Below are 72,089 nucleotides of genomic sequence, written 5' to 3' on the forward strand. Positions count from 1 at the left end.
TAGGGTTCTATGTGCACCATAGGATTGTTATAGTGCTCTAAAACCTTCAGTGATATTAGAGCCTAGGGTGTTTTCTATTACATTGATGCATTGGTTAATTGTTCAAAGCAAGCAAGAAATCATTGTTGGAATCTGCCTGATGACCACGATGTGGTGGACCACCTGTTTGCAGATTTTCAAGTTTTTTGGTCATTTTTTGATTAGGATCATTACCACAAACTGTTTTAGACTCTTAAAATTTGATTTTTCTTATAAGATAATGATTATCCTCATCCAATTGAATGATGACTGTCAAATTTTAAGATAATTACTTGATTTTGTGAAAAACTAATTATTTGTAGAATTTGATGTGAATCATCTTGTTATGTGAAATTTTATTAGGTCAATTTTGTGATATAGTTAATTATATGATTAATTTAATTCTTATCAAAGTGATCCAAGAGTTTTGAAAAGCTTCAAAACTTTCCCTCAAGTTTTGAAATTTGAAAAGATTGATTAAAAGGCTTAAATTTTGAAATATTTAAGTTCTAAACCCTAGAGTTTTAAAAGTGTAAAATTCAATCCTTATACTGTTATAATATTAAAAGCTTAATACTTATATATATATATATATATATATATATATATATATATATATATATATATATATATAAGACAGTCAGTCTTACCGTTAGTAGGTCTCATTCACGAAGCTAATCTATAAGGGGGGGGGGGGGATAAGGAGATTGCCTATAAAATGGCGATTGAATGGGTGTCCACTCTCACCCACCGCTCCCTTGACTAGTGGAGGGTCGTTAGCCGAACGGGTAGGATATGACATTAATTCTCATTTAAAAGTATAATGATAATTATAAGAAGTAACTAAATGCTTTTCTAAATTTCCAATCTTAGTTACATTAGGAAAAATGTGAAAATGGTGCTATTCCATGAAATTGCACTTTGCATTTTGCCAAGTCGTCAGTGGAGTGTGTGTGGTTTATCGTCACACTAATTTGGACTAACAAGGGTGGCAAAGGGTTGCTTGATGTTTGTCATAAGATCAATGGAGCGTGTGTGGTTAACCGGCACATTGATTAGGTGATAAATGACATCAAGAGTACCAAACACATTTGCATCGTTATTCACACCTTGTTTGTGATCCTCGGTATCCCACTCACAAACTTGAAGGGTATAATCGAGATTAAACATGCCATTGAAAAGTTAAATGAAGCTCAAAGATCTAGGAATTTCATAAAACTTAATTCTTTTAGATTTTGGTTTTGGGTGGTGAAAATTGGTAAATCGTCATTTACCTCCCTTCAAATAATTTTAAATTAGATTATGATGCGACATCGACCTCCGACGTGCCCTCTGGTCTTCTGCTGCGGCGGAGATCTGACATCACAGTGCAAAGTCGTTAGAGCCGTCCCAGGGACTGTGCCCCGGGAGCGGACTCCGACGGTCAAGTTAGATCAGCTAGAAGATCTTAGATGGTTCTCCATAGCTGGAGGGAACCATCTTGGTGCTAGTGGTGGTGTATGGTGGCTGACGGCAGCGGGTGGCGGCTGAGCCACCCGGCCGGAGTATAGGGCGGCTGAGCCAAAGGGAAGATCCATGGTGGCTGCTAAGCCACTCGAGAAAGATCCCTCTCCGTGGAGGAGATACTATTCATTATATAGGGGACAATTAGGTCAGGCCTTGGGCCAGCCCAATTCAGGCCCAACTAGCAAGGAGCTGGGTAAGGCCGCCTGGAGGCGTCGGGCGGCGCTGGCGGGCGCGCACCAGGAGAGGATGGAAAGGGAGTGCCAGGCGAGGGAGCGCCTGGCCGAGCCAGCAAGAGAGTCCCCAGCAGGGCTGGCAAGGGAGTCCCCAGCAAGGCTCGCAAGGGAACGCCAGGCATGGCTGGCAGGAGTGCGCCAGGCCAGGCTGGCGCGCTGGAGTAGTCTAGGCCATGCCAATGGACCATATATCATCAAGTCCCCTCAGTCTGGTGTTATTGGTACGCGGCCAATAACATCGGACTGGAACTAGTCATATAAACCAACAGGAGAGTCCCCAGCGAGGCTGACAAGGGAGTCCCCAGCAAGGTTGGCAGGAGAACGCCAGGCAAGGCTGGCAGGAGCGCGCCAGGCTAGGCTGGCACGCTAGAGCAGTCTGGGTCATGCTAGTGGACCATATATCATCAGATTACAATATCCCTTTTCTAAGTTGTGAATTATTGTGTCGGGTCCTAACCTTAATATTTCATTTGGGTGTTATATTAAGGAATTTCTATCTAATAAAACTTGTTCTTCTCTTTTCAGATGTCTTCTTCAAACAACGCTTCAAACTCAAACTCTTCCGACTCTTTTTCCCTCATGAACTTATGTGGGAGGGTAATCTTCGATGGCTCAAACTTTAATGATTGGGGTCGTAACATTCGTATGGCCATTCGATACGAGGAAAAATAATATGTCCTCGATAAAGAGCTAAAGGAGATTGATGACGAAACTGCTACTACTGAGCAACTGGCTGAGTATAGGGCTCATGAGAAGGACGTGACAAAGGTGTCGTGCATCATGCTAGCTACTATGACTTCTGAGCTTGAGAAGTCCTACGAGGACTTCTGGCCTTCAAGATGCACAAAGACTTGATGGAAAGGTACCATCAGAGTGCTCGTCAAGAAAGGTATGAAATCATTTCCTCCATGATAACAACCAAAATGAAGTATGGAGAGTGCAACACGACCCACTTGCCGAAGATGCAAAGATATGTGGACCGCTTGCTGAAGTTGAATGTCAATTTTGATGAAGATTTGGATATCGACATTATCCTACACTCCTTGCCTTCTTGTTATGATCAGTTCCCTATGACTTATCATATGAACAAGGAGGAAGTCACTCTTAGCAAGCTTCAAGGCCTTCTGAGAACTACTGAAAGTAGTTTAAAAGGAAAATCTGTTGTACCCACTCCTACCACTGCTGTCCCAGTACTGGAAATTGGACATGGTGAAGGGAAGAAAAGGAAAGCTCCTACAAAGAATCACAAGGGAAATTCTCGTGATGGATCCTCTTCTAGTGGGTCCAAATGTGGTTCTGCTACTCCCTCATCCAACCCAAAGGAAGCAGAGTCCATTGTCATGAAAAAGGGCATTGGAAACAAAGCTGCCCTAAATACTTGAAGGACATCAAGGATGGGAAGAAAAAACCCACCTTCGCAGGTATTTACACTATTCAATCTAACAACTAATCACATGCTATTTCTTGGGTCCTTGATGTAGGATGTGGTTTTCATATTTGTTCTGATTTGCAGGGTCTAAAAAGAAGTAGGGATCTGGAGCACGGGAAGATGAACTTGATCATGGGGAATAGGAAAGCGTCGCCTGTCACCAAGATTGGAGTTTATTATTTATTTGTTAGTAATGAGTTAGGACTAGAGTTGAATAATTGTTGCTACTCGTCTGATATGGTGAGAAACATTATTTCTTTTCATGGTTTGTATAAACAAGGTTTTAGATTTTCATTTAACAATGAAATTGGTTCTATTAATGCTTTTTATAATGATAAATATTATTTTGAAGCATTGCCTTGTAATGGTGTATATGAAACTATGATGGTTGTAGACAACTTAGGAAATAATGTATTGCATATTGATTCATCCAATGGTTTGGACAAAGCATGCTTGTGGCATTGTCGTCTTGGACATGTCAACAAGAAGCGCATATCCCAACTCCAAAAGGATGGATTGTTGGAGTCATTTGACTTAAAGTCGGATGACACGAGCGAATCTTGTTTTCTTGGAAAGATGACCAAGTCACCTTTCACTGGTACTTGTGAAAGAGGTGAGGGTTTGTTGGATCTCATACATAATGATGTGTGTAGGCCCTTCATATCTGCCACAAGGGATGCTAACCACTTCTATGTAACCTTTACCCACGATTATAGCAGATATGGATATATCTACTTAATCAAGCACAAGTCGGAAACCTTTGAAAAGTTCAAAGAGTTTAAGCAATAAGTGGAGAATCAATTGGGTAGGAAAATAAAGATGCTCCGATCCAATCGAGGTGGGGAGTATTTTAGTATTGGGTTGCACGACTATCTTAAGGAATGTGAAATTGTTTCATAATTGACGCCACCTGGGACACCAAAGCTAAATGGTGTGGCTGAAAGGCGCAATCGAACCTTGTTGGATATGGTTCGTTCCATGATGAGTCGAGCTTCGTTACCTATTTCATTTTGGGTGTATTCCTTAGAGAATGCTTCCCATATCCTTAATCTAGTCCCAACTAAGAAGGTTGCCATAACACCTCACGAAATGTTGACAGGGAAGGTTCCGTCGTTAGCGCATATCAAGGTTTAGGGTTGCGAGGCTTTCATGAGACGAGAGACTCACGAGAAGCTCGAACCTCGTAGTGAGCATTGTATTTTCATTGGCTACCCATAGAAATCCTTTGGATATTTGTTCTATAGACCTAGTGAGAACATGGTCTTTGTAGCACGAAGGGGTGTGTTTCGTGAAAGATAACTCATATGCCAAGAGGATAGTGGGAGGCAAATTGACTTTGAAGAGCTTCAAGAGTTAAGCGATGAAGGAACCTCTAACACTAGCACCCAACCTGAGGATGAGACTCATGTTGAACCAGTTGACCAGTCCTTACCTCTGAGACGTTCCAGTAGAGTTAGTGTTCCACCTGTGTTATATGGTTTTCATATAACAAGTGAAGGTGATACGTTTATCAGTGATAACACACTGGTAAATTTGGATGAACCCAACAACTAAAAGGAAGTCATGGTGGGCCAAGAGTTTGCAAAGTGGAAAGAGGCGATGCACAACGAGATTCAGTCTATGTATGACAATCAAGTTTGGAACTTGGTTGATAATGTACCAAGTCGTAAGACGGTCGGGTGCTAGTGGATCTTCAAGAAGAACACCGACATGGATGGGAAAGTACACACATATAAGGCGTGATTGGTTGTGAAGTTCTTTACTCAAACCCCTTGAGTTGACTATGACGAGACCTTCTCACCAGTAGCGAAGATCAAATCTATAAGGGTTATGCTAGCCATAACTGCCTTTCATGATTATGAAATATGGCAGATGGATGTCAAAACCGTTTTCCTTAATGGGAAGTTGGCTGAAGATGCTTGCATGAATCAGCCAGAGGGTTTTGTGGATGCAAAATACCCTGATAGAGTGTGTAAGCTTGAGAAATCCATTTATGGATTAAAGCAAGCATCTCGCAGATGGAATCTCTGCTTCGATGAGAAAGTCAAAGAGTTTTGTTTTTCGAGAAGCGAGGATGAGTCATGCGTATATGTGAAGGCTAGTGGGAGTATAGTTAGCTTTATGGTATTGTATGTGGATGACATACTACTCATAGGAAACGACGTTCCAACCTTGCAGGAAGTTAAGTCCTGGCTTGGGAAGTGTTTCGCTATGAAGGACCTCGGGGAAGCTGCTTACATTCTGGGGATAAGGATATTGAGAAATAGGAGTAAAAGACTAATAGGACTTAGTCAAAGTAGCTACTTGGACAAGGTGTTGAAACGTTTCAACATGGAGAATTCCAAGAAAGGATAATTAGCTATCCAGAGCAATACCAAACTGAGTAAGACTCAGAGTCCGAGTACCGATGCTGAAATAGTAGAAATGAGTCGAGTACCATATGCTTCTGCAGTTGGCTCGATCATCTATGCTATGACATGTACTCGCCCTGATGTGGCTTTTTCTTTGAGCATGGTTAATCGATATCAAGGGAATCCTGGTAGAGCTCACTGGATAGCGGTAAAGAACATTCTTAAGTACCTATGAAGGACTAAGGACTGGGTCCTTACCCTCGGTGGGAGTGATGACTTGAGAGTAACAGGGTATAGAGACACCAACTTTCAGAACAACAGAGATAATTTCCACGCTCAGTCGGGCTGGGTATTTGCCCTAAATGGAGGAGCAGTAACATGGAAAAGTTCCAAACATGAGACTGTAGCTGATTCAACTTGCGAATAAGAGTACATAGCAGCAAGCGAAGCGTCGAAGGAGGCAATATGGCTAAAAAACTTCATCGGAGACCTTGGAGTTGTACCAGTTGTAAAGGAGCCTATGGAGATTTTCTGTGGCAATGAGGGTGCGGTCGCCTTAACCAAGGAACCGAGGGATCATGGAAGATCCATGCACATCAACATAAATTATCACTTCATAATACATCGAGTAGAAGAGGGACTCCTCGTAGTGAAGACGGTAACGTCAGAGGATAACCCAGCAGATCCCCTTACGGAGGGACTGAGTAGGGTTAAGCATTTTCAACATGCTAGGAGCATTGGCCTGAAGGACAATATTAGTTTTTGTGATTAGTTAGACAATTAGAAACTTGTGATAAATAAATGTAATTGACATTTGATGATTAAGTAATATGAGTTTTATTTATAAGTAAAGTTTACTATCTTTGTCAATTATTTATTTTGTGTTTCACTTTTGCATGTTTTGACTTCCAGAATAATATGATTATTCGAACTACCCACAGTCGATCATACTTTGGAAGTAGGTTATGAAGTTAGACTATCATGAATTGGCTTGTAGATTGTCTAAGGTGTTTTAGACATAACAAAAGTTTGCTACAACGTTCATGAGTACTCTTGAAATAAGAATTTGAGTATTGGATTAAGCCCACGCTCACATGAATCACCTCATGGAATTTATCACGAGTAATTGTGAGATGATAATATCGTATAGTATTCAAACCAAGATATATGTGTTGTTGATTGCGAGTTGTTTGTGCATTGATAGTACGAAAACGCATCAGTAACTTGATGTTATAAAATGTATTGTTGTGTATGATTTAACAAGTATTCAGTACAAGCATATAAGTCGATTAAAAGCAATATCTTGGTCCCCTCGGTGATTTTGTTTTGACTTATGTGTTGGGCCCGGTCAGGACTCAATTGATGTGTTCAACTAAGTTCTATGTCAAACAAATCAGAAATCGGGAAACAAATAATTGGACAATGAGTATGACTTTATTCCATGTCTTTGTCCACACGATATGTTGAAGAACAGAAGATTATATGATCCCTTATCTAAAGGACGCGTCATTGAGTAGGTCGAAGTTCGACAATGGCTTTTGAGAGCTACGATTGCTAATAGGATTTTGAAGTTGCATTGGTAGTTATAGTTATTAGACTTATCCAAGTAGGAGACTGCTAGATTAGGTGTCTAAGCCCATAACTATAATTGGTATGTACTTGGCTCGATAGTAGCATGGTCCTTTTGGGTTGCATTGACCATAGCAATTTGATAGGATGGATATTTGAGAAAGAGGTTATTTTTCTATTTATTAATATATTATATGAATAATATATTAATTGAGAAATCATATTATTTAATTGGTATTGATCAAGAATTAATTTGGAATTAATTTAGTGATCAAAAGAGACTGATTAAATTTACAGGGGCTGATTTGGTAAATCAGTGATACTTATAGTTTGGGCTAATGATCCATGTTGATTAGGCATGGACTAAACCTATATGAGAGTCCATCAAGGTTTAGTTCAAAGGGCCATAAAATATGAAGATTCATGGTGAATTAGGGTTTACATGTATGAAACCCTAGGAATTCCACACTATAAAAGTAACCCCTAGCATGCTAAAATCGGCCACAAGTGTTCCAAGGTGAAACCCTATCCGATTTGTGCTTCATTACCTCTCTATCATAAGCCTCCTTTTGCATTTGGTGTTTGTGACTCATTTGAGGCATCACATTTAAGGTGTTGAGCTCTTGGAAGGAAAGGTTCTACAAGGTACCACAAAGAGGTATTCATCTAACTAGTTTTTATGTTGTATATCTCCAATTGCATGCTAGTTAGGGTGTATGCTTTGGATGAAATGATATTGCATGTATAACTTGAGAAAACTTAGATCCAAAGCATATAGGGTTGTATGTGCACCATAGGATTGTTATATTGCTCAAATCCCTTGAGAATGTACCGTTGGTCGACCAGAAAAGTTCAAGGACCTTTTTGCAATTATTTTCTTTTTCATATCAGTTATAAACATGAAATTAAAAGTCATTAATGACAGATTTCAGTTTTGATTTCTTGGTTAATTGGATCATTCAATTGTTGACATTTGTGATTTCGAATTAGTCATATTAGTTATGTTTTGCAGTAAAAATATTGCATCTCTTTCACTGATTGGGGTACACATGATGATCGAATCATCTCTTTCTCTCTTCAAGTTCTACTTTTTCTTCTTCCTACTTCTGCAACCAATGTATTTTCCAGCCTTTGTGAGGGTTCGGACGATCTTGAAGAAACATTTTTCACTATTATATCCTAGGAAACAAACATCAATATAGGGCAATTTGTTTTAAGTAAACCGTGTTTAACACATGCCTCATCTAATTTTCTTTTTGTTTGTTCTTTTGTGTGCAATTTTGGGTGTATTAGATTTCATAATATCTTTTATTTTTCTAAGTTATCTCATAGTCTATCTTATCCATATTTAGAAGAGTTTGTTATGGTATTGTAGGTCTTTTTATTGCCTTTGCGTATGCTTTTTTGTTAAGAAAATATACATAATGCTTTTATCTCCTCAGTTCTTCTAGAATATTAAAGGGTATCAGAGAGGGTTTACAACCATAGTGATGACCGGTTGCAATTTTTGAAGGATGGTATGAGACGATAGTCAGAACAAAAACAAATATAAAGAAGGATCCAATGATTTCATTAAAACAACTCACCCTACTACCTTCATCCGTCCGACGATCCCAGACAACGACCTATTAATGACGTTCTCACCGACAATAACTTTGATGATTGGAGCCAATAGATGAAAAACTTCCTTATCACCATGAACAAAGTAGAGTTCGTTGATTGAACGATCAAGAAGACAGAAAAACATCTAAAGATTACATGCCCTGGATGGGCGTCGACGCCATGATAAAAGGATGGTTGACCACCGCTACGGAGAAGAACATACAGAACAACGTTAAGAATACAAGTACAACACTGTAGATATAGTTAGATCTAAACGAATTATTTGGGAAGAAGAGTGCTGCTAGGGTGTATCAATTGAAATAGAAGATCCCCTCCACTCGACAAAATGGCATGTCTGTTTCTACTTATTACACCCAGTTACAATCAATATGGGATGAAGCCTAGTCCATACATCCCTATACTTGATGTTCCTATGACAAGTGTGAGTGTTACGTGGGCAAGAAAATCAATGAATTTCAAGAAAAGGAGCGACTTTAGAAATTTCTTATGGGATTGGATGTTGTGTTCGTAGTCATTAAAAGTCAAATTTTGCCATAAAATCAGTCCCATCTCTTGGAATAGTATATCGCATTGTGGCTCAGGATGAAAGACAAAGGGCGATCATGACTAAAAGGAGATCCTTACCTAAGTCCACTTCTTTTAAGGCCTCTCTAAAACATGATGACACTTTTAATCAGATTAAAGAAAGAAATCCCAATAGAAATGTGAAAGAAGGAAGTGACCATTGCATGTCCTGTAATAAGAATGGTCACAAATGTGAAGGGTTTTTTCAAGTTGATTGGCTTTCCGGATAGGTGGCCCCAGAAGAAGGGGGAATAGACCAAAACCAAGGTTGCATGTGTCGAGGCTGACCCAAGCCCTATTTCCGGTTTGACAAATGAAGACTATCAACTTTTCTTGAAACATTTTTTTGGATCCGATAATGACGAAAAATGTAAACCAGTTGATAACATGGCTTAAAAAGAAAACATACAAGGTGAATGGATTATTTATTCAGGTTGTACCAAGCATATAAATCATTTGTATGACATTCTTATAAACAAAAAAATGACTTCCATTGAAGTGTCTGTCGTCATTCCAATGGCGATGCCATTCAGGTCGAAGGAAAAGGCGACTATACCCTTTCAAGGGGAGTCAAAGTTAAGGATGTTTTTTATGTGCCAAATTTTAATTGTAACCTTCTTTCGGTTATTCGTCTTAGTCATGACCTCCAATGTGAAGTAACATTCATTCCTGATTTTTGTGTTATGCAGGGGTTACAAACGAGGAACTTGATTGGAGCGGTTAGATGCCAATGGGAACTGTAACAAATGAGATGATTCAAGAGAGAAGAGCCATGACAACCACTATTGAAACGTGGCACAAAAGGCTTGGTCATGCCTCAAAAGGTAATCTTGTTAAAGTATATTTTCTTAGAAGAAGCAGTATTGATTTTGATAATGTTTGTAATTCTTGTGCAAAGTCAAAAATGCCATAACATCTTTTCCTTCTAGTTTTATTAAAACTAATGCACCTTTTCAATTAATTCATTGTGATATATGGGGACATTATTGGGTACCATCACACACAGGGCCTAACTATTTCCTCATAATAGTTGATGATTTCAGCAGGCCCGTTTGAGTTTTTCTCATCAAACATAAAGGTTTAGCCAACAAATGCCTCATTGATTTCCATAAGATGATTGAGGTCCAATTTGAAAAACACATCAAAATGGTTTAGTGTGATAATGGTGGGGAATTCACATCTAACAATATGCTCGATTTTTACAAAGAAAAAGGAATTTTATTAGAAACCAAATACCCACAAACACCCCAACAAAACGGAGTCGTTGAAAGGAAGCATATGCATTTACTCGAAGTAGCTCATGCCTTGAGATACGATGCCAATATCCCTAAACTTTTTTTTTGGGGGGGGGGGAGTGTGTCTTAACCGCAACATTCACCATTAATCACCTTCCATCCAAAATAATTAAAAACAAATCCCTTTTGAGTTACTTTGGAATAAAAAACCATATTATGATTTTTTTTTAAGAGTTTTTAGATGTCTTGCTTATTTTAAAAACAATAATACAAAGGGAGATAAAAAATTCACCGATTTTCTTTCGGGCTTAGATTTTCGACAATCCAAGGTAGATCATTCGCTTTTCATCCACGACAATGGTTATTCAATGGTGTTTGTTATAATCTATGTGGACTTTGTTATAATAACCGAAAATAACCCTACCAAAATCCAAGAGACCAAGAAATAGCTTGATGGAAAATTTAGTATAAAAGTGATAGAACATAAAAAGTGATCGTTATGCAATCCGAGGTGAAGCCTGTCTAAGATTGAATAACATTACGAGATTGTTATGTATTCAGAAGTGTTTGAGCTTGTAATTCCTTTAAGATGTCAAGTACTATTTCGTATTCTTCTAAGTATCTTGTAGTATAGTATAGGAGAGAAGATCAAAAACAACAATTGTGTTAGTCTGTTGATCTCAGTTCTCCAGTCCATGTGTACCTTTTTCTGTATTTGTCTTTGGTAACTCCTTTGACTATATAAGGAGTTGTCAACCTTTTTAATAGATAGAAGAGTGCACCTTTTCAACTTCACTTCTATCAAAACAAAGAATCATCTAGTCAATCATTTCTCTCTTACATTCTTCTTGTTCTTATTTACTTTACATTGTTCATACTTTATATTATTCGATGTTGAACACATTTTTGAGTTTCTTACTTCACGGCCTAACTGGTTTATCAGAATCGACTGGAACTCTTAGTATAAGCAATCATTGACAATGGATTAATTCAAGGTTTGAGTTTTCAAACTTTGTCGGTGCAAACTTGTGAACTCATAATTGGTATCAGAGCCTAAGTGGTTGCCCTTTGAATCCATAAGAACAGATTGTAATTGGTTGAAGATTACCTTGGTATTTCAATCATTTCCGTGTTCAGGATAAAAGTTATTCTATATACCACTTCAACTCTAATATATTAATATCAATGGATGCTTCTAATCAATCTCAACAAATGTAATCAATACAAATCGCAAATAGTTTGGGTTGCCCTTCACGTGCCCCATTCCTAGTTATCGAAGAGTATGATCACTGGAAATTTAGAATGGATAGATTTTTGATTGGCAAATAAAAAGATGAAGAAATATGGAGGTCAGTGAAAGAAGGTCATCATGTTCCTGTAAGGCAAATCGTTAGAGATGTTACTGCTCTTACGGGTCAAGATGAACTCTGTCTAGCACCTCTAACAACCGATGATGTTGATAAGCTCCAGGCAGACCAGATTGCATTTTTTTAAAATGGTGTGTGGTGTTCCACCATCTCTCTTTGAGTACATCAAGTTGTGCAAATCTGCAAATGAGATTTGGGATACACTTCAAAACTTGTTTGATGGATCAGAAAATATGAATGACAAGCATCTGACGTTTGTAGTGAACGACTTCGAAACTTTCGCTACCACTACTGGTGAATCTATTGCATCTGCATCAAGTCAGTATATAATTGTGGTAAACAACATGAAAACACATGGATTAGTCCGAAATCCTCTCGAGTACAATCTCAAGATCATCAAAAGTATCGGAAAAGGATGGGGAAATATCAAGTCTTGACTTCAGAGTAATGGATCTCTGAAGAAACTAAAACTCTACCAGTTGTTTGATGAACTGCAAGGCCACGAATCCAATGTTGCTCAAAAATTAAGAGAACTCTCTAGAGGCCCTCTCGCTCTAGTTAGTTCAGCCAATCTACTTCTTCCGAACCCAGTCATCTCGAATACATTCAGAGCAATCCCACCCATTCCAACGGTTCTGCATACTCAAGTTATTCCACATGTTGCACCTATTCCACTGGTTCTGAACTATCAATATGAAGAAAACTTTGATCCAGAAGCTGCTAAATCTGAACTTTTCTCTCAATAAGAGTTTGCACTTTTGTCTATGAAGTATAGACGACCATGGAATCCCAATCAAAAACTTCCTCTGAATATATTTTAAAGCTCCTCACCAAATAAATCTTCAATCTTACCCTAATCCCACTGAAAATCCACCAGCATATCAACCCAACACTCTGAATCACTCTTGTGAACCTCAGGAAGTTATGAACTCAGCCAAACCCAATATTATATGTCACAAATGTGGTCTCGAAAACCACTATGCAAAGGATTGCTTGGTTGACATTCCTCAAAAACCAAAGGTGAAAGATTTTACCTACTATGCTCATCGAGCACAAGAACTTGCAGAGAGCGAGAAAGGATTTGTCACCATAGTTTCACATAATGTTGATGGGTATTGGTCATCTGGTTATGAAGGTGAAGGAATTTTGGATGAAATTTGTGTCTTATGGCTAGACAAACCATTGAGTGTGATGAAGGATACTGGTCTTTTGGTTCTGAAGATGAAGAAATGGATGCTGGGCCAAATTACTACTATATGGAAAATAATGATCCACCAGACAGAAGCATCATCCAGTAGGATTTTTGTGTTTCGAAACAAGATACAATATGGTATATTGATAGTTCTTGTTTCATGCACAGACTGGCCAAAAGGATTTTATGCATGATTTGAAGCTTACTCTAAATGTTGGTTACGTCACATATGACAACAATATAAATTCTCATATTTGAGGTTATGGAATCTTAACCAACATAAACTTTTATGTCTCCAACGTGCCTTATGTGACTGATCTCAAGCATAATCTGATCTGTGTAGCCCAACTCACTTATGCAAATCGGAGGGTTGGGTTCTGTAAGAAGCATAATTATGTTATGACAGAAGATCATAAATATTGGCTCATCAAATCAGATCGGATCAAAAACATGTATCCTCTGTACATCAATATGATTATCGGAAAGCCTGAATTGTGTCTTCTTATGAAAATCGTTCCTGACGTAAGTTGGTTATGGCATCGAAGTCTTTCTCATCTTAATTTCCGATATATGAATGATCTAGTTTTTGGTGAAATGGTCTGAGGTTTTCCACTCATCATGTTTGAACATGATCATCTTTGCATTGCATGTGAATGTGGGAAATAATCCAAGAAAGGTAATCATGTTCTAACAGAAAAATCCATTTCGGAACCACTCAAACTTCTTCATATCGATCTCTGTGAGTCGTCTGCTTTTGAAATCGTGCATCATAGAAAGTACATTCTTGTGATTTTGACGATTACACGAGATTCACCTGGGTGTTCTTTTTAAGATTTAATTCGGAAAAACCTTCTGAACTCATTAACTTCATTAAAGGAATTGAATTTCTAACACAATTGTCGGTCCGAAGAATTGAAATTGATACCGGATCTGAGTTCACTAATGCCTCAATTCAAAAAGTTCTTAACTGAAAAAGGCATTGAACATAACTTTTCTGCTCCCTACACTCCATAAGAAAATGGTGTAGGTGAAAGAAGAAACCAAGCCCTAGTTGAAACCACTCGGTCGATGTTGAAATTTGAAAATCTTCCTCTTTATCTTTAGTCCGAAGCAGTCTCCACAACCCGCTTCACTAAAAATGGAGGCATAATCAACCATCGAATCAACATGACACCATATGAAGAAGTGAATTGTCTAAAGCCTTGTGTCTCGTTCTTACACATCTTTTGATGTAGACATTTCATCAAAAACAACTGTGATCAAGTCACCAAGTTTCAACCGAAATCAGATGAATCTATCTTTTTAGGATACTTGCCAAATAAAAAACTTGTCGAGTTCTAAATCGTTGAACTCGTGTAATTGAAGAAAACTTTGATTCACTTTTGATGATAACTTTATTCGGAATTCAGAACCCACTCATGTTACGACACATATCCTAGAGTTCGATGCTCCACCTCCTGGGTCTGCGAATCCTCAAGTTATCTATGAAGTCGATTTCAAAAGCCTGTTTGGACCTATAGAAACAGCTCTTAACTCGGAATCTCGATCAACACCGTCCTCAACTGCCAATCTTTTTTCTCAAAATATGTATGGTATGACCCTATCCTTTCCACCATTTGATTCCGAAGTATTCCCGTCTCAGTTCGAGGGGGAGAATACCTTTGCTTCTATGCCTCAAAGGAAAGAAATCAATCCAACCCTTGAATCAAATGTTGATGGTTTTCAAGATGCAGTAGATCAATTTGTTGAAATTGATCTAATTCCGAACAACAATGAAGACGATGCCAAATTCTTTGACTTTCTGAATGATGACAATGCTCACATATCCAGTTCAGAAGTTCATGGGGAGCATCATCCTCAAAGTCAAATTGTTCAGGGGGAGCAACACAACCCCATTGTTGATGTCGGATCATCTGCCGCATAAGAACTTCCGAGATTTCGTATCTAGACAATGGATTATCCTCCAAATCAAGTCATCAAAATTTTTAACACTGGAGTTCAGACTAGCTCTACTGCTAATTTTCAAAATGAGTGTCACTTATCGGCATTCATATCTATGTTTGAACCAAAATCCATCAAAGAAGCTCTAGAACATTCCGATTGCGTTACAACCATGCAAGAAGAATTAGCAAAATTCAATAGAATCAAGTGTGGACTCTTGTTCCTCCTCTTCATAATCACCCTATTGGTGGAATACGATGGGTTTTGTGAAAGAAACTCGATGATACTGAAGTCATTATTTGAAACAAAGAAATATTGGTGGCCAAAAGATTCACACATATAGAAGGTGTTGACTACGATGAAACTTTTGCACCTGTTGCACGTATTGAAGCTCTCCGAATCTTTATTGTATATGCTGATCATAAAGGCTTCAAATTTTACCAAATGGGCATCAAAAGTGATTTTATCAATGGTGAACTTGATAGTGAAGTATGTCTTCAACAGCCTCCTGGGTTTGTGAACTTGTCATATATGAACTAGTGCTACAAACTCCAAAAAGATGTTTACGACCTCAAGCAAGCTCCTCGCGCCTGGTACGAGAAACTCACTTGTTTTCTAAAGCGCTCTGGATTTCAAAGAGGAATTTTTTCCCACATTGTTCCGAAGATCAAACAGAAAACATCTCATGTTAGTTCAATTATATGTCGATGACATCATATTTGGGTCAACCGATCCGACAATGATTGCTGACTTTGCCAAGATGATGGTTAGTCGATACCAGGTGAGTATGAATTGTGAGATAAATTTCTTTCTCAGACTGCAAGTAAAACAATATAATAAAGGAATCTTTATTCATCAAGAGAAATACATTTCTGAACTTCTGAAGAAATATTCCATGGACACATGTGCATCTGCAAAAAGTTCCAATGGGTTGCGGATACAAGATCTTCTTGGACCCATATGGTGTTGCCTTTGACTAAAAAAAGTATAGGGGAATGATTGGATAACTACTATAACTCACTACAAGTCGTCCCGTCATCATGTTCTCTACATGTCTATGTTCTAGATTCCATTTTAATCTGAGGATGTCTCACTTTTTGGCAGTAAAGAAAATCTTCAGATATCTCAAAGGAACAAAGAGCCTCAGAATTTGGTATCCTGTAAATGAAAGCTTCTTGTTGAAAGCTTATTCGGCCTCAAACTATAGAGGAATTCAGCTTGATAGGAAAATCAAATCTGATGGTTGTCAATTTTTAGGTGGAAGATTGGTTATGGTCATGTAAGAGACAGAACTGCATAGATCTTTCAACAGCAGAAGCAGAATACATTGTTGATAAAAGTTGTACCACTCAAGTTCTACGGATGAAATCTCACCTGTTAGACTATGGTTATCGATTTCAACAGATTCCGAACTATTGTGATTCTAAAATTTCTTTTGCGATCTCTCACAATCCGATTCAACACTCCATGACCAAACACATTAATATTCGGTACCATTTCATTAAGGATCATGTTCTAAAAGGTAACATTGAGCTCATTTTTGTTCCATCTGACGATGAGATTGCTGATGTCTTTATTAAGACATTAGACAAAACCAATTTTAATGGTTTATGAACAAAATGGCAATGATGACGCCTGATCCTCAATTATTCAAAGAAGTTTGTACTCTCTGATGGAAACATCGGGAAGTCAAATAATTCTGAACCAAACATTTGTCTCCTCGGAATTGTTTCTTCTCAAAAAATAAATGATCATTATATGTATTTTTTCTAACTCTTTCTTCCAGTCTTAAGATTTTCAGGATGCCACTTCATTGAAAATTCAATTTGAAATGTCCTTCTTAGAGATCTTGAGAAAGTTTTTCCTTGAGTACTTCTCTTTCCGAAATCTCCTTGTAAAATCTACGTCGGAATTCAAATCCGAGTTTGTAATGTGATCTCGTTACTTGCCTCTTTTCGAGCTCTGCTCTTGCAGCTCTCGAAACTTCTAAAATCTATATTTTTAAAAAAATTGACCTCTAAGATCTTCATTCATTATTACCTCTGACATTCCTTCAAAGATTGTGCCATCTCTTAAACCTATATGAAGTATTAATATTCATTGAATTTCTCTTGGAAGTATCTTAAGTCATTCTAGCTCGGAACCTGGTCATTCCCAAATCCTATTTAAATGAACAACAAATTAAATTTTAAGGTTATCATTTAATGTGTCCCTTCCGAAATGTTTTTCATGGTGATTTAAACAATAATTTATTTTATGATTATCCTTTTAATTCCCAATAAACATGATTTGGCATGTATTTTAATAATTTCACTCAGTGTTTTCTGAATCGAATTGACAGTTACCCATTTTGCAAAAACAAAAGTCTAATATCGTGGTTTTAACTTTCACATAGGGTGGTCTTTTAGACCTATGGATTTAATACGACCTATTTCCAAATTCGGGTGACATCATTCCTATTCTTCGACCCGACATGGAAACATCCACCTATAAAAGGATTTTGAATCCCTACCGTTCCCACTTTACTCACTTTGGCTATCTTCTCCCTAGAACTTTCATCTATACTCTCTCTGTTCTTTATTGTTCTACAAGCTTTCTCATCAATGGCGTCCAAATCCACCAAACCTGCAACTAAGAAGAAGTCATCGAAGGGATTTACTTCATCCTCTTTGACTGAACCCATTCTAAGGGAAACAAATCAACTGTTCTCCCTCGATCCCATGGATTATGAAGAATCTGTGAGGGTTATGATCGAGTACATATCATGACATCCCATCGCCATCCTACTCACCAAAATCCATAACCCTAACTTCCTTTTCATATTGTTGCACAAAGAGTTTGTAAGAAGATGGAGTTCTTGAATGCTTAATCATTAACCTCTGAATCGTCCCTATTCACAAGGAAAGCATCCTTCGTGCCATTGGAGTTGTAGAAAATCCTCAAGGATTTCAAGTGGTGGAACCCTCATCTGAAGAATTTCAAGATTTTCTTTCTCAAATCGGGTATAAATGGGAATTCAAGGCATAAGAGTTCAAGAAATCAAAGGTTCCCAGAATTAGGACTTTGATGCATTTGATTCTTAAAGGCTTGTCCGGAAGGCATGGCGACACAGACACCATGAACAAGGACTGACTCTACTTGGTCTATAGTGTCTTTACCGGTCGATCAAACGTCTTCAACCTACGATAAGTTCTATGGCAAGATTTCGAAAAATTCAATGAAAGGAGGAAGGAAAACGGGATCCCAAGTTCGAGGTTCTGGGCTCTGACGCTACAACTGTAACTCCCTTAAAATACGGTCCGAAAATTTCATTTTAAATCATTAGTGAAAGCCATAATTATCAACCATTTCATTCATAAAAAAAGTTGTTATATCAAATCAGAGTATAATCTCAAAACATATTCTTGTTATATCAGAGTAAAACATCCCAGGCTAAACAAACAATGGTGTGTGTCATGCGATCACCCCGAGCTCCTCCCTCCGCTACCGGAAGTACCTGAAACCAAAACTGAAACCGTAAGCACGAAGCTTAGTGAGTTCCCCAACCTACCATATACCACACATATCCACATACTGCAAACACTGGGCCTCGCACGCTACATCGGGCCCCGCCCGACCCCAGGCCCCGCCTAGCTTAGAGCCCCGCTCGGTATACAGATCTGTTTCTCTTAGGCCCCGCCTGACTCTGGGCCTTGCCTGCTAAACATATACCAACATATAACACAACACATAACAAATAGCTAATCATACTATACTTTACTCCTGATCTAAGGCCCTGCCTAACATGGGCCTCGCCCCTGTCCCGTTACTGATTAGTCATGGAACCCCGTCCACGCTCCTGCTGATAGTGAGATACGGGCCCCCGCCCACATTCACCTCCCTCCTAACTTGGGCCTCGCCCCTGCTCTACTACTAATGAGATACGGAACCCCGTCCATACTCGGATAGTGATGAGATACGAAACCTCGCCCACACTCACCTCCCTACCAGGCACATACAAGTATCACTCAGACAACAAGTATAACTAGCATACAAACATTCTTCGGGCCTCGCCCGACATCGGATCGTAATCCGGAACATATATCATAATAATGTCTAGTGCTAACCCCCGGGTCTTCCTACTATACACATACATAATGGGTCGACATTGTGGCCGTAGACCCATGCACACAGTGAGGAGACTCACCTCGCATTGCTGAACCCTGCTGATACTCCTCTGGCTGCTGACTGGCAATACCGAACTGCAGACCCTTCGACTTCCCAACTACCAATACCAATATCACTTAGTCCAATACAATAATATTGTCGGGGGTAAAATGACCATTCTACCCCTAGACCAACATGGTCCATATCTAGGGCCCAAAACTAAGGCCCAACATTATGTAAGCTTCACATGCCCACTACTGGCCCACTAATGGCCTAATTTGCTAAATTGGGGCCCATTCTCTCTATTGGGCCTTACTCTAAGCCTAAATATTTCCTTGGCCCATATTATCTGACTACTGATGGCCCACTAAGGCCCAAGAACCCAAAGCATGGCCCAAACCGAGGCCCAATAACACATGGCCCGTACAGACAGATTACACGGGGCGTACACCTGCGTACGCTAAGCGTATAGGCCCAATGGTGAGTACGTTGGGGGTACGTGCACGTACGCTCAGCGTAACCCCCTGTTAAGTCCTTTTTCCATTAAGTGCATATTCCTCCACTCCAGAGGCTACAATTACAGATCCTAGTCCTTTTCCATGTCTTAATCCATAAAGTCACTGACTTTGTGACCTAACTTGGCCCAAACAAGTCCAAACTCCCAAAATGACATTCTTCTTCCATAAAGAGGGCTAGATCTCATGCATGAACTCATTAAGACGTCCAAGATGGAGACATTACTACTTATGGGACCTTTTTAGCTCTGAGGGTGGCAACCCTAAGCTCAAACACTAGGTTTCATCATAAAGGTCCATTCTTTGGACCTAAAAAGGGCCAAAGCTCCATAGGCCTAGATCTAAACTTCTATAAGGAAAGATGGAACCTTTATACCTTCTGAGGTTTGTAACTGAGCTGGAGAACTTGGATCTAAAAGCTCCTCCTTGATCAATGAAACTCCAAGATGATCACTCCTCTCCAAGAACACTAAAATGCACTCCAAAATGGCCTTACAAGCTCTAAGAACACTCAAGAGGGTTTAGGGTTTCGTAACAGCTCTCTAGGGTGGAATGGAGGCTGAATCTTGAGGGTACAATGTTCCTTATACAGTGGCACACCCTAAAATTAGGGTTTTGAGACTCTGAGCGTACGCTGGGCGTACGCCTCTCTGCATCCACGACCAATCCTCCTTATATGTTGGGCGTAACCCAGGTTACGCTGGGCGTACCCAGCCAAACACGTGCATGCATCTCTTGCATGCATGGGACTCACTAGCCAAGTATATCCTTTAGGGACCATTTATGTCAATAACTTCAAAGTGCTATAACTCCTTCACTCTAAGTCCGTTTCCGACGAACTTTATATCCATGAAAAGGTGGCGAGAAGCCCTACGCTTCTAGCAACATATCCCGGCCTCAAACCTCCTCACCTAAAACTCAAAGCCCATATAAGACCGAAACGCCCCTAACCTCGGGCTCTGAATTCCATAAACGAATACTTTCAGAACAGGGCGTTAAAACTCTCCCCCACTTAAACTAGACTTCATCCTCGATGTCCGCCACGGCCAACTATCCTGCACTCTGCTCACCAATTCCTTCTCGAAGCATGCACCACCTGTTGGGCCTGATCCCCGAAGGACCACTTCCATTGACCTTCCCCCACGTCATCCTGACAGAACTAATCCTTGCCGATAACACCTCGAGAGCGCTATAATCACCCACCATCCTGAGAACACGACTCTTACCCATCCGACAATCCTTTCGGTACTCACCGAGTACTTATGCTGGACATCCTGGGGGTTCACCCCTTCTCCTTGCGCGATCATTGCCCTTCCCAAGGCAGCTTCCCAGAAACATCAATATTTTCTTCCTTTATGAAGGACATACCCTTCGCTGTATCCACTTCTCCAGCCACTCCCAGTGCTGGTCACTCCACTAATACTCACTGAGTGTTCTCTCTTGCTATATCCCGATGCTGAAAACCCCTCCCAACGAATGGATCAGATAATCCTTCGAGTAAAAGATTGTCACACCCCCGAACCAGACGGTGGAAACGTCCGAGGGCTCGCGTGACTTAAATTGAAATATCATCACAATGAATATACATGAAGCATAACATAAACATCACCATGCATTAATACATTACAACTGACCTTGTTCACATCAAGTACATTGTCTAAATATTACATATCCATAGCATAAATTGTTTGAGAGTCACAAAACATAACATCCTAACACACTTGGTAATTTTCTTCAGCTTATCTGTTACATGAGAATACAAGTTATTTTTTAAAATGGTCAACACATATAATCTGAAGTTGTATTCCTTTCATCATTCTTTCAGATGTAGAAGATGATCAAGTTCTTCAGCCCCACATTGATGCCTTGACGAACAATCCAAGTGTAGATGTTCCCAATCCTAATGACACCGTGGATGATCCTCCTTGGAATGAAGATGTTGTTGTAGAAGATTTTCCCAATTCAACTCCTATATCGGACGATCCCAAGCCAGATGATGAAGACGCTCACTCGATAGAAACCATGTTTGAAGAGGATAACACCTCTATAGGTGTTATTCCACTCCATTCCACTTTCAACATAATGAACCCCTCTTCTTCCAAAGCTCTCTATAATTTCGGTCTCTCTTCATCCTTGAACAAAATGGAAGGATAAGAGAAATAATAAAGAGATGATAACTCTTGTTGCAGCCAAGCAGCAAAAGCCAATGGTGATCAAGGTATTCAGGCTCAATGTGATGAAGACAATGATAATAAGGGTGCTGAAGACTCCAATGATAATGATGATGATGATAGAAGATCCAAGAGTTGTACTTTGGACACAGGATCCTCGGATGAACAAGTATCTGATACTTTCTCTCTCCTAGAACTCCGAGATAATGTCGCCAAAGTTAATTCTAAATTCGGCAACGTCGATGCCAAATTCGCATCTCTTAACTCCAAAATCGATTTGGTGATCCAATCTCTTTCCGAGATCAAGGTTGCTGCTCCCTTGGCACTCAAATGGGCCAATCAATTTGATGAACTTATTTCTCTCCGAACGAAGCACACTTTAGAAGAAATTAAACAAAGATACAAAGACAATCTCGACCATCATATCTCCACAACCTCTATGATGCTCAAGATTCATGATGGCATGATTTCTGCTACCAATGAAATCATCAAGCAGAATCATGTTCGTCGTGAAAAACAAATCCAATGATTGGAGAAGGAGATTAAGAAAAAAGATGGAATGAATATGATTATGCAAGAGGTTCTCATTAAGTTCATTCGGTCAGCTCAAAACTTTGTGGACACTCCGAACCACAAGTTTGACGAAGTCCTATTGATCATGGAAGAGACCTTTGATTCTCTCAAAGCGCAAGCTTCAACTGCAGACGCCCATGACAAGCTCTCCAAGCAAATCAACATGAGCTTCCAATGAGTGTTTGAAAAATTAGATGACTTAAAGCCTGATGCTTTGCTTGCATCGAAATCTGGGCCTTCCCATGCAAGATGGGAGAAATAATTGTTCAATGGAAACCTGTCTCACAATTCTAGCTCCGAGATGAAACATCAAAAGAAGAAATTGAAATTGACGAAAAGAATGAAAGTGGAGAAGTTGAAGGATTTGAAAAAGAAGATGAAGTTGATGAAAAATGACCTAGTGAGAAATGCAATCCTAGGTCTCCAAGCTATCAAGGAACAAACCTCCTTCACCAAAATCCTCTCGGAATAGGAGAAGAAAAAATGGTCCTCTGTGTGTTGTCCATCAAATCTCGTTGAAACTTTTAAACGAAGTTGTGAATTGGTTAAGTTAAAAACCAGGCTAACAGCAGATGCTTTCCGAGCTCTTGACAAACATCATGTTCCAACTAAAATTCTTCAAAATTTCATTACTAGTGCTACCAAAAGTGACTCTCCATAACATTTCATGAAGAAATTCGTTGAGCATCTTAAATGCTACATCAAGGTCACAAGCTGGCTTTAGAGTGCTTATTTGTTTGCTTTCAAGGAAGCCAAATGAAGAGTCAGATATTGCTAAGGTCACTTAGGGGATATTGATAGAACATGAAAAATGATCCTTATGCAATCCGAAGTGAAGCCTGTCCGAGATTAAATGATATTCCGAGATGAAGAGAATTTTGAGATTGTTATGTATTCATAAATGATTGAATCTGTAATTCCTTTAAGGTATCAAGTACTATTTTGTATTCTTCCAAGTGTCTTTTGTATAGTACAGGAAACAAGATCATCAGCAACGACTGTGTCACGCTGTTGATCCTCAGTTCTTCAGTCAATGCACACCTTTTTTAGTATTTGTCTTTAGTAACCCCTTTGACTATATAAGGAGTTATCAACCTTTATAATAGATATATAAGTGCACCTTTTGGACTTCACTTCTATCAAATCAAAGAATCAATCAGTTAATCTTTTAGGTCTTTATTTGTTGTGAAGTCGAATTGGTAGTTGTCTATAGTCGAAGTGTCTGTAAATAGCGAATGTCCACATGACTTTGATATCTTAGTGTATTTACTATGCATTTGTGTTGTTCGTACTGTAAAGTTTAGTCCTAGTATTTTTTTGATTCAGTGAGTACCCTATAAATTGGGTAGGTACTTAAATGGCAGAGTATCTGAAGCAACATTCACATTATCCTTTCATTGTACTCAAACTCCTTGTATCCTTTTGGAATAAACGTGTTGAAACCATATCTTATTCAGATCAATGTGTTCTTAATCTACTTTCTTAATCGATTGACTAAAACACATTTCTAAACAATTTATCAATTAGTATCAGAGCAGGAATCATTACATCGATTGAAGAATCTATTCACATTTTAATGAATGTAATTCTTTATTTAATTGATTGTGATTATTTGATTCTACATCTGTTTTTGTCAGTCGATTTGGAATTTAATTCATTTCTCTTCAAGAAATTCCTTTTTTGCTGAATCTGAGGGCAAATCTCAACGTTAACACGATGATGAATTTCACGAACTTGCTTGGATCTACAACCAAAAATCCAATGTTGATCCCCGAGTACTACGATCAATGGGGGATTGTATGGAGGATTATCTGAATAGTACCGATTAAGATCTATGGAGATCTATGTTGACTTGACCTTATCGTGCTGATTTGGTTCAAGCTATTGGTAACACTGGAGCTGTTGAGCATATGATCGCACAAGGAAACAAGAAGAGAGAAAACGACAAAAAATGTCTCTGTGAACTGCGAGGAGCTCTTCCACATGTCGTTTACAATTATGTTCGGGGTTGCAAGACAACAAAGGAGATCTGGGATACTTCGAAGGAAACGTATCAAGGAAAAGAAAGAATGAAGAAGAGATGGTAACGAAGTGCTTGTTTGAATTAGCAAATTTTAAGCAAAAGGAGAATGAGAGTATATTCTCCATTGACAGAGAAGGTGTGTGATATTCTTTTATCTCTTAATATTCCATTAAATTCTTATCATGCTATTTTATGTGATTTTGATGAAAATTGTTCTTATCTGAATGACATGTTGATTTCAATGAGTAGTGAAGCTAAAAAATCTAAGGCCTCTCTGTACGAAGCTTTAAATAGGCTGGAAGAGAAGAACAGTAAGATAGAGAGTTTAGAACTTAATATTACGAATATTATGTGTGATAGGGATGGAATTTGTATGGATAACTGTATGCTATTTAAACAGAGAAACATATATTGCAATACAACCAAAGATTTATATGGAAAATTGATAGATATCTATCATTCATCTTATATATGTATTGAAAAACATAGGAAGCGACTTCCCTTTATTACTTTCAAAAGAGAGTTAGTTGACGAAACGAGCTGACTACGAAAGTAAAGTTGCCGACTATGACACTATTCTAAATGATTCATATGCATATGGTGTTGTTAACATAATTGAATGTTTGAATGCTGATGAACTGGTTGATATTGTGAATGAGACTTTGACCAAAAATGAACAAATCAAAATTTTGGACAAGAATGACAATTTGACACAAAGTACTCAAAAAAATTTCGCTGGTATCGAAGATGATTATGACAATATCAGTGAAATTGAGGAAGAGGAATGTATTGACTGCTCAAAAGTGTCTGTCATTAACGTAACTTTCTTAGCTAAAAGCACAGAGAATGTTGACTCAACAACGAAGCCAAATAATGATTTCTCTTCGACAACCAAAACTTGTGATTCTCAAAAGGAGTCAGTTACTGTCGAGGGCATAACAAACAAAGAGAGTGATAATGATGAAGATTCTTTTGAAAAGGAAATTCCACGAGTTGTTGAAGCTTAGGTGTATGAGGATATTGAAGAATTCATAAAAATTCTAAAAGAAAAAGGAAAACATTTTTTTGGAAGCAAATACAGTTCTTTATCCAAATTGCATTAAAGGTCTTCCCAATCAACTTTTTATAACAAAAGGGAATGGTGATAATTTTGATCCAAAAATAAATGAGTTGTTAAAAGAAGACAATGCAAACATAAGTGATGAAGGTTTTTACTTAAATCGGAATACAAAGAAAAATGTTTTGAATAAAAGTCAAAAGTTTTTCAACGTGAAAAGAGTCAAAAATCCTTTTTGAAAGAAAGTGAATAGAAAATTAATAAAATTTGGGTTGTGAAACTGATGTTAAGTCTAATGTCAAAAGCAAAATTAAGGATAATTGTGCGAAGCCTTTACCTAATGATTCAAGTAATCAAAATGCGAAGGCTCAATCTTTCAAAAGGAACGAAAAATCAGTTTCACAAGAAGCATTTTTCAAAAATCAAAAGGAAAAGACACAAAATCGTGACAAAGAAGTTGAAAATTTTGATTTGAAAGATAAAATTTCCAAAAAAAAACACGAAGGATAGCTTAGAAGAAACTAAAAGATTTTCAAAAGCCAAGGATTTTAAAGCAAAATTTTTCACAAAAACCTGATAAAAAGTCTTCTCAAACATTGAAATTTCATACTTCAAAAGAGCCTTCTATATATGGTTCAAAAGATGCCAAAAAGAATGTTGTCAACAAAAGTGGTTTTCCACAAAAAGCGAATGTTGTTCAAAATTCAAATGAGAAAAGAAATGTTATGAAAAATGTTCAAAAGATGTTTTCAAAATGATAAAATGAAACCACAAATCGTTTTCAGAACAATAGACAAAGGTGTTCCTCACAAAATCAAAAAGCTTTTCAAAAGTATTCTCATTTTGGTTATCAACATCGATACCAAAATCGTTTTCAACAACAACCACAAAGACCAATTTCTCAAATGAATTTTACAAAAATGACAAATGTTGAAAAGAAAAATGTACCATTCAAACCTAATGGTCCACGATTTCCAAATTCTGATATAAAGAGAAAGTCGAATGTATCTTTTGTTAAAGGCAAAAATGACATGAAAAATCTTAATCACTGGTTGGAGGCAAAATGAAGACAATTTTCGTCGAAAAATTATTCTCAAGAACAAGTCCAATAGGCTTAGCAGAATTAGTTAAATGAATCCTTGAATGGAAGCACCTCTTCTCAAGAATCAGTGTCAACAGTATCAAAATGGAAAAAAGTTAAAACCAAGAAAGTTGATGTTTCTCAAAGAAAGGATGAAAAAGAGAAAATCAAAGTTGAAACTTCACCATTGAATGATTACATTTATGTGTCGATAACTGACGAAGTTGATTTAATTGACAAAATCAAAACCAAAGTTCGTAGTTGGATCTTTAGTACTTCATTACACACCACATTTCATGCTAATGTCCAAGGACCCAAAAGGTATTGGGGACCTAAATATCTCTAAATGATTGCAGGTACTATGTGACAAGCAGTATGATGAAAATTGATATATAGATAGTGGTTGCCCGCATCATATGACTAGAAGAAAGGAGAATTTGAGAGATTTTCGTAAGTTGGAGAATGTTGAAGTAGTGAAGTTTGGGAACAATCAGAAGTCCAAAGTCAAGGTATATGGGAAACTGACAAATGGAAAGTTTACAATGAAAAGAGTCGCTTATGTCAAAGGGTTAAAGCACAACCTAATAAGTTTATCACAACTTGTTGTTGGAACTAGGAACCAAGTACTTTTCGATGAAGAAGGGAGTGTAATTTCGAAAAAAGAAACAATGGAAGTCTTGTTGAAGTCGAAGAGGAAGGGTGATATGTTCACTTTAGACATAAACCCTATAGTGGGCATTCCTACTGTTTGCCTATTATCAAAGGCTTCATCTGACCTCAACTGGTTTTGGCATCGAAGACTTTCTCATCTCAACTTCAAGAATTTAGATAAACTTGTCTTAAATAATCTTGTTCATGGTTTACCTGTTTTGAAATTTAACAATGATTCATTGTGTGTAACATGTGAACAGGGTAAACAACATTCTCAAGGTCATCCAATCACAACTAGATAAAACAACATTCTTAGAAAGAAATTGGAAACAGCTCAAGTGATGATCGATTTTATCAAAAACATCAAATTAAGTTTGAAGAAGAAAGTTCGCAAGATCAAGAGCGATAATGGAACTGAGTTTAAGAATCAAATTATGGACTCACTTTTGATGAATTTGGGAATTTCTCATAAATTTTTGTCTCTTTACACACCACAGCAAAATGGTGTTTCCGAAAGGAGGAATCGTCATTGTACGAAGCGGCTAGGATGATGGTCACATATGCAAAATTGTTCATTCATTCATCGACGTTTTAACATCACACCTTATGAAATCATTAACAAAAGGAAAGCTAATGTAAATTTTTTTCCATGTTTTTGGTTGAAGATTTTTCATAATGAATCTCAAAGATAATCTTTCCAAATTTCGGATGAAATATGATGAAGGAATTTTTTTTGGATTATTCACACAAATTTGTCGCATATAGAGTGTTGAACAAGTGAACATGAAAAGTTGAAGAAACATTCAATCCTACATTTGACGATTACTATGTCAAGAGAGTTGAAAAAGAATTTTCAAAGAAACCCATTCTTTCCTAGAAAAATAAGGATTTTGAGCACATGCTTACTTTCAACATTGATTTTGATTTACTCTTTGATATACCTAACAAAGCAACTGATGATGAGCTCAATATTGAAGATAATCAAATACCAAAAGCATCAAAGCACTCAAACGATTTATCAATCACTAATGAAGAAAATGAAGCTCATTCGCCATCAAGCTTAAGAGTTAATGTCGACGGAGAACAAAATTCGACACATGGTCAAGTGGAGGGGGAGCACTTGATTTCTCCAACTCATGTTGAAGGGAAGAATTTGACTGCTCAATCTCATGTCGAGAGGGGGTTATTGAATTCACAAGCTAGTTTTGAGGGGGAGAACCAAACAAAAAATCCATTGGTTAAAGGGGAGCCAAGTGGAACTAATAATACTGATGATAACAATGCTCAAGGTAATAAATTTCATGATATTAATGATAATATTTCGATTGCAGATGAATTGTATGAAGCAGAAGATACATTTGAGGATGCACATTTGGATTTTGATCCTTCATTTCCTTCTATGGAGAAATGGACAAGGGATCATCCTAAAGAACAAATTCTTTCTGATCCAAGTTTAGGTGTTTTAACATGGGCACAGGTTAAAGCTAGGAATGAGGTTCTAAATGTTCATCAAGATTATTGTATGTTTAATGTTTTTATTTAAAAAATCGATCCGAAAATAGTCAAGAATGCATTAGAACATCTCGATTGGGATGTGGCCATGCAATCAGAGTTGGCTAAATTTGAAAGAAACAAAGTTTGGATGTTAATTCCCAAACTTGATAATGTTTCGATTGTTGGTCTTAAATGGGTTTTTTAGAATAAAATGGACAAAGAAGGTAATGTTGTTCGTAACAAATCTAGATTAGTCGTAAAAGGTTATTCTCAACAAGAGGGAATTGATTACGAAGAAACCTTTTCCCCTGTTGTTAGACTCGGTGTTGTACAAAAATTTCTTGCTTATGCAGCTAACAAGAATTTCGACGTCTATCATATGGATGTAAAGTGCACATTTCTTAACGGTGTTCTTGAAGAAACGTCTAGATGGAACAACCACCTGGTTCGTAAATGATGAGTATACAAATCATTGTTATATCCTTGACAAAGCAATTTATGGGTTAAAACAAGCTGGTCGTTCTTGGTATGCTACGCTAACCAATTTTTTAAAAATTGCTAAATTTAAGCAAGGATCAGTTGATCCCACTCTATTTCGAAAGAAATTAGGGGATCACCTAATGCTTATTCAAATTTATGTTGATGCCATAATATTTAGTTCTACTGATCCTTCATTTTCAAATGATTTTGAAGAGCTTATGAAGATTCAATTTGAAATGAGAATGATGGGGAAAATCAATCATTTCCTGGGATTAAATATTCTTCAAAGCATGGATGGAATTTATATAAATAAAGTAACCTGATTGAACATTTTGGAATGATGAATTGCTCAAAAGCTAAAGTTCCTATGGCAGTCGGAATTCGCTTAGGTCCTTCGTTGGATAAGCCAACTGCTGATCTCAAGACATATAGAATCATGATCGGTTCGTCATTGTACTTAACTGCAAGTCGACCTGATATTATGTTTTATGTGTGTAATTGTGCCATGTATCAATCGAATCCTAGGGAACCCCATCTTACAGCGTTGAAAAATATTTTTTATTAGCTCCATGGCACTTCGACTCTTGGATTATGGTATCCATCAAACACAAGATTCTTTATTCTTGATTTCTTAGATGTTGATCTTCGTGGTTGTCAATTAGATCGAAAAAGCACTATAGGCGGATGTCAATTCTTAGATGGGAAGCTTGTGAGTTAGCCATCGAAAAAGTAGAAATGTGTATTGATTTCAACAGCTGAGGCTGAATACATTGTTGTTGTGACCTGTACTTCCCAAGTGATCTGGATCCAAAGTCAATTACATGATTATGCGATTAACATGAAGAACATTCCAGTATATTGTGATTATCAAAGTGCAATTCGCATATGTCATAATCGATTTCAATATTCAAAAACTAAGAATATTTCACTTCGATACCGTTTCATAAAAGATCATGTTGAATATGGGAATATTAAAGTTCATTTTATTAAAACAATTAACCAACTGACTGATATCTTTACAAAACCACTGGATGAAAAATCATTTTTGAGAATTTTAAATGGGTTGGGAAGGATGGAAGCTTGTTATGTTCCTAATTCTAACTAATTTTTCTTCAATTTGATTTGCGAAATTTTTAGACTAATATTAGTTAATCGACAAAATTTCATTAGAGGTTACTATTCACGTTCAATGCTTCTACCTGCTTCGATTTCGACATTGTCTCTGACTCATTCAGTACATGTTGATATCTAGCGAATGGGAAGTGTCTCTCACTAGGAAGTGTATCATGAGTGAGAAGTGTCTCTCACTGGGAAGCGTATGGGAAGTGCATAAATCTAGGAAGTGCTCATTTCTGGGAAGCGCTTGTTTGTAGGAAGCATATGTAAATGGGAAGTGTTCCAATTAGGAAGTGAGGAAAAATGGGAAGTGGAGAGAAGTGGGAAGCGTTGGTTCTCTTGACAAATATTCGTTATCATTAATGAATGACCAATACGAGAGATATCATTTTTTTATATAATAGAAAATTCAAAATTTCAAAAGGATTTTCTTTAGTTGTCTTTTATTTATAAATTAAAATATCTAAAAAGATTTTTTTATTTTTGTCTTTTATTTATAAATTCAAAAATTCAAAAAGATTTTCTTTATTTTTATCTTTTCCCTATAGAATTCAAAAATCCAAAAAGATTTTCGTTATGTTTGAATTTTACTTTCAAAAATCAAAAATACAAAAATACAAAAATATATTCCTTATTTTTTATGAGATTGGGAATTTCATTGTGACAAAGTGTGGTTCTTATGCGTGCAAAAAGGAAAGCTCAACAAGGAACTGGTATGATTCGAAACTCTTGTACTAGTTAAGTTTCCCAAGAAGCATGTTGCAACATGTTGTCCAAAAGCCTCAATGACTCATTGTGTATGAAGCCTTAATGAAAATTTTCTTACAAAAATTTCTTCCCAATAGGCTGTATTCACAATAGTCGTAGAGATACCTTTTCTCTTCTCATTTCGAGTAAAAGAGATGACTGCTTGGTCAAAATATATAGCAGACGTACAATGATTCTTTGTAACCAATCTTTTTCACCCCAAATTTCTAACAGTCGCACACATAATGACGCATGCCCAAGACATCTCTGGTAAAAAACAACCAGGATGTAGGTATGTCATAATTCTGTGTTTATGATCCTAAATCATGTTTCCATGATGAGGGTGAGACCTAACAAACCTTAACTCTATAAATTGATGGTGAACATTTATTGTTCAAGATTTTAACGAAACCTTATGTTTCATTGTACCATTTTTGATGTTCAAAATCTCATTTTCATTTATATTGTGTGATCTTGATGAAATGTACTAATCCCAAGTCATTTCTTCCCAATAGATCCAGATCTTTATTTTTTATGAAATGAGATTTTCGTATCAACATATGTCTTACTCCATCGTTACTTAAAGTTTTTCCAAAGATTACTTGTTCTTGGCTACACTAGTCATGCAAGTATTTTCCTACAACGATTTGCACTTATGTCAAGTTGCGAATTTGTATGAAAATGAAGCCACATACGAAGTATACTAAAAGAGGCCCTTCGTTACTCCTCAATGAGTATACGATTGTAATTCAAGAGAAACCATACAAGCAACTCGACATATCTCTTGATGAAGAATGGAGATATAACACCCTGTTTGGATCATTTTTTAATTCAGGGCTCTTGGGCCATAAATCCATTATATGAAGACTTTGGGGCTTCGAGAAAGTAAAGTTTAGGCCTTATTGAAGGTTGACAAGTTTGGTTGTGAGGTATAAGCCTTTGAATCGTGAGTAGGAACGAAGAGTGAATCGGGGAAAGATAGGTGTCTGACTGCTTGCAAGGATTATAGTTTTGAGTTCGACTTGTGCTAAGCCAAATTTAACAAGATAGGCTTGTAGAGCTTTTCAAGACCTTTCCGTGGGTATGAAGAACGTCAAAATCGGATTTGGATTGAAGACGTTATGACCGTTTGAAGTTTAAATGAAAAGCGACACTTTATCCAGTACGCAGGGCGTACCTAATTACATTGGACATAATTATATAGGGCGTAAACCCTAAGCTTCATCTCGAAACCCTAGCCCCATTTGTGAAGATTTTGAGCCTTTTGAGTGTTTATGAGTGTTTTTTGGTACATCTAGAAGAAGAAAAATTCCGCCATTAAAGCTTGGTGAAGCTCAAGCTTTTGGATCTTGAACTCATTTGTCATTCCTCAACCTCGAAAGGTAAAAAGATTGAATATTTATCACTCATTTCACTAGATCTAGAATCGGCTCATGTTTTGCCTATGTCTTGGTTCCATGGCTTGGATCTTGTGAGTAGAAGTTACTCCGATAATGTCTATTTTATGCATATATTTATGACGTTTACTTATTATTTTATACTAATTTTTTATGTTATTTAGAGCTAAAAGATATTTAACACGCTTTGAAATGTTAAATTACAGTTAAAATGGGAGCGGGTGTAACATCCGAGTTCTGAGGTATTAAAATAGTAACTTAATTTTAAATTTCAATTGGAAGAGGCTCACAAGGTGATCCATAGTGGTCACGTCGTGAGTAAGACCCTTGATTGTTTGACCCGTGTTCTCGGACCTCACGACATGAGGCATAAGACTCCACGACATGAGTCATGCCTGATGGTCCTAAACCCTAAAAATCGGGTATAAACAGAATGAGGAGGCTAGGGTCGTCTATCCTCAGCCTCTTTCACTCCAAAGTCACTAAAAAACCCTAGACTCGGTCTTCTTGAGCTTTTGAGCCATTTTTGGTGGTATTGGTGTGTTATAGTGGTTGATTTCCTTAAAGAAGAAGAAGAAGAAGAAGAAGCTCTTGTGGAGGTTCCTTTGAACGAAATAAGCTCTTTCTAGTGGCACTTCTGAGCTCATAAGCCTCTGTAAGTCTCAAAGATCCCGCATTTCTCTTCTAATCTTGCTAGATCTAGGTTATGGTTACCTTATTTGCATGGGATCCTGAAGAATCATGCATGAGGTCCATAGAGTTAGCAACTTTATAGACCATTAAGTCATTTGCTGTGTTAGAACCCTTGGATCTGGATTTTGGTGCAAGTTTTGGACTCCAAGTTTGGATCTTGATGTTTATACCCATCTTTTGACCTTACTAGTGTTTAAGTCATGCATGGGACATGCATGACTGAAAAGATATGATTTTTATGGCCCTTTAGGCTAGATATGGTATCCTGGAAAGTCCCAAACGCACATAAAAAAGGATTAAGAGCTTAATGCTCACAGAATAATTCCCACGACGTGAGAAGTATGGTCTCACGACGTGAGAAGTATGGTCTCACGACGTGAGCACGTCGTTTCCCCGATCTGAAACCCTGAGATGAGTGAACTGATTTGACTCGCTATGTCGAGTGTCGACCTAAGATGAGTTGACTCTCACGACGTGAGCGAGGGAAGGTCACGACGTGAGGATGGAATAATGAGAAAAGTTGACCATTTACCTTGACCGTTGACTTTGACTTTGACCAAGGGTTGACCAGTTGGACTTCTGAGGGTATTTTGGTAATTTGGGATTTTAATTGACTTGGTCATATGGTTATTATAGGTGGTGGAGTTCGTGGATGTGATTCGGGAGTTGATCTTATCACTACAGTTCAACATTGTGAGGTGAGTTGTCCTTACTATAATAACAGGGTCGAAGGCACCAATGTCGACCCTTTTCGGATTTGTATTCAGGTTTATTGCATGTTGATATGCTTAGTGACCTGTTAGGTCGGTATTCTGGTATATAGGATGATGCTATGTTAGTGACCTGTTAGGTCGGTATCCTGGTATATAGGCTGATGATATCATTCGTGATATGTTAGATCGGTCTGATTTTTGTATATTCTAGCATATGATATTATGTGTTGATTGTGTGATTGGGAATGGGTTGAGGCGGACTTGCTTTGTGCTGAAGGCCAACAAACCCAGGGGGGACCGGATAGACTGCAGACCCGGTAAGGGCGTACTAGTAAGACCGGAGGCCGACGAGCGGTCCGGATATGCTGAAGGCCCGCGAGGCGGTCCAGACGTGCCGATAGCTCGGAAAGCGGTCCAGATAGGCTGATGACCCTGTGAGGTAGTCCAGTCAGGCTGATGGCTCAGTATGCATGCTATTTATTTGCTACGAAATGGTTATGTTGTATGGCATTGGTATTTTGGGGGAACTCACTAAGCTTCGCGCTTACAGTTATGGATTTTGTTTCAGGTACTTCAGATGATCGCGGGAAGGCGAAGGCGTGATCGTGCATCTCCTCACATTTTATGATTTTGATTTTTGGGATACTCTGATATGAAACTATTCTGAAAACATTTTGTAATAAATAATGGTTTTGAATGCTTGAAAAAGTTTTAAATTGGCTTGAATTTTATGGATGTTACAGCTGGAATGCAAAAGGAGGAGAAAGGAGCTAAAAAGACACAAAAAGGATGTTGCTGGATAGCTTGACCCCTCGTCAGTGTTTTGGGCATATCACATGACTCATAACTCCAATTAACGTGATTCAAAATGTTCTGAAAAGTAGAAAGAATTCCGGACGACTTTTGTGTTTTGAGAAAAAGGTGATTCCCAACGAACTCGTCGTGTTGCTCATAAACTCCCTGAGTTGAATGGAATCTTCGTGATTCTTGGCGCTGACTTGGAGAATACAGAATTTTAATGAAGATTTCACCGAGTTGGTGTCCAAACATGCCGAGTTGACGCTGAAAACTATAAATAGAGCCAAACATCAGCCTAGGGATGAGTTATAAAACCGGAAAACCGGACCGGAACCGGAACCAGAACCGGTATAACTGGAAAATACTTAAACGGTCCGGGTATTGGGTTTCAAAATTACTCTTATCCGGGTTCCGGGTATTTCGGGTATGGGTCCAACGGGTCCGGTTAATCCGGGTTTTTGAACTGTTTTTGTTTAAAAAACCGGAACCGGGTTTAATGGAAGGTAATTTTTTTTCTACGAGTATGAAATGGAAGGTATTTCGGGTATGGGTCCACTCGTTGGAACTCAACTTACGACTTATTGAAGATCGCGGTGGATTTAGAAAAAGCTTTCTACGAGTATGAAATGGAAGGTAATTTTTTTTTCTGCATTCTTGCTGAATTTTTAGCCTTATTTAAACTGTCATATCTGCTTCATTCGGAGTCCGTTTGGGCTATTTTTTTTTTAAAATTGTAGTTCACTGTTTGTCAATAGTTATAGACTTTGGAAACACCTAATTTGCATGTGTATTGAGTTACTTACAGCCCTCCAAAAATGATATATCAAAGCTGTTTTGAATCTGTTAACAACATTATTTTAGAATTTTTCGTTAACTTTAAACTGTCATATCTACTTCGTTATGAGTCCGTTTGGGCTGATTTTTTTTAAAATTGTAGTTCACTGTTTGGCAATAGTTATAGACTTTGAAAACACCTAATTTGCATGTGTATTGAGTCAGTTACAGCCCTCCAAAAATGATATATCAAAGCTGTTTTGAATCTGTTAACAACATTATTTTAGAATTTTTCGTTAACTTTAAACTGTCATATCTACTTCGTTATGAGTCCGTTTGGGCTGATTTTTTTTTTAAATTGTAGTTCACTGTTTGGCAATAGTTATAGACTTTGGAAACACCTTATTTGCATATGTACGAAGTCATTTACAGCCCCCCAAAAATGATATATTAAATTTTTTTTTTGTAACATTTTTTTGATAGATCGTTCCTTTGCACGAGATGTGGTAACCCCCGTGAGTGAAGATTTTGTAACTTGTCGAGCAATGGTCTCCTTTCTTGAGAAGTTCAAGGTCAAAACAGAATTGGTGTCGTACAGTACCTTCTCCAAAATGAAAGTTGCTAATATATTATTATGTCGTATAGTACCTTCTCCAAAATGTAATTTTTTTAAACCAACTTTGTTATATCTAGTTACTTTTTAAAAAGAAATCAATGTCGTCAATAACCTAATAACCTAAATGTAATTTTTTGTTTGTTAGTTTTTTTATAACGGTTGAAAGATTATGCGATTGAGGTAATTACAAAAAAAAAATCCGGGTTTTCCGATTCTAAACCCATTTGACCCGGTTCTACCTTACCCACTTTCCTATTTTCGGGTTTTTCGGTTCTAGACCCACTTTACCCGGAACCGAACCGGAACTGGTTCCTATAAACCGGTCCGGTTTCCGGTTCTAAAAAATATCGTTAAACGGTTTCGGGTTTTCCGGGTCCGGGTCAGGGTCCATCCGGTCCGGGTTTGGACCCACTTTCATCCCTACATCAGCCCTAATGACAGTTCTTACATCCTAGATTGATTCCTGTGATTATAAACCCCCAATAAGTCGTTTTAAGGGTTTAGGAGGTGGCCGAAAGGCCATTAAGCTAACAGGTGCGAAGATTTGAAGGATTGGAGAGCAGATTCATGCCGGTAATCATGTGGTTTGTTGTTCTGACCAAGATTAATGTTCAAACATGATTCTATATGCAATTACTTTCTGATTTTGGTGTTAAAACGCTTTGCTTTGTGTTTATGATTAGATGAACCCTTTATTTTGTGGATTAATTGATATTTGTATTTTTTTATTCGTGTTTAATTTATCTTGTTAAGCTTGTAAAAAGATCCTTATGTGTTAATGACAATTATTTTCTGTTAATTATTAAGTATATTGAGTTGTATGAACATCTACTTGATTGCTTTCCTCTTATGATTTTGATGACCATCAAGATTGTAAGCCTAGTGTTGTGAACATAACCTAGGGTAACTAGAAAATAAGTAAATTAATGTGTGAGCATGTGTGATGACCAACCACATATGAGTTAATTAAACCAACCAATTTGATTAACTATTATTACAAGTCTTGCTTGATTTGAACTGAACACTAGGAAACTTGTTAGTTTAATCAATTGATCACTGCTTGAATTGACTTGTTTGCTAAAGGATTAGTAATAGTAAACATGAACCTAATCATATTAGAAATCTGTGAACATGAATAAATAAATCTATGTGTGCAATTATCAATGATTTTAAGATGTAATTTGTCTAAACCAAAGTACCTAAAGAGATTTGTCTTCGGTCAGTTTATCGAGATTTATTGTTTAATCAATTGTTTGAGACATAATTCCATAAAAGCTTTCTTTATTGCTTTCGTGTGTTTTGTGTAACCTACAATCAAACATTCTAAATTAATTCATTACCGTTCCCCTTGTGTTCGACACCCTTTCTTATCAAAACTATACTATACTAGATCGGGTTCACGGCGTGTAAGGTGTGATTTAGATGCAATAAACTAGGAATTATAAATAAAAACCAGTGCATTAAAATTACACATCATACTCCAGAACCTTTCAGCATCAGTTCTGATCATTTTGAAGCTATTAAGTCATAAAAATCGAATCTTAGGGGTTGTAGTTCATCCATGCATGAGTTGTTAACCTTTTTATGAAGTTATGGACCTAGGGCTTGGTGTTGAGCTCCATTAAGCCATGAAAAAGCTTCAATTTGTCAACTTTATCAGTTAAGACCTTTTTAAGAGTTAGATCTGAGTATTGAACGAGTTGTCTTAAAGGATTAAGCACTCTAAGTGGAGATTTGGACATCAGCGAGTTACGTTGGGCGTACTATCTCGGTACCCTATGAATAACGGGTTCCGACCCAATTCCCTTTCTTTGATCGTGTAGTACGTCGGGCGTATTGGGTTGGTACACGGGGTGTACTCACCGAAAATCCATTTAGGCCATTTTTAAGCCTTGAGTCATTTTAGTTTTGGGCCATGGTTATATGGGTCAAGTAAGGGAAGGGTCAAATGGTCTTGTACCCTTGGTATGATATAATATAATCTAGACCCTTGTTTATGGATAATTTCCTTAATTTTTAATCAAGGTCATTTTCGTTATGATTAGTGTGATGAGCATTCGCATCGGTAGATCGTGTGTGTATGTAATTGATTAGCATCTGATTGAGGCGAGTCTTTTCACTATGCTTATGGGTCTAATCGGTAGTAAATAAAAAATCAGGAAATCAGGAAATAAGTCTCGCATCGGCCCCTCGATGATTTGATGATGATATCTAAAGTGCTTGGCCAAACCCATACTAAATTGATGTGTCCAATTGGTAGTATAATTTAAGTAGTCGTAAATCAGAAATCGGGAAACAAATCTGGGACAATGAGATTGATTATAATCCATGTATCATATCTTTACGATATCTTGTAGAACGAAGGAATATTTGATCACTTATCTTAGGACATGTAACTGACTGGGTCAGAGTTCGACAACGGCTTTTGGAAGCTACAATTTGTTGATCAGTTTGGAAGTTATACTTGCAGTTATAGTTATTAGACTTATCCAAGTTGTAGATTGTTGGATTAGGTGTCTAAGCCCATAACTATAATTGGTATATACTTAAACTAATAGTAGCACAGTCCTTTTGGGTTGCCTCAAACCTAGCAATTGAATAAGATAACTTTTAGAGAGAGAGACTGATTTATTAATTTATTACTTGGTTAATAAATTAATTAGAAATCAAAATAAATGATTTGTTAATATATTATGAGAATAATATATTAATTAGCAATAGTAATATTTAATTAAGAATTAATCAGAAATTAATTGGAATTGATTTTGGGATTAGTTGGATTAATTAAAAGTACATGGGTTAAAGTGTAGTTGTTCAATAATTGAACAAAAGGCATTCTAGAACCATACTAGAGCCTTGGACGTTTTTCTATGGTTCTAGAGGATCTAGAAATCTAGAATATCTAGAATACCTAGAATTATCCTTGGAGTATAATTAGGAAACCAGATAAATACCAAAAGTAAGATAATGTTATTTTATTGTTTTGGGACTTATCTAGGGTTTCTTGGTACACTATATAAAGACCTCTAAGCCTCATATATTTTTCCCAACATTCTTAGAGAATCTAGGTCCAAAATTCTACCTCTATCTTCTCTCTCTCTCTCTCTCTCTCTCTCTCTCTCTCTTCATGTCCCTTGGTTGCTAGGGTTTGGGTGTGAACCATTAGATGAGCGAAACTTGTGGCGCTGGCTTCCAAGATTTTTTAAGAAGGTGTTCATTGTTATTTACAATAATAACAATGAAGGTAAATATTCCTAACCCTAAATGTGTATTTTTGATTATATACTAGTGTACTAGGGTTTCTACTTTGTTGTTTAATTTGTATGTTCAATTAGAGAAAACGTAGATCAAATTATCTAGGGTTGCATGCACACATAGGATTGTTTGTAATGCTCAAAACCCATCAGCGGTAATAGGGCTTAGGTTTACTTTTCTATTGAACTGATATAGTGGTGAACTTGAACAAAGAGGAGAAAATAGAATCGTTATTCTGTTCTTCAAACACGTCGTGGTGTTCTTCCAACACGGAGTGTTGGCCTGCAACACAGTGTGTTGATCTTCTAACACGACGTGTTGTGCTGTCAGTTCTGATATTTTGTGCCTTATCTGCCTAATTTGCTTTTATATGATAATTACTTGCTATACTTATCCTCCAAATCCGATTTTGGTGTATCTATGATGATAAATTAAAAGCCTAGAACTTAGGAGATAAATAATTAGCTTAATTAATTATTTTTTGTTGACTAATATGATTATTTTAAGTGTATAAATATATCTAGAAACTAATTGAATTAAATAAATAATGTCAAATAATATTTGGTATTTTGAAAAGTTTAAAATACATCAATATGGATCTTATTATTAATTTAATTAAGTTATTAATTAATAGATAATTAATAAATCCATAAATGGATTAAATTTAATTGAATTAAAAGTTTTATTTAGTAAAGGATTAAACCCTTGCAATTTTAAAAATGTTTTAAAATTCACCTTATACTATAAATATTATTAAAAGTTTAATATATATTATACGTATAAGAAACGTCAGTCGAACGGCTAATACGCCTCATTCACGAAGCCATACTATAAGGGGAGTTTAAGGAAGAGACCTATAAAATGACCGCCATTGGGTATCCATTCTTAGCCACCGCTCTCTTGTTTGGTGGAGGATCGTTAGCCGAACGGGTTTGATAAGACAAATTAATCTCATTAAAAGTATAATGATATAAAGTAACTAAACTATATTAAATCACACTCTTAGTTACTTTAGGAAAATGTGAATTTGTATGTTAATCCATGAAATTGCACATTACACCTCGTGAGTCGTTAGTGGAGCATGTGTGGTTAACCGGCACACTAATGGGGGGGGGGGGCTTATAAAGGATGGTAATGGGTGTCTCGAAACTTATCGTTGATTAATGGAATGCGTGTGGTTACCTGGAACATTAAAAAGAGATGATAAATGACATCGAGAGTACCAAGCTAATTTGCATGGTCATTCACATCTCGTTTGTGATCCTCGGCATCCCAGTCACAAAATTGAGAGCATAATTGAGATTAAACATGCTATTGAATAGTTCAATGAATCTCAAAAGATCTAGGAGTTTCATGAGATTGAAATTGGTAAATGCTTTACCTACCTAAAATAGATTCAAATTTGATTACGACATCCCTCTTCAAAGTTCGAATCGAGAATATGAATCCTAGCCTTAATTTAAATTTGTGGGTTAATAATTAAGGATTAATGTCAACTAACTTGAATTTTCTTTTCTCTTATTATAGATGTCAAGTTCAGACAACAATCGTCTTCCTCGTTCTTCTGGAAATGTTTTTCCTCTATCTGAAGATGATCTTCCACTTGTTGATCAAGGTGAAAGAATGTTCCCTTCTTCGAGAAATGGTGAAACTTGAGGTCATGCTTCTTTAACTCTTCCTCCTCCTCCTCCGGTGACTCTCCCTAAGTCATGCTTTCTTCAAGTTGAAAAGTATGAAGTTACTCAAGCCCTGTTGGCATGTAAACATCAAGATGGAAAGTCAGTGTGTGCATATGTTCTGAAAATGAAATTGTACATTGACAGATTAGGGATGTTGGGTGTCGCTTTCTCAAGGGTGCTATCCGTTGACTTGGTTCTACTTTCGCTTCCTGAGTCATATAGTAAGTTCATTAAAGACTACTATATGAGGGATCACGACGTGATCCTAATTGATCTAACACATATGTTGATTGTTGCTGAAGCAGAAATGCTTAAGAGCACAAGTCAAGAAAAAGTGTTTGAATGATCTGTCTTCTAAATTTCCATGGACATTGACGATGGCAACAATGGTAGTCTAGAATAGATTTCTCCTCCCAATGGAAAGGGATCGGCCAAGGTCAAATTGTTTGACCATATGGTAAAAAGAAAGGCTAGCTCTGAGATAGTTCCATGTGTTGACCCTAAAGAGTCCATATGTTTCTATTGCCAATTGAAGGTGCATTGGTTGCTAAGCTACCCTGACTACCTGAAAGATCTTAGAGATAGTGAAGTCAAGTCGTATGACTCCACTTCAGGTACATCCAATTATCTAACTCCATTATTTTATATTCATAGATTCTTAATACATGATGTGATGATCATATTTTGATGTTTCGCAAGATCTAAGAGAAAGAAGGAAGCTTAAGAAGAGTAAGTTGAACCTGATCGTTAGAGATGGATTTCAGTCACACGGTTTGATGATCAGATTTTTGAAGCTACTACTTAGGAGTTATGATAAATTTAATAGATTGCTTAGGAAATGTCTAGAAACATTGTTTTTCATTTTGCATTGTAAGGACAAGTTCCAAATTTTTTGATTATTATTAATAAAAGTGAAATTTTGAGTTATCTAGTGTTTCATTGCAATGACATTTATGAAAGTGTTGGTTACATTTCTATTATGAGCAATATTAATTATGGATTTGATTCTTGTTGTTTCATTTGTTGAAATGTCATAATTAACTAAGTGATTAAGAATTCTCATCACCTAAGTTTCAAATTGGATAGAGACTTGGAGTTATACACTTTGAATTGTGTGATGTATGAGAATCTTGATCTTTGGAAGATTATGACTAATTCGTTGATCACATATTTATGTGAGTCAAGTGAAGGACTAATGGATCTAGTACACATTGATATGGAAGATTCAAATCTACCACAAAGAATGAAAAACTCTATTCGTCATGATTTACTGATGTTTTAATAAATATGGTTGTGTTTATAAGAATAAGCATAATTCTAATACCTTGAAAGGGTTTCAATGAGTAGCAAAACGAATAAGAAGAATATGTTAGGCAGAAATATAAAAGTTTCTCCAATCTGAAAGGAAAGGAGAGTACTTTAGTATCATGTTTTATGATCATCTTAATGATTGTGGAATTATATCACAATTGATCCGCAAAGAAAATCTTAGTGTAATTGTATGACTAAGTAGAGGAATCAGATATTGTTGAAATGGTTCAATGAAGAGATGCGTCATACTGCGTTTCCAATCCAGTTTTAGGGTCGTGCTCTAGTTACTACACATTGTATCTTGAAAACTTGTTTTTTATACTAAGTAGGTTTATAACACCTCATGAGATGTGGAGTAATAGTGTTTTCTTACTCTAGCATATTTAGAATTGGAAGTTGTGATGTTTTGGTTAAAACAAAGGAAAAATTAAGACCTATTCATGAAGTGTTTCTTGTCGAGAATCCACACTGACTTTTGAATATTTGTTTTAGCTTGTCAAGGAATGTTCCCTAAAAGGAAAACTTATATGTCAAGAAGTCAGTGGGAGTCTTATTGATCTTGAAAGGTTTCAGGAGTCAATCGTGAATAAAACTTTTAGCAATCACTAGCACACTACCAAAGGTCAATAACCTATCGTGTTAAGTTGACACATTCTTGATTCTGTGCATCTTCCAGTTGAGTTGGCAATGCTTATGAGTTCTATGTTCTTGTTTGGCTGCAAAAGGCAGAGCACGTTGGTCAGTGATAGTGCATTAGTCGATGGAAGTGAGCTACTTCAACATGGAAGCGCTGGTAGGCCCTTGTGCTACCAATTGGCAAGAAATTAAGAATAAGCAAAGTTCAGTTCATGAAAGCTAAATTTGAATTTGGTTTTTCCATAAACCTTATCTTATGATTGTAGGTTGATGGATTCATGTAGATGGGAACAAGTACACCTTAAAATATAGGTGGCAAGAAGTTTTGCTCTAATTCATGAAAATTATTATGGGGAAACACTTTTGCTAGCAGATTATAAAGATTTGATAAATATTATTTTGGTTAGTGGTTGTGTTAATTGTGTTGGGTTTTGTATACTACAACACCCTATCGTGCACATACAACCCTAAATGCTTTGGATCTATGTTTTTTCTAATTATACATGCAATATTGTTTCCAAAGCATAAAGCCTACAACTAGCATACTGTTGGATTAATTTCTAAGTCCATAACTGTATTTGGTATGTACTTGACCCGACCCGGCATGGTCCATTTGGGTTTCACTTCACCGGCACAATTTATATGGATAGTCTTTTGAGAATAGTATATTTATGATTTATATTAATATATTATAAGTTCTAAAATATTAATATGGAATCATATTATTTAATTAGTATTGATCAAGAATTAATTTAGAATTAATTAAGTGATCAAAAAGAACTAATTAAATATGGACTCTTATATATATGGAATGGGCCAAGTTCATTTAGGTTGGGCTAAGCTTTCATGGATGGTCCATGGAGCTTTTAACCCATGGATCCTATGTAAATGAAAGGTCATGGGTATTAGGGTTACATCATTAGGGTTTACATGGATGTAACCCTAATCCTCCATAATATATAAAGGGGTCCTTGGCTCACAAAATTGGAACAAGTGTGTGAAAATAAGAGTGGGCCGATTTTAGTGTGCATATATATTCTCTCAAGTTCTTCCAAGGTGTTTTGGTGATTTGTGATTCCATTTGAGGCTTCCACACTATTGGGGCTAAGCTCTTAAAGCGTGAAGACATCAAGCTACATCAAAAGGTATGTCATCTAACTAGAACTTTGTAGTATAGGTGCTTCATAATATGCTAGTTAGGATGAAACCTTGGAATAGTTAATATTTGCATGTATAATAGAGAAAACATAGATCCAAGGTTTATAGGGTTGCATGTACACCATAGGAGTGTTAGAATGCTCAAAACCCAACATTGGTATCAGAGCCCCTGGGTTGTTTTCTGTTATATTGATGCAAATGTTTTATTTCAAAGTTGAAAAAAAAGGAAAAAAAAAACATGACGTTTGTCAAATTTTAAGATAATTACTTGTTTTGTGAAAAACGAATTATTTGTAAAATTTGAATCATTTGTTATATGAGTTGAATTAGGTCAAATTTAGTAAAAGATAAAATGATATGATTATTTTATTAGTTTTAAAAGTTTGATCTAAATGTTTTAAGGAGTTACATATTTTGTCATAAAATTTTGGAGCTCAAAAGTTTTTTTTTAAGTTGTGATCTTAAGGGTTTTTGAAACTTCCATAAGTTATGGATATGAAAGTCTTTTTTTTAAAAAAAAAAATTTGATTCAAAGTTTTTATGGAGTTACAAAATTTGGTGTTAATGTTTTAAAGAATTCCATAACTTGTTCTTAAGTTATGGAACATGGAAAGTTTCATCATAAAACACCATTAATTCCATAAGTTATGGAATCCAAAGGTTTTCAAGAATTACAAAACTTGCCCTCAAGTTTTGGAATTTGAGAAAAGTTTTTATGAAAAAAAGAATTGAATTCTAAAACTCTTGGGTTCATAACTTAAACAATTAATTAAATGGTTTTAATTTTGAGTTTAATAATTGGAATTATGATGTTTTGTTGAATAGTTCAAATTAACTCTTATGGACTTTATTAATAGTTAATTAAAGCGTTTAATTAAAAAAGTAATATTAAATCCATAAATATATGGTTTGAGTTTAATTAAATTAAAAGTCTAGTTTAATTAATAGATTAAACCACCAAGTATTTTAAATGTCTAAAATACACCCTTATACTATTATAATATTAAAAGTTTAATATATTATATGTATAAGAGCAAGTCGTCTTACCATTAGTAGGCCTCATTCACGAAGCCGGTCTATAAGGGGGGTATAAGGTTACTGCCTATAAAATGGCAGTTTAATGGGTGTCCACTCTCACTCACCGCTTCCTTGACCGGTGGAGGGTCGTTAGCCGAACAGGTAGGACAAGGACTATAATTCTCCCTTCATTATAAGTATAATGATAAATACTAAGTAACTAAACACTTATAAATTCCCAATCTTAGTTACTTAGGAAAATGTGAATAAGGTGCTAATCCATGAAATTACACTTTGCACTTTGTTTAAGCTGTTAGTGGAGCGTGTGTGGTTAACCGGCACACTAACCTGGACTTAACAAGGTAGGCAAAGGGTAACTTAATGTTTATCATAGTATCGTTGGAGCGTGTGTGGTTAACCGGCACATCGATTGAGGGGTAAATATTAACGGTACCAAGTATATTTGCATGGTTACTTCACACCTTGTTTTGTGATCCTTGGCATCCCAGTCACAAAACCTGAAGGGCACACTCGAGATTGAAACATGCCATTGAAAAGTTCAATGAATCTCAAAAGAATCTAGGAGTTTCAAAACCAATTAAAACCAAATAATACATTTCGTTTATCTTGGTGGAAATTGGTGAATCGTCATTCACCTACCTTCAAATATTTTATAGCTTGGATTACGGCATCCCTCTTCCAAGTTATAAAATAGTTTGTTGGGTCCTAGCCTTAATATATCACATTGGGTGTTATATTAAGGACTTAAATCAACTTTACGTGAATTTCTCCCATTGTTGATGTCTGGTTTAGACAACAATGATCTTCCCAAACCAAGCTTTCCTAATGAATATGACTTCCCGAGTTTGGCTCATGGAAGTCATACTTCTCTTCCTCCACCTCCTCCAATTATTCTCCCTAACCCACAAGTTCAAGGTCATTCAAGCCCTAATGGCAAGCAAGGTCTATGTGTGATCACATCTTAGAGATGAAGTCACATATTGACAAGCCGGGAGAGTTGGGTGTCAAAGTCTTGAGAAAGTTGGATGTTCAATCACTTTCTAAGTCACATAGTGAGTTCCTTTGGGACTACTATGAAACAGACTATGACATGAACCTTAATGATCATATCTATTTGCTTGGTGCTGCTAAATCAACAATGATTTGGAACGATAGTAAAGCAAATTTGATTAGAAGATCAACTTCCCAAAAACTTTATGGACAGTGACAATGGTGACACTGGAAATCCAGAAAAAGCATTCTCTTCCCAATGGAAAGGGATTGGCCATAGTCAACCCGGTTGACCAAATGGTAAAGAGAAAGGCTAAGTCTGAGATAGTCCCATTACCAAAGGGTCCATATGTTTATTTTGCCAAAGGAAGGGGCGTTGATTGCAAAGCTGCCAAATTTACCTAAGGATGTTAAAGTCAATAAGTTTGACTCTACATCAGGTAGAGCCCATTATCTAACTCAGTTAAGTTCTATTCTGAGATCCTCATTACATGATGTGACTGGGTCACATGTTGATGTTTTAAGAATCAAAGAATAGAGAGAAATCTTAAAGGAAGTATATGCTGATTCTGATCGCGAAGGTGGATTTCGATCGCATCAGAATTTTGAGCAGTTGCTTAAGAAGTTATGATATATTGCTAAGGAATAGATAATAACAATTTTCCATGTGGATTGTAAGGATAAGTTTTTCCGCAAAGTTTTAAAATAAAAGAAAATTGTTTAATTTTATTTATTTGAAGTATCCTTACAATGGCATTTGTGGAAAATTGTTGCTTATATGATTCCACTGACAGCAATATTGGAAAATGGATTTGATTCTTTCATTTGTGGTAGTGTCTAAATTTACCAAATCAGGAACGTTCCTCATCACCCAAGTTTCAATTGGACCGAAACTTGGAATCATGCAAGTTGAATAGTATGATGAATGAGAGCTTTCAAGCATTGGAAAATCAAGACTAATTACTTGTTCACATGGATGTGTGAGTCAAGTGAAGGACTAAAGGGATCGAGTACACATTCTTGTGCACTGGTCATGTCCACCACAAAGCTCGTTAAGACTATTTGATTTACTAAAGTTTAGTAAATATGGTTATACTTACAAGTCTAAGTATAATTCTGAAACATTGGAAAAGTCTCAATGTATGGCAGAACGAATGGGAAGAATCAAATTAGGCAGAAAGATAAAAGTTTCTCAAATCTGAAAAGATGGGAGAGTACTTTAGTATCATGTTTGTGATCATCTTAATGATTTAGAAATCATATCACAATTAGTCCTCTAAAGGTCATCTTAGTGCATTCTTATGACTAAGAAGAGGAGTTATGAATTGTTGAAATGGTTATATCAGGAAGATGAGTCATACTTCGTTCCAAAATAATTCTTAGAGTCATACTCCAAGATTGTAACTTGAGTGACATATCTTAAAGAAAGGTTTAAAACACTTGTCAAATGTAAGAGTAAAAGTGTCCTACTCTTGTACATTTGAAATTGGTAAGTTGTGATGTTTTGGATAAAACAAAGACCAACTAAGGCCAATTGTGTGAAGTGTTTGTCTTGATAAAGAATCCGCACTATCTCTTGAATATTTGGCAAGATAGCCTTATATGTCAAGAGGATAGTGGGAGTCTTAAAGATCCTAAAAAGAATTTCAAGAACTAATCAAGAATAAAACCTGAGGTTCTTCACTAGTACACGACTTGAGGTTTATAACCTATCGTGTTGACATATTCAGTGCCCATTCCAGTTAAAGTTGGCTTTGCATAGGAGTTCTGAAAGTTCTCAATTGGTTGCATAACAACTTGGAAGCAATGGCAGGCCCTGTACTGCCAGGTAGCAAGAAGTTAAGATTGCATAAGTTCAGTCCATATGAGTTTGGATTTGTCATTATCCTTGTCTTGTGACTATGGTTTTGACGATTCACATGGATAAAAACACATACACCATAAAATCTAAGGGTCATAAGGTTTCTCTCCGATTCATGAAAATGATGGTGAGGATACACTTCCACCAAGTAGATTTGAAGCAGGTGGCAAAAGGTCTAAACAATTGAGACTATGACTACGACATCCCTTTTCATAGTTCTGAAATTGTTTAGACACACATGCATGCTATCTAAGGAAAGGTGTATGATTTTGATAAAGTTTTATCAAAGCATCTCGTATCAGAAATCTGAACTTTGGTAAGAAAGTCAATAAAGTATTGATTTCTAGAAGTCCAGCTGATTTTTGAGTACATGTCAAAGCTAGTAGGAGCATAAGTGTTATGCTAATAATCATCATGTTAGTGGGAGCATGATAATTATTGTTAGTGTTGAAAGTTAGCAATGTTAATTATAGAAAACAAAAGTTTCAATTCGTGAGGCTGCAGGGATTGAAAAAGTTGTTTTGCTATAATTAAGGGAGAGGATATACTTCATTTCAGTTCTAAAGGCTTAGATTGAGACCTTAATCATCTTTAGTCAAGAATATATATATATATGAATTTCATGTTGGATTGGTTCAACTTAAGGAAATTCTATATATTGCGTTCTCAAAATTCGATTATGATTACGGCATCCCTCTTCATAGTCAAATTTTGAAAACATGGCAAATAAAAATATTATAGCAAAAGACTGGTCTAGAATCATGTCTTTATGTGAGACATCATGAATCATGTACCATTTGCTTTGGGTACAGGATCGATTGCATGTGCTATAATATTTGTCATTTCTAAATTTTTCCAAATGCCCAGAGGCATTAAGAAGGGAAAAGGTATAGAATTGGATATGACTAAAATGATTAAGCAATTGTCGAGGACAATCTGAGATTTACCAAAGATTGGTTGCTCAGGGATAGTTGGAAGTATAGTGCTAATTTTGGAAGGACCATATTGACATATTCTGAAAAGAGGCATCTCTTATTCAGAAGTGATAGTCAAAATGAGAATATGGAGTTGTCTCCATAGGTGGAAGTTATCTGTGTAAGATTAGAAAACTTAATGCAAGAAGCATGTCCAAAGCAATGTACTTTGAATATGAGACTTAGTTTCCATGGAGCTGATCTCCATTAGAATACCTTATAATGACTGTTGATAAGTCTTTGTGACTTTGTACATATTCATTACAGGAGGATCAGTGCATATAAGTTTAAAATCTAAACAGATTTCGATAAATGATAGGAATTTGAAATTCTCACATTTTTCGATAATGATTTGGGAGTGTGAAATTAGAATCATTGAATTTATGTTCAATTGGTTTATTTCACAAAGTAAGGATCATAGACAAACATAGAGTGCATGCTTGGTGTATGGCAAAGCTATTGTTTAAGAAAAACATAGTGTACATGCTTGGAGCATGGGACAACTAGTGTTTTTTAATTCAAGTATAAAGTTGATAAAACCGAAACAATGAATAATGAGTAATCAGTATGGTGATAAATAAAAGTGTTTATTTATATTCATAGGGTTTGATACCATATTTGATTCATTTATTCTTGTGTTTCACTTTGCATGTTTTGACTTCCAGAATAACTAAGTCGCTCTTCCTGAATGATTAAGTTATTCAAACCATCCACAGTCGGTCATATGTTGGAAGTAGATATGAATCAAGACTATCATGGGTTGGTTTGTAGAGGTCCAAGTTGGTGGACAAAGTGGTGCTACAACACTCATGAGTGCTCATAAGTTCTGAGTATTGGATTCAACCCACGCTCATTTGAATCACTTCATGGATTTTATCACGAGTGATCATGAGACGATAATATCTTATATTCTTAAAACCTAGAGATATGAGTTGTTACTATGAGTTGGTTATACATTGATTGCACGAAAACGCATTGGTAACTCGATTTTATAAAACGTGCCTTTGTGTATGATTCAACAAGTAGTAGAACAATCCATATGAGTCGAAGTTTATCCATTCCTTTTACCTTCAGGATAATAGCGATATATGTAGGCCCCTCGATGATTTAGCGATGACACATATGAGTGCTTGGCCAAGCCAGGACTGATTTGATTTGTTCAATCAGTCAGTCATCATAAATCGAAAATCGGGAAACAACAAATGGACAGAGAGAATGATTATAATCCATGTCTCAGTCCATATGATATCTAGACTTATCCAAGTGGGAGACTGTTGGATTAATGTCTAAGTCCATAACTATATTTGGTATGTACTTGACCCGACCCGGCATGGTCCATTTGGGTTGCACTTCACCGGCAAAATTTATATGGATAGTCTTTTGAGAATAGTATATTTATGATTTATATTAATATATTATAAGTTCTAATATGTTAATATGGAATCATATTATTTAATTAGTATTGATCAAGAATTAATTTAGAATTAATTAAGTGATCAAAAAGAACTAATTAAATATGGACTCTTATATATATGGAATGGGCCAAGTTCATTTAGGTTGGGCTAAGCTTTCATGGATGGTCCGTGGAGCTTTTAACCCATGGATCCTATGTAAATGAAAGGTCATGGGTATTAGGGTTTACATGGATGTAACCCTAATCCTCGATAATATATAAAGGGGTCCTTGGCTCACAAAATTGGAACAAGTGTGTGAAAAATAAGAGTGGGCCGATTTTAGTGTGCATACATATTCTCTCAAGTTCTTCCAAGGTGTTTTGGTGATTTGTGATTCCATTTGAGTTCCACACTATTGGGGCTAAGCTCTTAAAGCTTGAAGACATCAAGCTACATCAAAAGGTATGTCATCTAACTAGAACATTGTAGTATAGGTGCTTCATAATATGCTAGTTAGGATGAAACCTTGGAATAGTTAATATTTGCATGTATAATAGAGAAAACATAGATCCAAGGTTTATAGGGTTGCATGTACACCATAGGAGTGTTAGAATGCTTAAAACCCAACACATACAACTGACATAAACTACATAAAAGTGAGTTATAGAATTACCTCTTGTTGTAGCTTGTAGTTTTGGCCTTTAAGAACTTAGCACCTCAAATGTGATGCCTCAAATAGTTCACAAACACCATGAACAAATGGAGGACTTTTGAGAGAGAATATCCTTGCATAAAATCGGCTCAAATGAACTCTTAGAACATATGTGTAACCGATTTTAGCTATAGGGTGACATATATATATATATATATATATATATATATATATATATATATATATATATATATATATATATATATATATTGTAGGATTCTAAGAGTCATGGTTAAACCCTAATCCATACCCTTGGGCTTATTATCCATGATCCATGATCCATATGGACTAACTCTTTATGGATTCTTTCATAACCTTAGTCCATCATGTATAATAAGCCCAATATATATATATATATATATATATATATATATATATATATATATATATATAACAAATTTACACAATTAATCCCCATTATCTAATTAGTCTCTTTTGATCACTAAATTACTTCCAAATTAATTCTTGATCAATACTAATTAAATAATATGATTTCATATTAATATCTTAGAACTTATAATATATTAATACATCACAAATAACCTCTTCTCAAAAAGTCCATCCTATCAAATTGCTCTGGTGAAGGCAACCCGAATGGACCATGCTACTCTCGGGTCAAGTACATACCAATTATAGTTATGGGCTTAGACAGCTAATCCAATAGTCTCCCCCTTGGATAATTCTAATAACTATTATTGCAAGTACGACTCCACAACCCGACTAGTAATCGTTGCTCTTAAAAGCCGTTGTCGAACTCTGAGCTAGTCAATGACACGTCCATTAGATAAGGGATCATATATTCCTCCATTCTACAACATATCATATGGATTGAGACATGGATTATAATCATTCTATCTGTCCATCTGTTGTTTCCCGATTTCTGATTTATGACAACTGACTAATTGAACAAATCAAATCAATCCAGGCTTGGCCAAGCTCTTAGGGTGTCATCACTAAATCATGAAGGGGCCCACAAATATCGTTTTTATCCACATGGGGTAAAAGGAACGGATAAACCTCGACTCAAATTCTTTCTTGTACTTACTCATCAAATTACATACAACAATATGTTTTATAACACCAAGTTACTGGTGCATTTACATGTGTCAATGTGTAACCGACTTGTAAACTACAACTCACACGTCTTGGTTTAAAGAATATAAGATATTATCGTCTCACAATCACTTGTGATAAAATCCATGAAGCGATTCAGATAGCGTAGGTTTAATCGAAGACTTGAATTTTATTCCAGGAGTACTCATGAACACTGCAGCAAACTTGTGCTATGTCTAAAACACCTAGACAATCTACAGTCAGATTCATGACAGTCTTACCTCAATACCTACTTGCAAAGTACGATCGACTGTGAAACACAAGAATAATCGAATCCAATATGGTCTCAGAACTTATGAATATAAATAAAACACCTTTTATTTAATCACCATATAGATTACACATTATTCATTATATAATGTTTTGATTTATCAACTTAATACTTGAATTAAAACAATAGTTATGCCATGCTCCAAGCATGAATACTATGTTTGTCTATGGTCCTTACTTTGTGAAATAGATCAATCGAACACATCTTCAATGAAACTCATTTCACAATTCCAAATCTTTATTGCAAGTATAAGAATTCCAAATTCTTGTCACTGCTAGAATGTGTTAGATTCTAAACTATCATGCAATGATTCTTTTGTAATGTCTAGGTACCAAAATTCACATAGACTTGACCAACGATATTACAAAACGTTCCACTAGAAATTGTTACAAGACAATTCCAAGGAAGCGAAGTCTCAAATTCAAAGTACATTCCTTTGAACATCCTTCTTGCATAAAAGTTTCTAACTTTCTCATATATTCTTAATCTCCAACTCCCATTGTGGAAAACACTTCCATATTTGCCATATGACAACTCATTATTAATAGAATCATGTCTAATCATAATAATTTCAATATGGTCCATCCATTATTATACTTCCAACTATCCTTAAGCGACCAATCCTTGGCGCACCTTAGATTGTCCTTAACAGTTTTTTAACCACTTTAGTCATATTTTGTTCTATTCCTTTTTCCCTCTTAATGCCTTAGGCATTTGGAAAATTAGAACACGAGAATATTATAGCATATGCAATCGATCCTATACCCGAAGCATATGGGACATGATTCATAATGTCTTACATAAAGACATGATACTTGATCAGTCTTTTGCTATAATATTTCCGTATATAGACTTTCCAATGTTGAAGCATTTCAACATGGTACTCATATATATTCTTGACTAAATTTGATTAAAATCTCACAATCTAAGCTTTTAGATTTGAAATGAAGTATGAATTCCTCTCCCTTAATTATAGCAAAACAACTTTTTAAACTTTGCAACTTTGCGAATTGAAACTTTTGTTTTCTATAATTAACATTGCTAACTCGCAACACTTACCATAATTGATTATGCTCCCACTAGCATAATAATTATTATCTTACTAGCATAACACATATGCTCCCACTAGCTTTGACATTTAACCAGAAATCAGCTGGACTTCTAGAAATCAATACTTATTGACTTTCTTACCAAAGTTCAGATTTCTGACACGAGATGCTTTGATAAGACTTTATCTAAGCTTCTCAAACTCATACACTTTTCCTTAGATAGCACACATGTGTGTCTAAACAATTTTAGAACTTACAACAATAAGTCTCAAATGTTTAGACCTTTTTCCATTTCTCACAATTCGAACTATGAAGAGGATGTTGTAATCATAATCGAATTTGAGAATGCAAATATCAGAATTGCTATCTCCTTAAAATATACTTAGTGAAAGCGTTTCCTCACAATCATTTTCATGAAGCGGAGAGAAACCTTATGACACTTAGACTTTATGGTGTATGTGTTCCTATCCATGTGAATCTGTCATTCCCAACCATTATCATAAGACAAGGTCTATGACAAATTCAAACTCATATGGACTGAACTTGTTCAATCTTAATTTCTTTCCACTTGGCAGCACGAGGGCCTACCATTGCTTCCAAGTTGTTATGCAAACAATTGAGCACTCATAGAACTCACATGCATAGTCAACTTTAACTGGAATGGGCACAGAAACAAGAATATGTCAACACGATAGATTACAAACCTCAAGTCGTGTGCTAGTGATTAACAATAGATTTACTCTTGATTAGTTCTTGAAGCTATTCAAGATCCTTAAGACTCCCACTAAACTTTTGACATATAAGATTCACTTTGTCAAGGAACATTACTTGACAAACAAATATTCAAGAGTTAGTGTGGTTTCTTATCAAGACAAACACTTCTGAAAACTGGTCTTAGTTGGTCTTCGTTTTATCCAAAACATCACAACTTACCAATTTCAAATGTACAAGAGTAGAAAACATTTTACTCTACATTTGATAAGTGTTATAAGCCTTTCTTAAGATTATGTCACTCGAGGATCGATCTTGGAGTGTTACTCTAAGACTCGATTTTGGAACGAAGTATGATTTATCTTCTTTATTTAACCATTTCAACAATTCACGATTCCTCTTCTTAGCCATACAAATTCATTAAGATATCCTTAGAGGATCAATTGTGATATGGTTTCATAATCACTAAGATAATCATAAAACACGATACTCAAGTACTCTCCCTTCTCCTCAGATTGGAAAATTTTTTATCTTTCTGCCTAATTTGATTCTTCTTATTCGTTCTGCCATACATTAAAAAATTTCCAATGATTCAGAATTACACTTAATCTTGTAAGCATAACCATATTTACTAAACTTTATTAAATCATAACGAATAGTCTTATCGTTCTTTGTGGTGGACCTGATCAGCACACAACCAAGTGTACCCGATCCCCTAGTCGTTCACTTGACTCACATATACATGTGAACAAGGAATTAGTCTTAATTTCCCAAAGATGAAGTTCTCATTCATCACACAATACTAGTTGCATGATTCCAAGTTTCTATCCAACTGAAACTAAGGTGATGAGAATCTTTCTTTATTTGGTAATTCTTGACACTACCACAAACGAAAGAATCAAATCCATTTTCCAATATTGATATCAATGGAAACATATAAACAACAATTTTCACAAATGTCATTGTAAGGAAACTTAAAATAAAATCAAATCAAATTTTATCTTTATTAAAATTGCGGAAAACTTTTCCTTACAATGCAAATACATATGAAAACTATGTTGTCATCTATTCCTAAGCAATCTATAATAACTCTTAAGCAACAGCTCAAAATTCTGATCATCGAACCATGCGATCGAAATCCATCTCTTCACGATCAGAATCAGCTTACTCTTCCTTAAGTTTCCTTTCTTTTCTTCGATCCTACAAAACATCAAAATGTAATTACATTACATCATGTATTAAGAATCTCCAAATAGGAACTTAATAGAGTTAGATAGCGGAATTACCTGAAGCAGAGTCATACACTCTTACTTTACCATCCTTGTGGTCCTTCAGGTAGATACGGCAGCTTCGCAACCAATGCCCCTTCTCTTGGCAATAGAAACATATGGACTCTTTGGAAATGGTGCACGAGACTATCTCACACTTAGCCTTTCTCTTTACCATTTGGTCAAATGACTTGACCATGGCCGATCCCTTTCCATTGGGAAGAGAAAGATTTTATGGACTTCCAATGTTTCCATTGTCAATGTCCATGGAAGTTTGGGAAGTAGATCTTCCAATCAAATTTGCTTTACTAGTACACCAAATCATTGTTGATTCAGCAGCAACAAGCAAATATGTCAGATCAATAAGGGTCATGTCATGATCTCCCATATAGTAGTCCTTAAAGAACCCGTTATATGACTTAGGAAGTGATTGAAGAACAAAGTCAACAACCAACTTCCTTGAAACAACGACACCCAACATTCCCAGCCTGTCAATGTGTGACTTCATCTCCAAGACATGTGCACACATAGACCTTCCATCTTGGTGTTTCCTAGCCAATAGGGATTGAGTGACCTTGAACTCTTCAAATCTATGAACATGTGGGTTAGGGAGAATTATTGGATGAACTGGAGGAAGTGAAGCATGATTTCCATTTCCACGCTCCAATCGTGGAACACCATCTTCATAAGGAAGGCTTTTTCCAAAAGATTTGGGAAGACCATAGTTCTCTGAACTAGACATCTACAAGGTAGAAATTCAAGTTTAGTTGATTTAAGTCCTTAATATAACACCCAAATGAAATAATAAGGCGATGACCCAACACAATAATTTACAATTCGGAAGAGGGATGCCGTAATCCAATTGTAAATTATTTGAAGGCAAGTAAATGACGATTTACCAATTTCCACCATGAAAAACGAAATTGATTATTAAGTTTTAAAAGAATCTAAATTCCTAGATTCTTTGAGATTCATTGAACTTTTCAATGGCATGTTTAAATCTCGATTGTGCCCTTCAAGTTTGACACTGGGATGTCGAGGATCACAAACAAGGTGTGAATAACCATGCAAATTAGCTTGGTACAATTAATGTTACAGATCATCCAATCAATGTGTCGGTTAACCACACACGTTCCATTGATCCATGATTAACATCAAGTTACCCTTTTCCATACACTGTCAGTCCCAAGTTAGTGTGTCGGTTAACCACACACGCTCCACTAACGACTTAACAAGGTGCAAAGTGCAATTTCATGGGTTAGCACCAAATTCACATTTTTCCTAAGTAACTAAGATTGGGAATTTATAAGTGTTTAGTTACTTTGTATTTTCATTATACTTTTAATGAGAATTAATGTCCTATCCTACCCGTTCGGCTAACGACCCTCCACCAGTCAAGGAAGCGGTGGGTGAGAGTGGACACCCATTAAACCGCCATTTTATAGGCAGTAACCTTATCCCCCCCCTTATAGATCGGCTTCGTGAATGAGGCCTACTAACGGTAAGACTGACCTTTTACTTATATATATATAATATATTAGACTTCTAATTTTATATAGTATAAGGGTGTATTTTAAACTTTTAAAATACTTGGTGGTTTAATCTTTTAATTAAACTATACTCTTAATTTAATTAATCTTAAACCATGTTATTAGGGATTTATTAAACTTCTCTTTTAATTAAACACCTTAATTAATTTAATAAAGTCCACAAGGTGCAATTGAACTATTCAAAGCATCTAGGTTATTAAAAATTCAAAATTAAAACTATTTAATTAATTATGAACCTAAGGGATGCATCTTTTGAAACCTTTCAATTACAAGAGTTAATGTTTTCATAATTTGAGACTTTTCAAATACAAAAACTTGAGGGCAAGTTTTGTAACTCTTGAAAACTTTTGGTTTTCCATAATTTATGAGTTAATATGGTTTTTATGAAAAAACTTTTCATGCTCCATAACTTGAGGACAGGTTATGGAGGACTTTAAAAAACATTTAAGATCATTTACCAAGCAAAATTATCATATAATCCACGATTGATCTAATTAAAATCAAAAGGCAAGATAATTCATATCAACAATTTACATTAAAACTTTAACAATTATCTTTTAATTGGAAGAGTATAATCATTACCGTACCAACAAAATCAAATTTTATGAACTAAAACATTTTGTGGTAATGATCCTAATCCAAAACAGTCCAAAAATCCCGAAAAACTGCTGTCTGATTATCCAACTCGTCGAGCCCAACTATGGACTCGTCGAGTTCAAGGCAAAATTCATCCTACTCGTAGAGTCCAAGCATGTACTCGTCGAGCAGGTGCTGTCAGAACAATTTTTCAACTTTAAAAAAAATGAGCCATGCATCAAATATAACATAAAACAATCCTAGGCTCTGATACCACTGTTGGGTTTTGTATACTACAACATCCTATGGTGCACATACAACCCTAAATGCTTTGGATCTATATTTTCTCTAATTATACATGGAATATTGTTTCCAAAGCATAAAGCCTACAACTAGCATACAACTGACATAAACAACATAAAAGTGAGTTATAAAATTACCTCTTGTTGTAGCTTATAGTTTTGGCCTTTAAGAACTTAGCACCTCAAATGTGAAGCCCCAAATGGTTCACAAACACCATGAACAAATGGAGGAATTTTAAGAGAGAATATCATTGCATAAAATCGGCTCAAATGAACTCTTAGAACATATGTGTAACCGATTTGAGCTATAGGGTGACATATATATATATATATATATATATATATATATATATATATATATATATATATATTGTAAGATTCTAAGAGTCATGGTTAAACCCTAATCCATACCCTTAGGCTTATTATCCATGATCCATGATCAATATGGACTAACTCATTATGGATTCTTTCATAATCTTAGTCCATCATGTATCATAAGCCCAAACAATATATATATATATATATATATATATATATATATATATATATATATATATATATATATAACTAATTTACACAATTAGTCCCCATTATCTAATTAGTCTCTTTTGATCACTAAATTAATTCCAAATTAATTCTTGATCAAGACTAATTAAATAATATGATTTCGTATTAATATATTAGAACTTATAATATATTAATAAATCATACATAACCTCTTCTCAAAAAGTCCATCCTGTCAAATTGCTCTGGTGAAGGCAACCCAAATGGACCATGCTACTCTCGGGTCAAGTACATACCAATTATAGTTATGGGCTTAGACACCTAATCCAACAAATTGCGTTCTCAAATTCGCAATATGATTATGGAATCCCTTTTCATAGTTTGAATTGTGAGAAATGGCAAAGAACTGCTTGAACGTTCAGAACTTATAGCTATAAGTTCTGAAAGGGTTAAACAACTGTTGTGACATCCCCTAATTTATCGGCCAGAAAAGACCGATTTAATTTATGCTTTTAAAATAAATTCAGAGAAATCCTTTTAAAAGATGTTGCGGAATTGGTCCCCAAAACAAAACATGATAAAAGTTTATCAAAACCTTTCTTTAAGAAATATATATTTTCATTATATATCAAAACCTCGGGATGTCATGTTCCGATACAGATCAAAAGCATAAACAAGACATTATAAGCCTTACAACAATTATTTACAACTACTAGCCTATAATCCAAAAATCTCTCATCATCATCCGACTATGCTCGGGGTCCACTACCTGTAATATAAAAAGTTGAGTGGGTCAGGCTTGGGAGCCTTGTGAGCATATAGGGTTTTCAACCCACAATAATAATAAACTTATTAAGTTCATCAATCAACAATAACCCTGATTACCCATTCCCGTTATCCTCACTTTACATCCCTAAACACCTATCATAAGGGACCTAGCCTAAGGAATATCATCGGGATGGACACTACTGCTAAGGGGACTCCTCAGCCATACATGTCCTAAAGGCAACCATGAGGGGGATGGAGTACGCCAATAAACATATAGTTCACCAACACCAACAAGTTGCGAACCTGCTAGTGTTCCACTGGACTGTCTAGAAAGGTCCGTGGTCGTCATCTATACTCCGTTAGACGACTACAACAACAAAAACAACAACATCGAGGCCTCTCATCATTTTAACACACATCGACTATTTCGTCTACCCATGTTTTACCCAACATATTTGTAGATAAAATACATATACGGTTTAAAACTTGCATAAAACATCTATTCAACAGTCACCTCAAATAAATAATTAATATAATTACACATAGCACGTATTTTAAAGAAAATACTTCATATCTATGTGTAAGGTGAAAGTGACTACACACTCACTTGATTTAATGATAATCGGGCAGCACTTCGTTTCCTAAAACGATCGTTTCTAATAAAACCGGGAGTTTTATTGAGAAACCGGGCTCTACGGGGGTTGGGCTTCAAAACCGAAAAGATAATTTTTTCCGGGTTTTCGGGCACTTCGGAACATATTTTGGGTGTTTGGTATAATACCGGGGCTTTGGGGGAAGTTGGAATGGAAGAAATATTGTTTAAGGGGTGAAAAATGACACTTTTCCAAAATATACACGGGAGGTCTCGCACCCTTCTATTTATAGGGGCGAGGCTTCTGATCCGAGGGCTGAGAAGCGAACAGGTGTCAGCAGATGCGAGGGGCAGGTGGCACGCACGTGCGAGGCTCCAGGTGTTGGCTTCTGATTGGACCGAGGTCTATGGTCCGAGGAGTGGAAGGTGGCGCACCTGCGAAGCTCAGACACGTCAGGAGGGCACGCGTCGGACGGAGGCAAGGCGGCTTCGGACGGCTCTCCGGATTCGGACACGCGTCTTCCAGCTGCTCGGATGACTCATCAGATCGGACATGCGGCATGCTGCGAGCGAGGGTATAGTGGCCGAACACCAGCCATGCAAAATTCCTCGGTTTTAGCATTTTTTTCTCGATTTTTGTGCCAAAACTTCTAAAATCCATAACTTTCGCATACGGGCTTCGTTTTTGACGTTCTTTATATGCACGCGTAGGTAAAATTACGCTCTACAACTTTCATTTAGACTTCGTCGGCTAATTTGATTTAATTTTAATATTATTATTTTTAACAGACCGGGACAGGAAATCTGTTAAAAATTCATAACTTCTTCATCCGACGTCCGTTTTCGTCTGTCCTTTTACCGTTGTACTACTATTGACGAGACCTTCGATTCTCGTTTAGGTTGTGTCGGCTAAAAATCACTTGATCTAAAATTCGAGTTTTTAGCTGTCTACTGCTAAGCTGAAACTTAGAAAAATCATAACTTCCTCATACGAAGTCAGATTTGGACGTTCTTTTGATACATACTCTCGGTTTAACGAAAACTATGATTTTCATTTAGATCACTAAGGCTAAAAAGTAGTTTATAAACTCACTTTTTACGTCATTCGGCACCGTGCCGGTTTTGTCGCGTAACTTCGACAGGTCATAACTTCTTCGTTATAAATCGGTTTTCAGTATTCTTTATATATCCGGAATCCTTGTCACGACCACTAAAACTTTCTTAATAGATATCGGCTTTATCTAATATTTATTTTCGACGCTTATTTTTATTCTTAATTAATTAAACCCTAATAATTAAGCATAAAACACATAATTCACATAATATTCACATAATTCCTTTTCATTTCTTCAAAATGAGTTACAAAGGTTAACCTAGACTATTATGTCAATATTAATGCCTAGCCTAGAAACACGGGAGTTACGAATGTCAAGAACAATCAAAGGTTTTCTAAAGATTTGTTGCTTGTGGATAGTTGGAAATATAATATTATATTGGACGGACCATATTGACATAATTCTGGGTGGAGGTGTTTCTTATCCAGAATATATGGTAATATGGGAATATGGAAATATTTCCATAATAGGAGTTGATTATTGAAATCTACATGTGAGTTAGAAACTTTAATGCAATGAAGGTGTTCAAGGAGTGTATCTTGAATTTGAAACTTCGTTACCATGGAATTGTTTTTAGTAACAAAAGGTCCAATGGAACATTTTGTAATATCGTTGGCAAAGTCTCTATGACTTTGAGGCCTCGACATCACAAAAGGACATTGCATGTAAAATTGGAATTCTAACACATTTAATAGTAACATGAATTTGGAATTGTGAAATGAGCATCATTGGAATAATGTCCAGTTGATCTATTCACATAGGAAGGATCATAGAGACACATAGTATGCATGTTTATAACATGGCATGACTGATGTTTAATTCAAGTGTTTAGTTTATTACTCGAAACATTATAGAATGAATAAAGTCTAATAAATATGGTGATTAAATAATAAGAGTTTTATTTATATTCAATAGTTTGAGATCATAGTTAATTGGGTTATTATTGTGTTTCACTTTGCATGTTTCACTTCCCGAATAATTGAATTATTCAAATATCCATAGTCGCTCGTACTTTTGGAAGTAAGTAGAAAATTAAGATTGTCATGAATTGAATTGTAGATTGTCTATAGGGATTTGACATAGTAATTGTTTGCTGTAATGTTCATGAGTACTTGGAAAATAGGGATTTTGAGTATTGGATTAACCCACACTCAGAGAATTACTTCATGTTGTTTATCACTGATATGTGCATATTTGGTCATATATTTTGTCTAATATCTTAATACTTTTTGGCTATTTTGTCTCGATTATTGAACAAAAAGGTACTTAGTTATGTTTAAATTGTTTTTTTCAGCCTAAAAGACATGCTCGAGTTAAAAGCGAAGCGGGATTTGCAATCGGAAGCTCGAGAATTGAAGAAAGAAGAAATTAAGCTAAAAAGGTGAACGACTCGGCGAGTTGGTCCTCAACTCGTCGAGTAGATAGGAATATTCGCGAACAAATCAAGACTTGCCGTACACGGGTTTTAAGTGATGGACTCGTCTTGTCGGTCTATGGACTCGACGAGTTGCCCCTGTTTTTAGAAAACTATATAAATGGCACTAATTCCCGAGACAATGAGGTTTTTGGAGGATTAACTGAGACTAATTTGCGATTGGAAGGATTTTTAAGGATCTGGAATTCGAAGATCAACCCTAGAGACCAATTTGGAAGAGATCGAAAGGCAAAACACATTCTCTTTTCTTAATCTATTGTTTACATTAAGCATTTATCATTGGATTTCGTTTTTGAGATGTTAGTTGCTATAGATATGAGCTAAAAACTCATCACTTCTGTTTAGGGTAGATTAGCTTGTTAATATGGATTGATTTTATGGTATGGATTATTTGATTTGGTGAAATTGTTTTGATAAGCTTGTTAAAGATCCTTATGTATTGACAATAATTGTTTTTCTGTTAATTATCAAGTCTATTAAGTTGCATGAACATCTTCTTAATTGCTTGTTTCATATGATTTTTGTGAAAACAATATTATATGCCTAGTATTAGTGAATATGAACTTAGGATTAACTAGAAAATAAGTAAGTTAATATGTGATCTTGTGTGATGAACAACCATACAAGATGTTGATTGAATTGATACATTTAATTAGCTAAAACTACAAGTCTTACTTAACCCGAATCAAAATACTAGGAAATTCATTAGTTTAACCAATTTGCCACTGTTTGAATTAATTTGTTTTCTAAGGATTAGTAATAGTGAACATGAATCTAATCACATTAATCGGTAGCCAATGATAAAATAATCCATTGCACTTGCCATAAAATCAACCATAGAAACAAGTGAGTCGAACCTGAATAGAAATCTCTTTTATTATTGAATCTAATTACTACTTATTTGCTTTAGTTGTTAGTTATCGTAGGTTGAGTGTTAGTTAATTGTTTAAGTTTCTATTGTTGCAAAACTAGAGAAAACCCTTCTTTTTATTGCTTGTTTTTATTTAGATAATTCTGGTAGTTAGTTTAATTGTTACTGTTCCCTGTGTTCAATACCCTGCTTGCTTGAACTATATTGTTAAACGATAGGTACATTGTCTTTCATGTGTTTATTTGTGTTTGAAGTAGTAGGATTAAAACTAGTGCATTTTACACACATCAATCACGAGTAATTTTTAGACGATAATATCTTGTATTCTTGAAACAGAGATATATGAGTTGTTGTTTACAATTCGGTTGTGCATTGATAATACGTAAACAAATCAGTAACTTGATGTTATAAAACGTATTGTTGTGCGTGATTTGATGAGTGAATAGTGTAAGCATATAAGTCGAATTTATCCACTCCTTTTTCCCTAACGAGAAAAGTGACATCTGTGGGCCCCTTGATGATTTGATGATGATATCTAAAGTGCTTGGCCAAGCCTGGAATGAATAGATGTATCCAATTGGTAGTCTAATTTCAATCGTCATAAATCAGAAATCGGGAAACAAATCTTGGACAATGAGATTGATTATAATCCATGTCTCATGTCTTTACGATATCCTGTAGAACGGAGGAATATTTGATCACTTATCTTAGGACACATAACTAACTAGGTCAGAGTTCGACAACGGCTTTTGGAAGCTATAATTTGCTGATTCGTTTGGAAGTTATACTGGCAGTTATAGTTATTAGACTTATCCAAGTGGGAGACTGTTGGAGTAGGTGTCTAAGCCCATAACTATTATTGGTATATACTTAAATTGATAGTAACACAGTCCTTTTGGGTTTCCCTCAAAACTGGCAATCGAATAGGATAACTTTTAGAGAGAGAGAGAGACTGATTTATTAATTTATTACTTGGTTAATAAATTAATTAGAAATCAAAATAAATGATTTGTTAATATATTATGAGAATAATATATTAATTAGAAATAGTAATATTTAATTAAGAATTAATCAGAAATTAATTGGAATTAATTTTGGGATTAATTGGATTAATTAAAAGTACAGGGGTTAAGGTGTAATTGTTCAATACTTGAACAAGAGGCATTCTAGAACGATCCTAAAGCCTTGGACGTTTTTATATGGTTCTAGAGGATCTAGAATATCTAGAGTATCTATAATTATCCTTGGAGGATAATTAGGAAACCAGATAAATACCAAAAGTAAAATAATGTTATTTTATTGTTTTGCGGGTTATCTAGGGTTTCTTGGTACATTATATAAACACCTCTAAGCCTCATATTTTCGTCCAAGTCCCTTGGTTGATAGGGTTTGGGTGTGAACCATTAGAGGCGCGACACTTGTGGCGCTTGCTTCCAAGAGTTTTCAAGAAGGTGTTCATTGTTATTTACAACAATAACAATCGAGGTAAATATTACTAACCCTAAATGTGTATTTTTTATTATATACTAGTTTACTAGGGTTTCTACTTTGTTGTTCAATTTGTATGTTCAATTAGAGAAAACGTAGGTCAAATTATCTAGGGTTGCATGCACACATAGGATTGTTTGTAATGCTCAAAACCCATTAGTCTCCAGGGTTGCTGATAACTCATAGTTGTTATATGTGCTGTGTTGTATGTGGTATTTTAGGTAACTCACTAAGATTTGTGCTTATGATATGTCGTTTAAATGTTTTCAGGTTTTCTTACATTAAAGGAGGGGCACGGCTCGACTGCATCACATTAATGGGAGATTTGTGCACATGATAACTTTCGACGATACTCTGCTAAATGTATTGAGATTAAATGGTCCTATCTAAGATTTTGTATTTGTGATTTGAATAAACACTTAAATTCTTAATTGAAAAAAGTTGAGTCGAAATTTGGGTCGTTACAAGTTGGTATCAGAGCTTTGATTTGAGGGATTTGGGCATACTCTCGGGTGTGCTTGAACTCAAACTGAGGAATTGGTAACTTTTTCTAAAAGAAAATGTTTTTCTAAACTGTTTTTAAAATAAAAAGGAGGTGAATGCGTGCAATCAACTGAGCTCAAGTAAGTATTTCCCAAAATACCCATACATGTTTTATGATTGATGTTTGATATAAGTATATGAGAATTGCATGCTAGATTAGGGCTTTGGATTTGCTCAGTATTGCATGGTAGGATGCTTGATTAGGAGATATGTCTTTATGCATGTTGTGTGAGCTGGTAGTGATGCATGTTAGTGACTAGGGATATTCAAGAGCTTCTGATATAAGACTGCCTGATTAAGCAATACTTTTAGTTCTAGATGCTCGAATGTTGTTTGATTTGTGCTTTTTAGGACTCAAATTGATGTTAGTTAATTATTACATGAATATGATAAGTTCCATTCTGAAAAGTCTAAATAATCTCATAATGATTGATCTGGCCCTATTGCCCAGCTCTTTTTTGAGTCTAACCGTTGTAGGGTCGGGTCTTTTAGTTGAAGGATTATTTACGTTTGTTACATGTAATTGTATTTGTGAAGTAGTTAGCTGAAATTGATGAGAGTCCTTCAGCGGCTGATGACAGGGAGAGGTAGGAATCCTAAGAGAGCCTAGGAAGCGCTTTAGTGCGAGTAGTGCACTTTTTAGCACATGTGGAGGGTATCATTACATGGAAGTGACATAGAGGATTTGAAATTATTCTGAGGAAAGCATGGATGGGTGTGGAAGGTAGTATTGGGCCCGTACTACTGAAATAACAAGTTCCATACTCGAATAAAGGAAAGTCCTGGAAATTCTAAGGAGTTGGTTGAGGGTAGGAACATGGTTTGGCACCATGAATCCATTTGAGCATTTTGGTATTTATCAGCCTTTCAGTTATGGATGTCCATAATGAGTACGATTCTGGTGATTGTCTAGGCCTTAGTGGCCATGTCAGTTTGGGATTGAATGGTATAGATCTAGATGAGTATTTGATTTTGAGGTCTTGGGGATCCCACTTAAGGTAGTGCCAGTCTGAGTCGCGGGACTCAAGGAGGGAGCGATTGCGATGAGCAGCTTGAGGATTGCAACCTTGAGGTTGAGTGATCGGCCGATGGCTGATGATTTCATTTTCTGTGAAGAGGATTTTCTTATTCCAAATTTTTTGTGTTGGGGGAAAAAGAGAGTGAGCGTATGGTTTCTGAAATGGGAGGACGACCCAGTTGGGGAAACTAGATGGTTGCGGTATCTACGACAAGGGTGGGAAATACACAAGAGGATTCTTGTGGTTTGATCACCTCGAGATATTTCATTTGTGGAAACAAAGTCATTTTCGTAGAGACTGTATAAGATGAGGACCAAGGGTATGCCTTCCTTGAGTTTGGTTAGAGCATGTTCTGTCAGGTTGTTCCAGGTGATCAGTACAAGTGAATCAGGAACGACAACCTTCGTTGTCTATGTTGTATCTCAACTATGAGGATGATGCCTCTTGTTTTTATGACTGGTTCTAACGATGTAGTGAAGGTTAGGTTTTTAAAGGCGAAGTATGCGGTAGTCTATTTGTTCCTGGATGGAGAATCGGTGCTACGAAGGTACTATCAGAGTTGTTGCATGTTCATCTGCATGGGATTCTTGATGGTAGAGGTGGTTATGATTGGGAAGTTCTGAGGCCTCCATCTGAGATTCGGAATGTCTCTAATTTTGCTAGATTTTTATCTGGGAGATCATATTGCATTGTGTTATACATTCCAAGAGTTAGGGATGGTATGTATCTGGCTGAGCGGGTTTGAAGTGTAGTTTTCTACAACGTCAGTTGGTGATAGTTCGAACCCAAGTGGGGGAGAACTGAGTATGCCACTTGTAAGATCATCAATCTATTTGATTTCATGGTTCCAAAAGAAAGGGTTACATGGATTAATGGTTCGGTTATGTGAGACTTTGGTTCGAGACGAGGGTGTAGAGCAAGTTTCCATTAGATGTATGTGCTCGGAAATACATGAGTTGTCTTCGTGATATGAATCTGTTGGTCAAGGAGCTCGTTGTAGCCATGGTCCCTTTCGGGAAGGCCGATGAACTAATCAAGTGGTTATTAGGTCACTCAGGTCGAGCATCGGTTGTTGAAGGATTTGTCAGCTCGATGTATAAATTGCTACCTATAGTCTAAGATAAGAAGTGGTTGATTTGTCAATCGACTTCATAGTTGGGTATTTGTAGCTTTGCATGGGTTTAGTTCAGTGGAAAAACATTGGATTATTGGGTTGTTGTCAGTGCATTGTCGATCGTTGGTTGTTCTCGTTCATTGTCAATAGTTAGGATGCTTTGAAAGTGTCGAGTCGCATAAGTTAGAGGTCAGTGTACATGACAACCTATCGCCAAGTTTTGTTTATGGTATATCATGGCTTCTATGTATGTTTTCCATAAATTCCTAGATTGTGGAATTATTGTCTATAGTAGAATCGAGTTTGATTCGGTGATAAGTAAAGAAATGAAATGAGTATCTATCTATTTCAAATTGTACGTCTTTTGGGTTCCTTGTCATTGGTTGTGATTGTAAAAGGATGAGGTATTGTATCAAGGGAAGGTACTTTGGATACAAAAATCTTTGTCGAGAGTAGTAAAGTTCTTCATCTGGTTTGGGGTGTGGGCACCCGATATCGTTTGATCATAAGTTCTTAGTCCAGTAAGCTCAGTGTGGTGGTATTTGGGTAGGGAGATTGTGGGATGGCTCAGTAATCCAGTGATTATGAGGTTATCAGAATGTAGATTGTTAATTTATAATTCTTTATTTATCTCATTGTATACAGTATAGGGGCTCCTTTGTAATATGTTAACCAATATATTGATATCTATAAATGCAGCCCTAATTAAGGGGGTTTCCACACTATCTATCATGGTATCAGAGCCTAACCCTATGTCTACTTCCAAACGTATCTACACCGGACACAAAGTTCTTATTTTTTCTTTTTTGACCGATCATGTGGATTTTCCTGCTTTCTTCTATTTCGTTGCTGCATCTCATCAAAACTCATGCACTGCATTGGAATTTTTTTTGTTGCTGTCAACTGCCATCACAACAGCCATGTATATCATCAAAGTTGACTCCCCTACTGCACATCATTCTGCTATTACTACTGTTATCTGGAACTTCTTTGCTATTTACTGTCATCACAGAAGTCTACGCCAACAGATCTTTGTTGCTATCGATTTCATCTCAACCGATCATTGTTGACAACATCCCTTAGAAGTTGTTGTCCAGCCGCCCTGACATCTCATGCCTTCCTTCGGTCAACAACAACCATTTATCTCTAGCCTCGGACCTTATCAGCAGCATTTTTTGAATCCGTCACAGCACATTTACAGCTCCGCACCTCCACCATAGCAGCCCTCTCATCATGGCTTCGACAATCAATCTTCTCAACAACAATTCAGAGAAATTTCTTCGGTTTTTCAGGTACTGTCGGTTCAACCACCTCACGACACCAACTACTACATGGATACAGGAGCAATCTCTCACATGTCCTTCAATCAAGGTACAATACTGATGGGTTTTATGCATAAGAACAATCCTATGTGCTCATACAAACCCTAATGCTTGGATCTAGGTTTCTCTATTGTACATGCATTAAATCCAAGACTTGCAAACCCTAATCTAGCATACATAATTTGATAATTAACTTAATACATCAGATCTAGATGTTTACCTCTTCAAAGATTGGCTTAGATCTTCTTATCTTCTTCTCTTGAGCTTAGAGTCACAATTGTAACTCCTCTAATGGATCACAAACACCTCAAGCAATAAGGCAACTTTGAGAGAGGAAGGAGGATGCTAATTTTCGGCCCTAGGGTTTCTCTTGGAAGCAAGTGGCCGAAAATTGGAGCCTTGGGGTCTTATTTATAGTGCAGGCTGCTAGGGTTTCAGTCTAAACCCTAATGGATACCTTAGCCACCAAGTAGCCCAAGGAACCTTCTGGAATAAGGCCCTTGGACGAAAATATGATGATCCTTCATCATAATTTCGTTCCCCCTTAGTCCATTAAGTTTCCCAGCCCAAAACTCAACTATCACACATTTGACAGTTTATGCCCCTTTATTTAATTAATCTCTTTTAGTCACCAAATTAAGTCCTAATTAATTTATGACTAATACTAATTAAATAAATATGATTTCTCCTTTAATATATTATTCTTATAATATATATTAATAAACCATAATATCCTCTCTCTCATATCAAATTACCTTGTCAAGTTGCTTTGGTGAAGGCAACCCAAAAGGACCATGCATAACCGGGTCAAGTACATACCAAATATGTCACACCCCCAAACCAAGGATGGCGGAAACGTCCGGGGGTGGAGGACTTCATGTATAGTATCACAACAACGAGTATAATAGTGCTCAAAGTAAATACAACCATCATAAATATAATTGAAAGAGTTACACCAAAGTATATGTTTACATGATTCAAATCAATTACATTATGATGACAAAATGAACTATTTGACGATTTATCGTCCCATCCTCAAAATGCTGTTGGTTTTCCTGTTTCACTGATTTCCTGAGAATACAAGTAGTTTTGAAAAAGTGTGAACAATTAAGTTGGTGAGTTCATAAGAGTTTTGTTTGAGGAAGAAACCGTTTTCCTTGTAAAAGCGATAGAGTTTGATTTCCAGAAAATCCAATATTTTCTTAGTTAAGTGTGAAAAGAATGTTCCTATGTTATGTGATAATGAACCCTAGAAGGACCCATAGATTCCTTCTATAATCACCCAGCGTATATAAGTTATATAAAATTTAAGTTAAATAAACCGTTGAATATAATGGGTCTGCCCTAGGTCCACAACCAAACAAGGAACAGGAGATAAGGCGGGCCCACCAATTCTAAGTCGATTATGACTAGCTTCTAATATAACTCTAGCATATACACTTAGCAATTATAGCTAAAGTCTAACAATTCTAGATGAAATATAGTTTTAACAGAGATATGATTCCAAAGAAAATCCTATATTTTCCTTATAAAAGTTATGTGGTCCTAACTCCCAGGACCGAAAGTAAACAAGTATTTTCCATACTTAAAGATATAAAAGCGATTTTAAAACGGCATAAAACCCTTTTTAAAGTTAAGTGGTCCAAAATCCCAGGACCGAAAACAAGTATATTTCCATACTTAAAGATATAAAAGCGATTTTAAATCGGTATAAAATCCTTTTTGAAGTTAGGTGGTCCTAAATCCCAGGACCGAAAACAAGTATATTTCCATACTTAAAGATATAAAAGCGATTTTAAATCGGTATAAAATCCTTTTTGAAGTTAGGTGGTCCTAAATCCCAGGACCGAAAACAAGTATATTTCCATACTTAAGGATATTTCCTGTGAGTTAAATCGACGTAACTCGCTAATTTAAAAGTAAGAACCCGTAAATCTTAAGATTTGTTAATACCACATGTGAGCTATTATAACCATGCTAAGACTAGTTTTTGGATGGCCTCGTAACACGAAGTTCTTCAGGCGTCGCACGTTAAATGACACTTGTCACCACAGACCTGCCGGTCTAGCTGTTGCATGCAGCTCACGTGTGGGTTTGTCAAACCCAATATAGATCTATACACAACTATCACGCTCTCCCTCCAGGAGACTCTAGTTACAATTTACAGGACTTTTGATTTTGTTACTTTGAAGGTAACACGAAGTGAATGACTCACAAGTTTATTTATCAACAGATTTACGTGAACTGAATTGAAAACCTTTGGTAAATGAGTTTGAAATGCAAATGATACATAAACTATACCTATTATAGTTTATCCAAAACGTTTGTACTGAAAAAGAACTCTTCTATGAAAATACATTAGTGCTATGAATCCATAAACTACGCTTATTATAGCGTATTATATGTGTTCGAAATGAATGAAAAATCTTATCATTAATGACTACATTTCAGTTTATGATGATAAACTAACAAGAAATCACATTCAATATTTAGAACGTATTGTTATACACTTTGCTCAACATAATACAAAGTGTTATGAAAGTTATAAGTTGTTAACTAGTTTTTAAGCTTTCTGCACTGTTTTAGAAAAATCGTAGAAAAATCATACGAAGTCGAAAACTAAATCCGTAAATCCTGAGAGTTCATAAAATGTGACTAGTTTATTCAAAAATTTTATTATGATTTTTAGAAGTCTTTAACTTGTGTGAAAATGTTCATATTCACAGACTGGTCCGGATTTGTTTATGAAATGATAGACAGTTTTGTAAAAATCACCATACATTGTAGCAAATTCGTATGGTGATGTGCAAGTAGTCATTTTAAAGGTATGAACCTGAACTATTTGCACCTAATACAGTTTTGAAAACTAAAATGTTTAAGTTTACCAAAACAGTCCGTGACTGGAGTTGAACTTTACTAATGAAGGTTGTTAAATGAGTTTAGTTGTGTTCTTGGTGTTTTAACTTGTATTCCCCCCCCCCTTAAAACTTAAGGAAAAGATAGGGGTATGAACTCACCTTGAGTGATTTCAGTAGATGGATGATGGACAAAAGAAGTGCTCAACTCAAGAACACTTGGGAGGTGCTTGAAGATTCGAAGATCTAACACAAATATGACGATATTTGTGTAAGCAAATCTATGATTGGAGTAAGAGGAAGTGTAATAATCATAAGGATGACGAAGATACTTACCAAACGTAGAAGGAAAGCCTTGGAAAATGCCTTGGAAATCTCGAAATTCAGAGAGAAGAGTTGAGAGAAAAGTGTTTGATCTTTTGGTGGAAATGAGAGAAAATGAGTGAAGTGAGGAGAGAGGCTGGATGTTCCAGCTCTAAGAACGTGGGAAATGGCTGCAAATGATGATAAAGTACATTGACATGACCTAGGTATGGTGGAAG

This window comes from Lactuca virosa, chromosome 2 (assembly GCF_052849685.1).
Source record: "Lactuca virosa cultivar CGN04683 chromosome 2, Lactuca_virosa_CGN04683_v6, whole genome shotgun sequence".
In the NCBI taxonomy this organism is placed as follows: Eukaryota; Viridiplantae; Streptophyta; class Magnoliopsida; order Asterales; family Asteraceae; genus Lactuca; species Lactuca virosa.